Genomic DNA, 72,089 nt, shown 5'->3' with positions numbered 1-72,089 from the left:
TAATAAAGGAAAGCATCCCGTATGCCTTATTAACCACTTTGTCCATCTGTCCTGCTACCTTCAGGGATCTGTGGACATGCACTCAAAGGTCCCTTTGTTCCTCTGCACCTCTCAGTATCTTCCCATTTATTGCGTATTCCCTTGCCTACTTTGCCTTCTCCAAATGCATTACCTCACACTTCTCTGGATTGAATTCCATTTGTCACTTTTCTGCCCACCTGACCAGTCCATTGATATCTTCCTGCAGTCTACAGCTTTCCTCCTCACTATCAAGCACGCGGGCAATTTTTGTTATCATCTGCAAACTTCTTAATCATGCCCCTTACTTTTAGGTCTAAATCATTAACATATACCACAAAAAGCAAGGGACTAGTACTGAACCCTGTGGAACCCCACTGGAAACAGCCTTCCATTCACAAAAACACCCGTCGACCATTACCCTTTGCTTCCTGTCACTGAGACAATTTTGGATCCAACTTGCCACTTTCCCTTGGATCCCATGGGCTTTGACTTTTCTGACCAGTCTGCCATGTGGGACCTTGTCAAAAGCCTTGCTAAAATCCATGTAGACTACATCAAACACGCTACCCTCATTGACCCTCCTTGTTACCTCCTCAAAAAATTCAATCAAGTTAGCCAGACATGACCTTCCCTTAACAAATCCATGCTGACTGACCTACTAGGGGCAGGCGGAAAGTTATCCAGAGACCAACAGGTCAGGATTGGATTGTGGTGATGTGAAGATGAATTAATATCAATGCATTTGCTTGATTGGCATTTGGGAATCAGGGAGGTGTCAAACAGACTTCAAAAAGTTAAATGCATTAGAGCCCATTATAGGATATATTGTGTGTGATATAAAGAAGGGAAGGGGTAGATGGATGAATGGCTTTTTCTTCTACCATGCTTCCTTATTCACTTGCAACAGCAAGACATGGGGGTATATTGTCCTCCGTGAAAGTTTAAAGAAAAGTTGATATACTCAACTGTAAGGGCAGAACTTGGTTGGCTATTAGGTGGCTCTTCTTTTCCAGGTTGAACAGGTTGCCGGCTCGTATGATAAGCGTTCACATGCTAGCATCACTCACTGTAATTTCCAAACTTATAAGTACAATGGCATAGTGGTTATGTTACTGGTACTAGTAATCCAGAAAAATGAGTTTAAATCAGCTGGGGAATTTAAATTCAGTTAATTAAATAAAATGTGGAATAAAAAGCTAGTATCAGTAATGGTGACCACGAAACTCCTGGATTGTTGTAAAAACCCATCTGGTTCAACTCCTTTAGGGAAAGAAACCTGCTGTCCTTACCCGGTCTGGCCTATGTATGACTCCAGATCCACAGCAATGTGGTTGATTCTTAATTGCCCTCTGAAATGGCCTAGCAAGCCACTCAGTTGTACAAGAAGGTGACTCACCACTACCTTCTCAAGGGCAATTAGGGACGGGCAATAAATGTTGGCCTTGCCAGCCACACCCACATCCCATAAGAAATTTTTTTTAAAATACACTATAACAAGGACTGGACTGAGTAAAACGAAACCATCACAATAATGTCAGCTCAGCTCAGTTGGTAGCACTCTTATCTCAAAGTCATAAGTCCAACTCCAGGATTTAAGCACGTAATCTAGGGTGACCCTCCAATGTACTACTGAGGAAGTGCTGCATTGTTGGACTGAGCCCTTGTGTAGATATATATAAAATATTTCCATGGCATTATTTGATAAAATAACAGTGCCCAGGCCAACATTTATCTTTCAACCATGACCACCAAAATCAGATTACCTGGTTATTTATCTTATTTGCTCTTTGTGGATCTTGGCAGTGTGCAGATTAGTTGCCACATCTGCCTACATAACAACAGTGACTACATTTCAAAAACAAATTAATTGGCTGTGAATGACTTTAGGACATCTTAAGGACATGAGAGCTGGAATTCAAATGCTATTCTTGTTTCCTTTACAATACTACTAAATTATCACAGTACAACCACAACATGGAACAATATATGATACATGTAACATAGATTCACCCAAGTAAATCTTAGTTACAATCACAGCAAAGTAAAGTCTGCATTGGCCCAAAGAAAATGCAATTATAACAGGAAAGACTAAGTATAGTACAAAATATCATGAGCTAGACCAGGTAAAACTAAATTATCACAATAAAGAAATGTAAAATAGAGCAGAGGTAAGGAGGAAAGTGGATTGACCATCAGGTAGCTGGAATGGATGGCTCATGTGCGATTTTATCCCACTTTTGTCTTCCACTAGAGAATCTGGCAGAGGCAACCAAAGACGGGATTGGGCCATTTCAAAGAGGTGGCAGTGGCCCAGAACCAATGCCAGAAAAAGTTCAATGACCTGCCCAGGGCAGGCAAGGTAACACACAGCCACTCTCCTTTTTTCTTCCTTGGGCACCAACAGACTCTTCACCCTCTAAAATTAACGGCTGTGCAAATAACACTTCACACTGCATTCTTGTTCACGGGGTCCCTAACTCAGGATCAAACAACCATTACTGGCATGTAGAATTAAAAATTTCTTCCTCCAACAATTTTCTCACATCAGCTGTGGCACGCTCCCTTTACCAAATTCTCTCAATCATGTTGTGGGAGTAGCTTGTGCATAATGCCTGTGCGAGACAAGGCACTGGAGGGACTATCCTTGACACCAAGAAGTTTACTGCCTGAGGGTGTGGGAGAAGGGGGACAGGCCTGGAAAGGATGGCCAGGTTAATGGCACAGTGCTGGTATCATGGTAATGGGTGTACACCTACACAATGGTTTAGGAATCCCTGTGAAGTAGTACCAAGCCACAGCTTTCCAGACCCTTCCATGTTTCATTTAGCACAACAGCAACAACAACAAAAACTTGCATTCATATAGCGCCTTTAAGGTAGTGAAACATCCCAAGATGCTTCTCAGGAGCGTTATCAAATAAAATTTGACACTGGGCCACACAAGAAGATATTAGGAGAGGTGACTAAAAGCTTGGTCAAAGAGGAAGGTGTTAAGGAGCTTCTTAAAGGGGGAGTAAGAGGTAGAGAGGCGGAGAGGTTTAGGGAAGGAATTCCACAGCTTAGGGCCTAGGCAGCTGAAGGCACGGCCGCCAATGGTGGAGCGAAGAGAAGCGGGAATGCGCAAGAGGCATTGGAGGAGGATGGTGTAGTCAACAGTGTCAAAGGCTGCCAACAGGTAGAGAAGGATGAGGAGGGATAGTTTATCATGGTCACAGTCACAAAGGATATCATTTGTAACCTTGATATTGGTTGTTTCAGTAATAATTAAAACAATGAAGAGCAGGAAAAATGGGCACAGATTTGGGAGTCGACAATACGTTCAAGGACTTTGGAGGGGAAAGGGAGGTTGGAGATGGGGCAGTAGATTGCAAGGACAGAGGGGTCAAGAGTGAGTTTTTTGAGGAGGGGGTGATGACGGAAGATTTGAAGGGGAGGATGACAATACCTGAGGTGAGGGAACCGTTAACAATATCAGCTAACATGGAGGGCAGGAAGGGAAGTTGGGTGGTCAGCACAAGGGTTTACGTTCACCTGTTCTTAGTTCAGGTTCTCCTTTCCCGTAAAACCATCACAGCAATGGGGATTGGGGGAAGGGGAGTGAGGATAAAGCAGCAGAGGAAGATGATGATGGTGGGGAGCAGGAACAGGAGCAGCAGGAGAACAGAAAAATTGTCCTCATAGATAGTGATTATGACAATAATGATGATGAGGAGGATGATGTTGAGGGAGAGGATGTGGAGGTCAAACCCACCCATGAGTCTCAAGACCTAGATCCTGCCCCATTTTCCTCTCTGACAACCTCCTTGATCTCACTCTTTGCATCCCTTGCTTTTTCACTTCTATGCACAAGCTCAGATACTTTCGCCCGAGGGAAATTAAAGAGTCTTTGTAAGGATGTGGGACCAGGTGATTCATGCACCATGAGGGAGCTGGAGGAGTGGGTGAGGATGTGTGACCTTCCCAACTGAGGAGAAGGCTACCCATGGCTTTGGAGTCATTAGATGCAGGTCTTGTGGGTACCCGCCTGAAAAGAGGGATGGTTGAGGCTCTACGTGCAGGCTCTAAGGCCAGCCTCTGAGAATCATAGAATCATAGAAGTTACAACATGGAAACAGGCCCTTCGGCCCAACATGTCCATGTCGCCCAGTTTATACCACTAAGCTAGTCCCAATTGCCTGCACTTGGCCCATATCCCTCGATACCCATCTTCCCCATGTAACTGTCCAAATGCTTTTTAAAAGACAAAATTGTACCCGCCTCTACTACTGCCTCTGGCAGCTCGTTCCAGACACTCACCACCCTTTGAGTGAAAAAATTGCCCCTCTGGATCCTTTTGTATCTCTCCCCTCTCACCTTAAATCTGTGCCCCCTCGTTATAGACTCCCCTACCTTTGGGAAAAGATTTTGACTATCGACCTTATCTATGCCCCTCATTATTTTATAGACTTCTATAAGATCACCCCTTAACCTCCTACTCTCCAGGGACGGCTGTGACTCTGGAGTACACAGCCAACATTTGTGTCAATACCAGGGAAGCTTTTGCTCTGTTGCTGGCTTCAGTGGAGCATGTGTCAGCTTCACTGAATTCTGCAGCAGACCCCAGCCTCAGAAGTGGCCCTCCTCCTCCACAGAAGCATGGACTGCAGCTCTGGTGGCTGTAAGGACGGAGTAGACCTTACCCTGTGAACCAAGGCCCAGACAATGGCAGCTTGGATGTATGCTGCTTTCTCTTGGGGCTTTGAGGATCTGATTAGACCGTTAGACCAGTCAGCCCACTGAAAAAGATTGAAGGGCCCAGTGGAATAGAAGCAGTTGGAGCACATCGAATTTACACCACAGAAACAGGTCATTTGGCCCAACTGGTCTATGCCAGTGTTTATGGTCCACACGAGCCTCCTCCCACCCTACTTCATCCAGCCTTATCAGCATATCCTTCTATTCCTTTCTCCCTCATGTACTTATCCACGGAGTGCAGCGGAGAACCGAGTGAGGCAGCTGAGAGTTTGGTGAGTGTGGGAGTTCGGTGAAGGGGGGAAGGAGATGCTGCTTTGCCTTGCTTTTCCTAACTTTTTCCGCAGAGCGGCGGCAGACCTGTGCAGCAGAAGACTGAGAGTGGGGAATAAAAGCAGCAGCAGACTTGCAACAAGAGAAAACTACTGTGCGACGTTGCAGGTTTTTAAAAAATTCGTTCACAGGATGTGGGCATCGACGGCGAGGCCAGAATTTATTGCCCATCCCTAATTGCCCTCGAGAAGGTGGTGGTGAGCCGCCTTCTTGAACCGCTGCAGTCCGTGTGGTGAAGGTTCTCCCACAGTGCTGTTAGGAAGGGAGTTCCAGGATTTTGACCCAGCGACAATGAAGGAACGGCGATATATTTCCAAGTCGGGATGGTGTGTGACTTGGAGGGGAACGTGCAGGTGGTGTTGTTCCCATGTGCCTGCTGCTCTTGTCCTTCTAGATGGTAGAGGTCGCGGGTTTGGGAGGTGCTGTCGAAGAAGCCTTGGCGAGTTGCTGCAGTGCATCCTGTGGATGGTACACACTGCAGCCACAGTGCGCCGGTGGTGAAGGGAGTGAATGTTTAGGGTGGTGGATGGGGTGCCAATCAAGCGGGCTGCTTTATCTTGGATGGTGTCGAGCTTCTTGAGTGTTGTTGGAGCTGCACTCATCCAAGCAAGTGGAGAGTATTCCATCACACTCCTGACTTGTGCCTCGTAGATGGTGGAAAGGCTTTGGGGAGTCAGGAGGTGAGTCACTCGCTGCAGAATACACAGCCTCTGACCTGCTTTCGTAGCCACATTATTTATATGGCTGGTCCAGTTAAGTTTCTGGTCAATGGTGACCCCCAGGATGTTGATCGTGGGGGATTCGGCGATGGTAATGCCGTTGAATGTCAAGGGGAGGCGCAGCTAGTTCTGGAGCACAAGTCTTCAGCCGGGATGTTGTCGGGGCCCATAGCCTTTGCTGTATCCAGTGCACTCAGCCGTTTCTTGATATCACGTGGAGTGAATCGAATTGGCCGAAGACTGGCTTCTGTGATGGTGGGGATATCGGGAGGAGGCCGAGATGGATCATCCACTCGGCACTTCTGGCTGAAGATGGTTGCAAACGCTTCAGCCTTGTCTTTTGCACTCACGTGCTGGACTCCGCCGTCATTGAGGATGGGGATGTTTGCAGAGCCTCCTCCTCCCGTTAGTTCTTTAATTGTCCACCACCATTCACGACTGGATGTGGCAGGACTGCAGAGCTTTGATCTGATCCGTTGGTTGTGCAATCGCTTAGCTCTGTCTATAGCATGTTGCTTCCGCTGTTTGGCATGCATGTAGTCCTGAGTTGTAGCTTCACCAGGTTGGCACCTCATTTTTAGGTATGCCTGGTGCTGCTCCTGGCATGCTCTTCTACACTTCTTGTAGAACCAGGGTTGATCCCCTGGCTTGTTGGTAGCGGTAGAGTGAGGTAATATGCAGGGCCATGAGGTTACAGATTGTGCTGGAATACAATTCTGCTGCTGCTGATGGCCCACAGCACCTCATGGATGCCCAGTTTTGAGCTGCTAGATCTGTTCTGAATCCATCCCATTTAGCACGGTGGTAGTGCCACACAACACGTTGGATTGTGTCTTCAGTGCGAAGACGGGACTTCATCTCCACGAGGACTATGCGGTGGTCACTCCTACCAATACTGTCATGGACAGATACATTTGCGACAGGTAGATTGGTGAGGACGAGGTCAAGTAAGTTTTTCTCCTCGTGTTGGTTCGCTCACCACCTGCCGCAGGCCCAGTCTGGCAGCTATGTCCTTCAGGACTCGGCCAGCTCGGTCAATAGTGGTGCTACCGAGCCACTCTCGGTGATAGACATTGAAGTCCCCCACCCAGAGTACATTTTGTGCCCTTGCTACCCTGAGTGCTTCCTCCAAGTGGTGCTCAACATGGAGGAGGACAGATTCATCAGCTGAGGGAGGGCGGTAGGTGGTAATCAGCAGGAGGTTTCTTTGCCCATGTTTGGGCTGATGGCATGAGATTTCATGGGGTCCAGAGTCAATGTTGAGGACTCCCACAGCCACTCCCTCCTGACTGTATATCACTGTACCGCCACCTCTGGTCGGTCTGTCCTGCCGGTGGGACAGGACATACCGAGGGATGGTGATGGAAGAGACTGGGACGTTGGCTGAAAGGTATGATTCTGTGAGTATGGCTATGTCAGGCTGTTGCTTGACTGGTCTGTGGGACAGCTCTCCCAATTTTGGCACAAGTCCCCAGATGTTCGTCAGGAGGACCTTGCAGGGTCGACTGGGCTTGGTTTGCCGCTGTCGTGTCCGGTGCCTAGTGGTCCGATGCCGGGTGGTCCGTCCGGTTTTATTCTTATTCTGATTTTTCGTAGCGAGATTTTACAACTGAGTGGCTTGCTAGGCCAATTCAGAGGGCAATTAAGAATCAACCACATTGCTGTGGGTCTGGAGTCACATATCGGCCAGACCGGGTAAGGACGGCAGGTTTCCTTCCCTAAAGGACATTAGTGAACCAGATGGGTTTTTACGACAATCCGGTAGTTTCATGGCCATCATTACTGATACTAGTATTTTAATTCCAGATTTTATTTAATTAATTGAATTTAAATTCACCAGCTGCCGTGGCGGGATTGGAACTCATAACTCTGGATTTTAGTCCAGGCCTCTGGATTACTAATCCAGTAACATAACCACTATGGTACCATACCCGTGAGGCAGGTGAAGTAGGAAATTCCGAGAGGTGAGCACAGTACAAAAGGCGAGACCGAGAGCGGGAGGAGCGTCTGAGAGGTGAACGCAGGGTAAATCTAAGGCAATTCATGGCAGCAGAGCTCGCACCCTTGATATGCTCCTCCTGCACTATGTGGGAAGTCATGGACACTACCAGTGTCCCTGGTGACCATGTGTACAGGAAGCGTGTCCAGCTGCAGCTACTGGCTAACCGCATTTCGGAGCTGGAGCTGCGGGTAGATTCACTGTGGAGCATCCGCGATGCTGAGATTATCATGGATAGCATGTTCAGTGAGGTGGTCACACCGCAGGTAAAGATTACGCAGGCAGAAAGGAAATGGGCGACCGCCAGGCAGAGTAAAAGGACTCGGCAGGTAGAGCAGGAGTCCCCAGGGGCCATCTCCCTCTGAAACAGATATTCCACTTTGGATACTGTTGGGGGAGCAGCAAGAGCCAAGTTCCTGGCACCACGGGTGGCTCTGCTGCATGAGGGGAGGAAGAAGAGTGGCAGGGCTATAGTGATAAGGGATTCAATTGTAAGGGGAACAGATAGGCGTTTCTGCGGCCGCAAACGTGACTCCAGGATGGTATATTGCCTCCCTGGTGCTCGGGTCAGGGATGTCACGGAGCGGCTGCAGGGCATTCTGGAGGGGGAGGGTGAACAGCCAGTAGTCGTGGTCCATATCGGTACCAACGACATAGGTAAAAAAGGGATGAGGTCCTGCAAGGTGAATTCAAGGAGTTAGGAGAAAAATTAAAAAGCAGGACCTCAAAGGTCGTGATCTCAGGATTACTACCAGTGCCACGTGCTAGTGAGTATAGCAACAGGAGAATAGACCAGATGAATGCGTGTCTGCAGGGATGGTGTAGGAGGGAGGGATTTAGATTCCTGGGACATTGGGACCGGTTCTGGGGAAGGTGGGACCTGTACAAGTGGGACGGGTTACACCCGAGCAGGACCGGGATGATATGTCCTCGCGGGTTTGTTTGCTAGTGCTGTTGGGGAAGGTTTAAACTAGAGTGGCAGGGGGATGGGAACCTGAGCGTGGAGTCAGAAGGGAGTAAAGTTGAGAGCAGCAAGAGAGGGGAAGACCCAGGGGAAATTTTCAATACAAATAGTGCAAACAGTTGTTCAAGAACAAGTGAAAGGGAAAAGCGTGGAGCAGCAGAAAGAAAGTGTACTTTAGGCACTACAGATAAAGTGAAAACTAGAAGGTGTAAGGTGATTAACCCAGCATCAAAGCTGAAGGTCAGGCTAGGGTGTGTGGCCCAACTAAGAGTTCTATATACAAATGCACCAAGTATAAGGAATAAATTAAATGAACTACAGGTTCAAATTCAAATTGGAGGGTATGACATGATAGTTATTACTGAGACATGGCTGCAGGATGGTCAGGATTGGGAACTAAATATACCGGGTTATAAGGTCTACAGGAGAGACAGGGAAAATGGAAGAGGGGGAGAAGCAGCCTTAATGATTAGAGATTAAATCACTTCAATGATAAAGGAGGATATAACGAGAGGTAAGCAGCCAACAGAGACTTTATGGGTTGAATTGAGAAATAGGAAAGGATCTAAGACTATAGTGGGAGTTGTGTATAGGACACCTGGCAGCTGCTCTGAAGTGCAATGTTGTATAAATGCAGAGATTAGACAAGCGTGTAAGAAAGGCATAGCGGTCTTAATGGGGGACTTTAACCTTCACCGAGATTGGGAAAAGCAGACTAGCAAATGTCAGAAAGGTGGTGAATTTCTTGAGTGTGTCCGAGATAGTTTTCTACAGCAGTATGTCCTGGAGGCAACAAGGAGGCAAGCCATACTAGATTTAGTAATAAGTAATGAACCAGATTTTGTTAACAGCTTAACTGTGCGTGAACATCTATCCAATAGCGATCATAACATGATCGAGTTCAATGTAGTGTTTGAAAGGGAAAAAAGTGAATCAGCTGCTAAGATTCTAGACTTGGGTAAGGCCGACTTCAATGGGATAATGATGTGGAGATGCCGGTGATGGACTGGGGTGGACAAATGTAAGGAATCTTACAACACCAGGTTATAGTCCAACAGTTTTATTTGAAAATCACAAGCTTTCGGAGGCCTTCTCTTTCGTCAGGTGAGTGTGGGATTCCATGAAGGTTACCACATATATAGTCAGAGAACAATGCCTGGTGATTACAGATAATCTTTCCAACTGCCTGTTGTCAAGGCAATCAGACAGAGACACATTACATACAGGACTACTGAATATACAAACGGTCCGAACCCAAAGATAGAGAGAGAGACAGAGAGAGAGAGAAACATCCGAAAGGAAGAGAAAGAGAGAGAATGACCCGTTGTATTAAAAACAGATAACTCTTTTTTCGCTGGTGGGGTTACGTGTAGTGTGACATGAACCCAAGATCCCGGTTGAGGCCGTCCTCATGGGTGCGGAACTTGGCTATCAATTTCTGCTCGACGATTTTGCGTTGTCGTGTATCTCGAAGGCCGCCTTGGAGAACGCTTACCCGAAGATCGGTGGCTGAATGTCCTTGACTGCTGAAGTGTTCCCTGTCTGGCGATTGTGCGGCGGTGTCCGTTCATCCGTTGTCGCAGTGTCTGCATGGTCTCGCCAATGTATCATGCTCCGGGGCATCCTTTCCTGCAACGTATGAGGTAGACAACGTTGGCCGAGTCACAGGAGTATGAACCATCTACCTGGTGGGTGGTGTCCTCTCGTGTGATGGTGGTATCTGTATCGATGATCTGGCATGTCTTGCAGAGGTTGCCGTGGCAGGGTTGTGTGGTGTCGTGGATGCTGTTCTCCTGAAAGCTGGGTAATTTGCTGCGAACGATGGTCTGTTTGAGGTTAGGTGGCTGTTTGAAGGCGAGTAGTGGAGGTGTGGGGATGGCCTTAGCGAGGTGTTCGTCATCATCGATGACATGTTGAAGGCTGCGGAGAACATGGCGTAGTTTCTCCGCTCCGGGGAAGTACTGGACGACGAAGGGTACTCTGTTGGTTGCGTCCCGTGTTTGTCTTCTGAGGAGGTCTATGCGATTTTTCGCTGTGGCCCATCGGAACTGTCGATCGACGAGTCGAGCGTCATATCCCGTTCTTCCGAGGGCGTCTTTCAGCGTGTGTAGGTGTTCATCGCGTTCCTCTTGGTCTGAGCAGACCCTGTGTATTCGCAGGGCCTGTCCGTAGGGGATGGCCTCTTTGACGTGGTTAGGGTGGAAGCTGGAAAAGTGGAGCATCGTGAGGTTGTCCGTGGGCTTGCGGTAGAGTGAGGTGCTGAGGTGCCCGTCTTTGATGGAGACTCGTGTGTCCAAGAAAGAAACCGATTCTGAGGAGTAGTCCATGGTGAGTTTGATGGTGGGATGGAACTTGTTGATGTTATCGTGTAGTCTCTTCAGTGATTCTTCATCGTGGGTCCATAGGAAGAAAATGTCGTTGATGTACCTGGTGTATAGCGTTGGTTGGAGGTCCTGTGCAGTGAAGAAGTCGTGCTCGAACTTGTGCATGAAAATGTTGGCGTATTGGGGTGCGAATTTGGTCCCCATGGCTGTTCCGTGTGTTTGGGTAAAGAACTGGTTATCGAAGGTGAAGACATTGTGATCCAGGATGAAGCGGATGAGTTGTAGGATGGCGTCTGGAGATTGGCTGTTGGTGTTGAGTATTGATGCTGTTGCAGCGATGCCGTCATCGTGGGGGATACTGGTGTAGAGTGCCGAGACGTCCATCGTGGTGAGAAGTGTTCCTGGTGCAACTGGTCCGTGGGTGCTGAGCTTTTGTAGGAAGTTTGTAGTGTCGCGACAGAAGCTGGGGGTTCCCTGTACGATGGGACACAGACTGTCCACAGTAAACTGGGCAAATCTGTTAATGGGTAAAATGACTGATGATCAGTGGGAAATGTTTAAAGAAACATTTAATGTGATACAGAATTGGTTGATACCCCTGAGGGGCAAGAACTCGACTTGCCAAAAAACCAGCCATGGACAACTAAAGAGGTAAGGGACAGTGTAGGACATAAGGAAAGGGCATACAAAAAGGCAAAAAATGGCACAGATCCTGGCGAATGGGAAAGATACAAAGGGTCACAAAACAGATAATAAGAGCTACAAAAAGAGAGTATGAAAAGAAACTTGCAAGGGATATCAAAACCAATACAAAGAACTTTTATAGTTATATTAGGAAAAAGAGAGTGCTCAGGAGCAGTGTTGGCCCCTTAAAAACTGAAAGTAGGGATATTATCATTGACAATGGGGAAATGGCGGACATGTTGAACAATTACTTTGCTTCAGTGTTTAGAATAGAAAAAGAGGATTGCATGCCGGAAATCCCAAGAAAACTGATACTGAATCGGGGACAGGGACTCAATAAAATTAACATAAGTAAAGCAACAGTAATGAAGAAAATAATAGCACTAAAGAGTGACAAATCCCCAGGTCCAGATGGTTTCCACCCCAGGGTTTTAAAGGGAGTAGGTGAGCACATTGCAGATGCCCTAACTATAATCTTTCAAAGTTCTCTAGATTCAGGAACTGTCCCTCTGGATTGGAAAATTGCACATGTTACTCCGCTTTTTAAGAAAGGAGAGAGAGGGAAACCGGGGAATTATAGACCAGTTAGCCTAACATCTGTTGTGGGGAAAATGCTGGAGTCTATAATTAAAGATAGGGTGACTGAACACCTCGAGAATATTCAGTTAATCAGAGAGAGCCAGCATGGATTTGTGAATGGTAGGTCGTGCCTGACAAACCTGATTGAATTTTTTGAAGAGGTGACTAAAGTAGTGGACAGGGGAATGTCAATGGATGTTATTTATATGGACTTCCAGAAGGCATTTGATAAGGTCCCACATAAGAGACTGTTAGCTAAGATAGACGCCCATTGAATGGAGGGAAAAGAACGGACTTGGTTAGGAAATTGGCTGAGCGAGAGGCGACAGAGAGTAGGGATAATGGGTAAGTACTCACATTGGCAGGATGTGACTAGTGGAGTCCCGTAGGGATCTGTCTTGTGGCCTCAATTATTCACAATATTTATTAACGACTTAGATGAAGGCATAGAAAGTCTCATATCTAAGTTTGCTGATGACACAAAGATTGGTGGCATTGTAAGCAGTGTAGATGAAAACATAAAATTACGAAGCAATATTGATAGATTAGGTGAATGGGCAAAACTGTGGCAAATCGAATTCAATGTCGACAAATGTGAGGTCATCCACTTTGGATCAAAAAAGGATAGAACAGGGTACTTTCTAAATGGTAAAAAGTTAAAAACAGTGGATGTCCAAAGGGACTTAGGGGTTCACGTACATAGATCATTGAAGTGTCGTGAACAGGTGCAGAAAATAATCAATAAGGTTAATGGAATGCTGGCCTTTATATCTAGAGGACTGGAGTGCAAGGGGGCAGAAGTTATACTGCAACTATTGGGGTTGTATTCTCTGGAGTTTAGAAGGTTAAGGGGTGATCTGATCGAAGTTTATAAGATATTAAGGGGAACAGATAGGGTGGATAGAGAGAAACTATTTCCGCTGGTTGGGGATTCTAGGAGTAGGGGGCACAGTCTAAAAATTGGAGCCAGACCTTTCAGGAGTGAGATTAGAAAACATTCCTACACACAAAGGGTGGTAGAAGTTTGGAGCTCTCTTCCGCAAACGGCAATTGATACTAGCTCAATTGTTAAATTTAAATCTGAGATAGATAGCTTTTTGGCAACCAAAGGTATTAAGGGATATGGGCCAAAGGCAGGTATATGGAGCTAGATCACAGATCAGCCATGATCTTATCAAATGGCGGAGCAGGTACGTGGGGCTGATTGGCCTACTCCTGTTCCTATGTTCCCCTTAAATGCATCTATGCTATTCGTCTCAACTACTCCATGTGGTAGAAGGTTCCACATTCTTACCACTCTTTGGGAAAAGAAGTTTCTCATGAATTCCCTATTGGATTTATTAGTGACTATCTTATATTTATGACCTCTTGTTTTGGTCTCCCCCACAAGTGGAAACATATTCTCTATGTCTACCCTATCAAACCCTTTCATAATTTTAAAGAGTTCTATCAGGTCACCTCTCGGTCTTCTCTTTTCTAGAGAAAAAAGCCCCTTCTATTCAGTCTTTCCTGATAGGTAACTGAGGTAATATCTCAGTTCTGGTATCATCCTTGTAAATCATTTTTGCACATTCTCCAGTGACAAAAGACATCACTGAGGCTCAGAGCAGCAGCACATATTAGGAATCCGGCATTTTTGTGAAGAACACCATGCCAGGCTGTCCAGAATCAAGTCCCAAAGCAGTGGCTTCCTCCCAAGAGCAAACTGCTATAAGAGGAGGGTCACCTCAGTCCCATGACCCTATTGTAGCACAGTAGAACCAAATACCTCCCATTATACTGGCCCTCAGATTGTACCTAGGAGAAACACTAGAATAGGAGAAAGGCATGTTTAAAGATCTAGGAGAAGCATTGTTTAAGGAAAGAATAGTTTCACTTTTGCTCATTTTAGAGTTTGTTGTATTAAAAGAGATTGTGCACTTGTTCTGTGCTCAGATACTCATGGAGGTTATTGTATACAGGAAAGGGTGTATTTATTTTGTGTTGACTTATTCAACCAGGTGATAATTATTTGCATAGTTACCTGGGGCCAAATAGGTCTGATGTATTGTGATGTTCTAGGGTGAGTACTGGATTGAAGGAATTGTACTTTGCTTGAAGGTGGGGAAGAAGGAGTTATGGCAGCGGTGACAAAGGTAGATTGTGTAAAATAGATGAGATGAGAGAAGACCTCAGTGACCAGCTGTGCTCTGATGCCCCTAGCAGCAGTCACTGAGAAGTTGAGGAGGTTAAAAAAAAGGGATGAGGACCTGCAAGGTGAATTTAAGGAGTTAGGAGATAAATTAAAAAGCAGGACCTCAAAGGTCGTGATCTCAGGATTACTACCAGTGCCACGTGCTAGTGAGTATAGGAACAGGAGACTAGACCAGATGAATGCGTGGCTGCAGGCATGGTGTAGGAGGGAAGGATTTAGATTCCTGGAACATTGGGACCGGTTCTGGGGAAGGTGGGGCCTGTACAAGCGGGACGGGTTACACCCGAGCAGGACCGGGACCGATGTCCTCGCGGGGGTGTTTGCTAGTGCTGTTGGGGAAGGTTTAAATAGAATGGTGGGGGGATGGGAACCTGAGCAGGGAGACAGAGGAGGGGGAAACAAGGATAGAAACAAAAGACAGAAAGGGAAGAAGCAATAGTGGAAGGCAGAGAAAACAAGGGCGAGAAACAAATATGGCCATAGTGCAAAATAAAACTAAGATGACTAGCAATCTTAAAAAGACAAGTCTAAAGGCATTGTGTCTTAATGCGCGGAGCATTCGCAATAAGGTAGATGAATTAACAGCGCAGATTGATATTGACGGTTATGATATAGTTGCGATTGCGGAGATATGGCTGCAGGGTGACCAAGAATGGGAACTGAACATCCAGGGGTATTCAATATTTAGGAAGGACAGGCAAAAAGGGAAAGGAGGTGGGATAGTGTTGTTAGTAAAGGAGGAAATCAATGCAATAGTGAGGAAGGATATTGGCTCGGAAAATGATGATGTGGAATCTTATGGGTGGAGCTAAGAAACACCAAGGGGCAGAAAACATTGGTGGGGGTTGTCCACAGGCCCCCAAACCGAAGTGGAGATGTAGGGGAGGGCATTAAACAGGAATTTAGAGATGCAAGAAGGGTACAACTATAATCATGTGTGACTTTAATATACATATAGATTGGTCAAACCAAATTAGCAATAATACTGTGAGGGAGGAATTCCTGGAGTGTGTACGTGATGGTTTTCTAGACCAATACGTTGAGGAACCAACTAGAGAACAGGCGATCCTAGACTGGGTATTGTGCAATGAGAAAGGATTAATTAACAATCTTGTTGTGCGGGGTCCCTTAGGGAAGAGCGACCATAACATGACAGAATTCCTCATTAAGATTGAGAGTGAAGTAGTTGAATCCGAAACTAGGGTCCTGAATCTAAATAAAGGAAATTACAAAAGTATGAGCTGCGAGTTGGCTGTGATAGATTGGGGAACTTTACTAAAAGGGATGACGGTGGATAGGCAATGGCTAATATTTAAAGAACGTGTGCAGGAATTACAACAATTATTCATTCCTGTCTGGCGCAAAAATAAAACAGGAAAGGTAGCTCAACTGTAGCTTTCAAAAGAAATTAGGGATAGTATTAGATCCAAAGAGGAGACATATAAAATTGCCAGAAAAAGCAGCAAGCCTGAGGATTGGGAGCAGTTTAGAATTCAGCAAAGGATTGATTAAGAGGGGAAAAATAGAGTATGAGAGTATGAGAGTAAACTAGCAGGGAACATAAAAACTAACTGTAAAAGCTTCTATAAATATGTCAAGAGAAAAAGATTAGTGAAGACAAATGTAGGTCCCTTACAGTCAGAAATGGGGGAAATTATAATGGGGAACAAAGAAATGGCAGAACAATTAAACACATACTTTGGTTCTGTCTTCATAAAGGAGGACACAAATAACCTCCTGGAAATGTTAGAGAACCAAGGGTCTAGTGAGAGGGAGGAACTGAAGGAAACCAGTATTAGTAAAAAAATAGTGCTTGGGAAATTAATGGGGCTAAAGGCTGACAAATCCTCAGGGCCTGATAGTCTACATCCCAGAGTACTAAAGGAAGTGGCCCTGGAAATAGTGGATGCATTAGTGATCATCATCCAAAATTCTACAGACTCTGGAACAGTTCCTACAGATTGGAGGGTGGCAAATGTAACCCCGCTATTTAAAAAAGGAGGGAGAGAAAAAACAGGGAATTACAGACCAGTTAGCCTAACATCAGTAGTGGGGAAAATGCTAGAGTCTATTATAAAAGATGTGATAACAGAACACTTGGAAGGCATTAACGGGATTGGACAAAGTCAGCATGGGTTTATGAAAGGGAAATCATGCTTAACAAATCTACTGGAGTTTTTTGAGGATGTAACTAGTAGAATAGATAGGGGAGAACCAATGGATGTGGTATACTTGGATTTTCAGAAGGCTTTTGATAAGGTCCCACACAAGAGGTTAGTGTGCAAAATTAAAGCACATGGGATTGGGGGGAATATACTGGCATGGATTGAGAATTGGTTGACAGACAGGAAACAGAGAGTAGGAATAAACGGGTCTTTTTCCAGGTGGCAGGCAGTGACTAGTGGGGTACCGCAGGGATCAGTGCTTGGGCCCCAGCTATTCACAATATATATCAATGATTTGGATGAGGGAACTAAATGTAACATTTCCAAGTTTGCAGACGACACAAAGCTGGGGTGGAATGTGAGCTGTGAGGAGGATGCAAAGAGGCTTCAATGTGATTTAGACAAGTTGGGTGAGTGGGCAAGAATATGGCAGATGCAGTATAACATGGATAAATGTGAGGTTATCCACTTTGGTTGTAAAAACACAAAGGCAGATTATTATCTGAATGGTGATAGATTGGGAAAAGGGGAGGTGCAATGAGACCTGGTTGACCTTGTACGCCGGTCGCTGAAAGCGAGCATTCAGGTGCCGCAAGCAGTTAGGAAGGCGAATGGTATGTTGGCCTTCATTGCAAGAGGATTTGAGTACAGGAGCAGGGATGTCTTACTGCAGTTATACAGGGCCTTGGTGAGACCACATCTGGAGTATTGTGTGCAGTTTTGGTCTCCTTATCTGAAGAAGGATGTCCTTGCCACGGAGGGAGTGCAACGAAGGTTTACCAGACTGATTCCTGGGATGGCAGGACTAACGTATGAGGAGAGATTGGGTCGACTAGGCCTACATTCACTAGAGTTTAGAAGAATGAGAGGTGATCTCATCGAAACATATAAAATTCTAACAGGACTAGACAGACTAGATGCAGCGAGGATGTTCCGGATGGCTGGGGAGTCCAGAACCAGGGGTCACAGTCTCAGCATACGGGGTATACCATTTAGAACCAAGATGAGGAGAAATTTCTTCACTCAGAGGGTGGTGAACCTGTGGAATTCTCTACCACAGAAGGCAGTGGAGGCCAAATCATTAGATGTATTCAAGAAGGAGATAGATATATTTCTTAATGCTAAAGGGATCAAGGGATATGGGGAAAAAGCGGGAACAGGGTGCTGAGTTAGACGATCAGCCATGATCATTTTGAATGGCAGTGCAGGCCCGAAGGGCCAAATAGCCTACTCTTGCTCCTATTTTCTATGTTTCTATGTTTAAGCCCTTTGAGTGATGGTCATCCTAGCACTCTGATCCATGTAGTTCTGCCTCCAAATCAGCTAGGGCAATTTCCTTAGGAATGTCTAAGTCCAGGCCTTATTGTATGGCAAAGTTGCGCAGGCTGCAATTATGTGGAGCATATGACTGGAGCATACATCAGAGCTCTTCCTGATCCGTTAAGGCAAAGAAAGCGTTCTGTTAAGATCCTGATGGATCCCTCAATGACCACTCTGGTAGAAATATGTACCTTGTTCTTGCGCTCCCCTGCTACTATTGGGGCAACTCTTAATGGGAGCTGAGAGTTATACCTTGTCATCCACAAGCCATCCATTCACATGATTTTCTTCCTTGAAGAGCTCAAGAAGTGTGGAGACATCGTGACAACTTCCAGCAAATCTTATGTTGACATCTTTTGTGTGTTGTCACACGGGAAGTTAACAGGATTGACTGTAGGAGCTCACGGAGCAATGTGGCTGTCATCTATTGCACCCTAGACCTTGGAAAAGTCAGTAACCTCATAATAGTTGGAGACCTGATCACATCGCTGTCTTGCTGTGATGCCGAACTGGATGAATTCCCCAGCTCTCTGGAAAAATATGTCTGTTACTTGATGAATACATGCCTGGATAGCACGCTGAGTGATATTACACAGATTCTCCATTGCTGCTTGAAATGGCTTGGTTGTGCATGATTGTGACCTTCACAGCCATAGACAGCTCTGTGGGCAGATGAGCACGACTGCAGATTTTCATGCATTAGGCAGCACAGTTCCTGATTGCCTCTTTGGTGAAGCTAACTCCTCCAATACACTGCTCCTCACTAAGGTCTGTGAACCAGTGTTGCCTGCATATTCTTTGGGGATGGGGGGTAATATCTTGATGGGTGCACCCTCCTCAATTACTACCTCACTGTCTTTTCCTCCATCCTCTGCTGCTCCTCCTCGTCCTCCATGATAATGGCAAAGGGAAGAATGCCCAATGGGAGTCACATTCCTGCTCGAGAAGCTCTCACTGTGGAGGAGGGGAAAAATATCCAATGGTCTCGCAGTCCCACAAGCAATCAGAAGCAAGTCCAAGGTTGCCACATGCTCCATTGATGCCTGGAATGAAGAAAAAGTTTCTCTGATCTTCCCACAATGAAGACTTCAAAGTCACAAATATCAATAGAGACTGATGACAGGGTCTCAATGGAGTTGTGATTTTACTTGAACATTCTTCTTTTCAGGTAAGAGGCAAGTACCCATAAGATCTGTGTCCCAGACGCGGAACCCATGAGTAGCATTTCTCCTCGGCCTCTGCTGGAAAGATGGCACAACCCACCCACTCCCCAGGTCCCCCCCTCCACCCCCAGCCTGCTGCTCCCCCGTAGTTTGCTGCTGGATTCTCCAGCCAGACTGGCTTTTTAAAAGCTGCGCTCTAATTTCCCGGCACAGTGTTCCTCTTTTCACACAGGATTTACACGACAGGTCTGCCAGTGGATATTTAAATGAGCTGACCCCACAAGTTATGGCAGGATCAGTGCTGCAGAGCATTGGTGGGAACAAGTCACAATTCTGGGGCACAAAACTGGCATCATTGGTCCTGTGGAATTTTGAGGTCTTTGTATTTCAGTGCTTACAGAAGATGTTTACCAGCCAAATATTTACATATCACTGCAAGCTATGTTTTCACTTACGTAGTTGTGGATTAGTAAAACCAGCAGGAGAATATAATCAATGCAATCAATTTGGTGTAAAATTTCAGTGGTAGTGTTGACTCTACAGAGGTGCTTTTATGACAAACATTGAATTGCACATATGGCAGCTGATGTGTCCAAATATTTGCAAGAAAATAATGACCATAATCAAAGATAATCATTGACAAATGACTTTTAAAGAGCAGCATTGACCAAATGCTTAATTATACTGTTAGTTGAGTTATAAACAAGGATTGCATGCACACGTTAAAAATAAATGACTTGCATCAAATTCTAACACGCAATATATGTATAGCTGATAACATTACCATAACTTATAGAATTTAATCAACAAAATGGTTTATGATTTTATCACATTGTCTTTACGCTGTCTTATTATCACAATTGTAATGCAATTAAAATCTACAGGAGACACCCATCTGCTTGCATATTAAGAACTCGGCAGCAGATCATGTGTTTGAATATTGTTTCAATGCAACAAATGATGAAATCGTAGATACTAATCATTGTGAATATATTTGTGTATCTGTACTCCCTTTGCCTACAAAACAAGTGATTATATTTCAAAAATATTGGCTGTGAAGCACTTTGAGACATCCTGAGTTTGTGAAAGACACGATATAAATGTAAGTCTTCTTTCTTTATTTCTACTGTGTTAAAATATTACAATATTGCAACAGTTGTTACAGTCCTTACTATCAATCATGAAAGACAAATTACATTGTACACAAGTTGCAGCATGCTATTGGCTGTCTGCAACACCATTAATTACAGAAAAACAAAATGGAAACAGTAATGAGACATTTAGAAGAAATCATTAAATGTCTCCAGATTATACAGGTTGCACACAAATGAGTTTGTTCCCGGGCATAACACACCTCAGGATTGAGATAGAATCATAGAAAGGTTACAGTGCAGAAGGAGGCCATCCGGCCCATCGAGTCCGTGCCGGCTCTATGCAAGAGCAATCCACGATTGAATCTGCCTCCACCACCCACCCTGGCAGTGCATTCCAGATCCTAACCACTCGCTGCGTAAAAGTTTTTCCTCATGTCACCTTTGGTTCTTTTGCCAATCACCTTAAATCTATGTCCTCTGGTTCTTAACCCTTCCGTCAGTGGAACAGTTTCTCTCTATCTACTCTGCCTAGACCATTCATGATTTTGAATACCCCTATCAAATCTCCTCTCAACCTTCTTTGTTCCAAGGAGAACAAACCCAGCTTCTCCAGTCTATTCACATAATTAAAGTCCCTCATTCCTGGAATCATTTCAGTAAATCTCTTCTGCACTCTCTCTAAGGCCTCACACCTTTCCTAAAGTGCAGTGCCCAGAACTGGACACAATACTCCAGTTGTGGCCGAACCAGTGTTTTATAAAGGTTCATCATGACTTCCTTGCTTTTGTACTCTATGCCTCTATTTATAAAGCCCAGGATCCCATATGCTTCTTAACCGCTTTCTCAATCTTCCCTGCCACATTCAACAATTTGTGCACATATACCACCAGATCTCTGTTCTTGTACCCCTTTTAGAATTGTGCTGTTTAGTTTATTTTGTCTCTCCTCATTCTTCCTACCGTAATGTATCACTTCGCATTTTTCTGTGATAAATTTCATCTGCCACATGTCCGTCCATTGCACCAGCCTGTCTATATCCTCTTGAAGTCTATCACTATCCTCCTCACTGTTTACTACACTTCTAAGTTTTGTGTCATCTGCAAATTTTGAAATTGTGCCCTGTATACCCAAGTCATTAATATATAACAAGAAAAGCAGTGGTCCTAGTACCAATGCCTGGGGAACACCACTGTACACCTCCCTCCAGTCCGAAAAACAACCGTTCACCATTACTCTCTGTTTCCCATTACCTAGCCAGTTCTGTATCCATGCTGCCATTGCCCCTTTTATTCCATAGGCTGCAATTTTGATGATCAGCCTATTATACGGCACTTTATCAAATGCCTTTCGAAAGTCCATATACACCACATCAAATGCAATGCCCTCATCTACCCTCTCTTTTACCTCATCAAGAAGCTCTAAGTTAGTTAAACACGATTTGCCTTTAACAAATCCGTGGTGGCTTTCCCTAATCAATCCACACTTGTCCAAGTGACTGCTAATTCTGTCATGGACTACCGTTTCTAAAAGTTTCCTCACCACTGAGGTTAAATTGACTGGCCTGTAGTTGCTGGGTTCATCCTTACAACCTCTTTTGAAAAAGGGTGTAACATTTGCAATTCTCCAGTCCTCTGGCACCACCCCCGTATCTCAGGATGTTTGGAAGATTATGGCTGGTACCTCCACAATTTCCACCCTTACTTCCCTCAGCAACCTAGGATGCATCCCATCTGGACCAGGTAACTTATCTACTTTAAGTACAGCTAGCCTTTCTAGTACCTCCTTTTTATCAATTTTTAGCCCATCCAGTATCTCAACTATAACTTCCTTTACTGAGACTCTGGCTGCATCTTCTTCCTTGGTAAAGACAGATGCAATTTACTCATTTTGTACCTCGGCCATCCCCTCTGCCTCCATGAGTAGATCTCCTTTTTGGTCAATAATCGGTCCCACCCCTCCTCTTACTATTTACATGCCTATAGAAGACTTTTGGATTCCCTTTTATGTTGGCCGCCAGTCTATTCTCATACTCTCTCTTTGTCCCTCTTATTTCCTTTTTCACTTCCCCTCTGAACTTTCTATATTCAGCCTGGTTCTCGCTTGTGTTATCAACCTGACACCTGTCATACACCCCTTTTTTCTGCTTCATCTTACTCTCTCTCTCTTTTATCATCCTGGGAGTTCTGGCTTTAGTTGTCATACCTTTCTCCCTTGTGGGAATGTACCTAGAATGTACCCAATCTATCTCCTCCTTAAAGGCTGCCCATTGTTTGATTACAGTTTTGCCTGCCAATCTTTGATTCCAATTTATCCAGGCCAGATCTGTTCTCATCCCACTGAAATTGGCCCTCCTCCAATTGAGTATTTTTACTTTAGAGTGGTCCATGTCCTTTTCCATAGCTATTCCAAACACTATGATACTATGATCGCTGTTCCCTAAATGTTCCCCCACTGACATTTGCTCCACTTGGCCTGTCTCATTCCCCAGAACCAAATATCAAACCAGCAATGCCTCCTTCCTCGTTGGGTTGGAAACGTTTTGGTCAAGAAAGTTCTCCTAAACACACTTCAAAAATTCCTCCCCCTCTTTGCCCCTTATATTACTATCCCAGTCTCTATTAGGATAATTGTAAACAATTTTACAACACCAAGTTATAGTCCAGCAATTTTATTTTAAATTCACAAGCTTTCGGAGATTTTCTCCTTCCTCAGGCAAATGTTTGCCTGAGGAAGGAGAAAATCTCCGAAAGCTTGTGAATTTAAAATAAAATTGCTGGACTATAACTTGGTGTTGTAAAATTGTTTACAATTGTCAACCCCAGTCCATCACCGGCATCTCCACATCATGACTATTAGGATAGTTGAAGTCCCCGATTATCACTACTCTATGGCTTTTGCACCTCACTGTAATTTCCCTACAAATTTGCTCCTCTATATCCTTTTCACTAATTGGCGGCCTATAGAATACACCCAGTAGTGTAATGGCACCTCTATTGTTTAACTCTAACCAAATAGATTCTGTCCTTGACCCCTCTAGGACATCCTCTCTCTCCTGCATTGGAATATTCTCATTAATCAATACTGCCACCTCCCTCCCTCCTTTCTTTCCTTCTCTATCTTTCCTGTACACCTTGTATCCCGGAATATTTATTGTCCAATCCTGCCCTTTTTTGAGCCAGGTCTCCGTTATCGCCACAACATCATATTCTCATGTGGCTATTTGCGCCTGCAGCTCACCAACCTTAGGAACATAGGAACAGGAGTAGGCCATTCAGTCCCTCGTGCCTGCTCCGCCATTTGATAAGATCATGGCTGATCTGTGATCTAACTCCATATCCCTTAATACCTTTGGTTGCCAAAAAGCTATCTATCTCAGATTTAAATTTAGCAATTGAGCTAGTATCAATTGCCATTTGCGGAAGAGAGTTCCAAACTTCTACCACCCTTTGTGTGTAAAAATGTTTTCTAATCTCACTCCTGAAAGGTCTGGCTCTAATTTTTAGACTGTGCCCCCTACTCCTAGAATCCCCAACCAGCAGAAATAGTTTCTCTCTATCCACCCTATCTGTTCCCCTTAATATCTTATAAATTTCGATCAGATCACCCCTAAACCGTCGAAACTCTAGAGAATACAACCCCAATTTGTGTAATCTCTCCTCGTAACTTAACCCTCGAAGTCCGGGTATCATTCTAGTAAACCTACGCTGCACTCCCTCCAAGGCCAATATGTCCTTCCGAAGGTGCGGTGCTCAGAACTGCTCACAGTACTCCAGATGCGGTCTAATCAGGGTTTTGTATAACTGCAGCATAACTTCTGCCCCCTTGTACTCCAGTCCTCTAGATATAAAGGCCAGCATTCCATTAGCCTTCTTGATTATTTTCTGCACCTGTTCATGACACTTCAATGATCTATGTACCTGAACCCCTAAGTACCTTTGGACATCCAATGTTTTTAACTTTTTACTATTTAGAAAGTACCCTGTTCTATCCTTTTTTGATCCAAAGTGGATGACCTCACATTTGTCTACATTGAATTCCATTTGTCACAGTTTTGCCCATTCACCTAATCTATCAATATCGCTTTGTAATTTTATGTTTTCATCTCCACTGCTTACAATGCCACCAATCTTTGTGTCATCGGCAAATTTAGATATGAGACTTTCTATGCCTTCATCTAAGTCGTTAATAAATACTGTGAATAATTGAGGCCCCAAGACAGATCCCTGCGGGATTCCACTAGTTACATCCTGCCAATGTGAGTATTTACCCATTATCCCTACTCTCTGTCGCCTTTCGCTCAGCCAACTTCCTTACCAAGTCCGTACTTTTCCCTCGATTCCATGGGCTTCTAACTTAGCTAACAGTCTCTTATGTGGGACCTTATCAAATGCCTTCTGGAAGTCCATATAAATAACATCCATTGACATTCCCCTGTCCACTACTTTAGTCACCTCTTCAAAAAATTCAATCAGGTTTGTCAGACACGACCTACCTTTCACAAATCCATGCTGGCTCTCTCTGATTAACTGAACATTCTCGAGGTGTTCAGTCACCCTATCCTTAATTATAGACACCAGCATTTTCCTCACAACAGATGTTAGGCTAACTGGTCTATAATTCTCTGGTTTCCCTCTCTCTCCTTTCTTAAAAAGCAGAGTAACATGTGCAATTTTCCAATCCAGAGGGACAGTTCCTGAATCTAGAGAACTTTGAAAGATTATAGTTAGGGCATTTGCAATGTGCTCACCTACTTCCTTTAAAACCCTGGGATGGAAACCATCTGGTTCTGGGGATTTGTCACTCTTTAGTGCTATTATTTTCTTCATTACTGTTGTTTTACTTATGTTAATTTTATTGAGCACCTGTCCCCGATTCAATATTAGTTTTCTTGGGATTTCCGGCATGCTATCCTCTTTTTCTGTTGTAAATACTGACGCAAAGTAATTGTTCAACATATCCGCCATTTCCCTATTGTCAATGATAATATCCCTACTTTCAGTTTTTAACGACCAACACTGCTCCTGACCACCCTCTTTTTCCTAATATAACTATAAAAGTTGTTCGTATTGGTTTTGATATCCCTTGCAAGTTTCTTTTCATACTCTCTTTTTGTAGCTCTCACTATCTGTTTTGTGACCCTTTGTTGATCTTTGTATCTTTCCCATTCGCCAGGATCTGTGCCATTTTTTTGTCTTTTTGTATGCCCTTTCCTTATGTCTTATACTGTCCCTTACCTCTTTAGTTGTCCATGGCTGTTTTTTTTTGGCAAGTAGAGTTCTTGGCCCTCATGGGTATAAACCGATTCTGTATCACATTAAATGTTTCTTTAAACATTTCCCACTGATCATCAGTCGTTTTACCCATTAACAGATTTGCCCAGTTTACTGTGGACAGTCTCTGTCTCATCTCATTGAAGTCGGCCTTACTGAAGTCTAGAATCTTAGCAGCTGATTCACTTTTTTCCCTTTCAAACACTACATTGAACTCAATCATGTTATGATCGCTATTGGATAGATGTTCACGCACAATTAAGCTGTTAACTAAATCTGGTTCATTACCCATTACTAAATCTAGTATGGCTTGCCCCCTTGTGGCCTCCAGGACATACTGCTGCAGAAAACTATCCCGGACACACTCAAGAAATTCACTACCTTTCTGACATTTGCTAGTCTGCTTTTCCCAATCTATGTGAAGGTTAAAGTCCCCCATTAAGACCACTATGCCTTTCTTACACGCTTGTCTAATCTCTGCATTTATACAATTTAGCACTTCAGAGCAGCTGCCAGGGGTCCTATACACATCTCCCACAATAGTCTTAGATCCTTTCCTATTTCTCAATTCAACCCATAAGGTCTCTGTTGGCTGCTTACCTCTCGTTATATCCTCCTTTATCATTGAAGTGATTTCATCTCTAATCATTAAGGATACTCCTCCCCCTCTTCCATTTTCCCTATCTCTCCTGTAGACCTTATAACCCGGTATATTTAGTTCCCAATCCTGACCATCCTGCAGCCATGTCTCAGTAATAGCTATCATGTCATACCCTCCAATTTAAATTTGAATTTAAACCTTGTTTACCACGCTTTGTGTGTTTACACACATGCACTGTAAACCAATTCTAGACTTTCTTGTACTCTCTCTTAGTCTGATCCCACCTAATACTGTATTATTTCTCATTCTAGTGCTATCTTTCTCTCCCAATCCTTTGTGCACCTTTATTCTTCTTTCCAATGCTACATCCTGGTGCCCATCCCCCTGCCAAATTAGTTTAACCCTCCTCCCATAGCACTAGTGAACTTCCCCGCGAGGACATTAGTCCCATTGGCTCTGTTGAGGTGCAACCCGTCTGGCCTGTACAGGTCCCACCTTCCCCAGAACTGGTCCCAATGCCCCAGGAATCTAAAGCCCTCCCTCCTGCACACGCATTCATCTGCTTTATTGTCCTATTTCTATACATGCTAGCACGTGGCACCGGAAGTAATCCGGAGATTACTACCTTTGAGGATCTGCTTGTTAAACTCTTTCCTAACTCCTTAACATCTGCCTGCAGGACCTCATCCCTCTTTCTACCTATGTCGTTGGTACCAATATGGACCACGACCTCTGGCTGTTCACCCTCCCCCTCCAGAATGTTCTGCAACTGCTCAGTGACATCCTTGACTCTGGCACCAGGGAGGCAACATACCATCTTGGACTCACATCTGCGGCCGCAGAAACGCCTGTCTGTTCCCCTAACTATTGAATCCCCTATCACTATTGTTCTCCTGACCTTTCTCCTCTCCTGTACAGCTGAGCCAGCCATGGTGCTGTGGACTTGGCTCTGGCTGCACTCCTCAGGGGAACCCTCTCCCTCATCAGTATTCAGAACTGAGATTTAGATGCCCTCAGGGAACTCTTGCACTACCTGCCTTGTCTTCCTTGTTTGTCTGGCGGACACCCAGTCCCTCTCTGCTTGCACTCTCAAGTTGTGGGGTGATCACCTCCAGAAACATGCTATCCACTTAAGGTCTCAGCCTCTGAAATCCGGAGCTCAAGCTCCGCCAGCTGATGACACTTATTGCACCTGTGGTTGTCCAAGACATGGGAAGCCTCCTGGAGTTCTCACATGGCACAAGGTGTGCATTCAACGGGATTGAGGTGCCCTGCCATGCCTCTATTTATTAGATTACTAACTAAACTTAACAGAAATAAAGTAGTTAAAAAAAAACCACTCACCAGCTACTCACCAATCAGCTACACACCAATCAGCTCCATCCCTTGTGCTGACGTCACTTGATGTTTTTTCCTCGCTCCCTGGGCCTCCTTTTTTACCTGCTCCGATGCTCCGCCCCTGGTCTCTCGCAGGTCTGCTCTTGCTCTATTGTCCGGGCTCCCGAAATAACAATATTTCACTCTCAGGGTTTATTGTGTCAATTTGACTCTGTTACTTTGGCTGTTTGTCTCAGCACTCTTGCTTCTGAACCAGAAGGTTGTGGATTTAAATACCACTACAGATTTAAGCACATAAATCAGGCTGACACTTCAGTGTATTACTTAGGCAGTGCCTCATTGCTGGAGGAGTTGTTAAACTGAGGCCCCCTTCTATCTTCACATGTGGATTTAAAAGATCCCATGGCATTACTTGAAGAAGAGCATGAAGTTCTTCTGGTGTCATGGTCAATATTCTTCCCTCAGCCAACATTATTAAAACAGATTATCTGATCGTTCATTCACTTGCTGTTTGTGGGACCTTGCTTTGCGCAGATTGGCTGCCACATTTACCTACATAACTGTGACTGTCCAAAAGTAATCCATTGGTTGGAAAGTGCTTTGAGACATCTTGAGGATGTATAAGATGCTATATAACTTAAAGTTCTTTCTTGAAGGAACCAGATGTTGCAAAGGAACTCTTAAGAAAGGAAATATGATTTGGGGGGTGGGGGTGGGGCGTGACTTTGACCATAAGCTAATCTTAGATTTTAACGTACCAATTAAGCTCAGACTTGGAACTCACCAGCCAGCCAGACCACTGACACCACCAGCCAGGATCTGGAGCACATCAGCCAGCCATTCAAACCCTCGAACTGGATCTGCCAGCCAAACCCCAGACCCTGAACACTTATCCAGAACCAACCAACAATTTCTACTGCCACCCAGGCTTGGACCTGACCACCAACCAGGCTCCAATCCCAGCTGAAAATCAGGTCTCAGATACTGACTGTCTGCCCACCAGGCTCTGGAACAATACTATCAGCTGGGCTCTGGACCCTAACTACCAGCCAACCATCCAGAAACCCACGCCGCAGTCGGCAGCCTGCCAGGAACTATAGGATCCAAATTCCCTTCAACCATCAACTACCCAAGACCAGGTCTTTTTCAACCTACCAGGGTTTGGATTTTGAAGTGCTACATCACAGACTCATATAATCATGTATGCACTATTCCACAATTTGTATATGCTGCCCAAATCCGTTTCATTGTGACCACCTGCACGCGCGTTTAGGTTGCTGCTCTGGATGCGAGCTCCTCATCCTCTCTGTAAACCATCTGTGATCCCCCTATGCCCCCTTCTCCTACTCGTCCTCTGCTCTTCTGCTGCTCCTGTCATCTGGTTCATCTCTTCTATGGTATCACTTCCTGTGCTCTTGACCACACAACGTCCTCTCCTTGGTCCAATGCTTCAGGATATCAACAATTCCCTTTCCTTGGGCTCTAATCTCCTGCCCCTCAAAACTGCCATTATCACTCCTGCTCACAAAACCTAACCTTGATCCCCCCATTCTCTCTAACATTATCCCACCTCTAATCTCTTTTTCCTGCCTAGAGTTCTCGAACATGTCATCATCATCCAGTTGCACTCTCACCTCTCCCGTCATTCGCTGTTGAAATCCTTTCAGTTTGGTTTCTGGTCTTCACAGAGCACCAAGACCACCTTGGTCAAAGTCACCAGTTACATTGTTTGTGAACATGAACCCAGTGTGCTATCCCTTCTTATTCTCATGAACATCTCTGTGGTGTTCAACAGAGTTGACTAGTTCATCTTCCTCAACTGCCTCTTCTCTATGGTGCATCCCATGGATTAAACATGGATGGACATTGTGTCCATTCCTATCTGACCTGATGCAGCCAGCACACCTCTTGTGATGGCTTCTCCTTTCACCCCAGCACAATCAACTCAGGAGTATCCCAAATGTATCACCTTCAGCCCTCTCTTATTCCTCATCTACATGCTGTCCCTCAGTGACATTATCCGTCGACATGAAGTCAGTTTATATATCATAGTAGGTACCGCATAGGAGGAGGCCGACTCTTTGAAAGAGCTATCCATTTAGTCCCATTCCCCTGCTCTTTCCCCGTAGCCCTGTAAATTGTTTCCCTTCGAGTATTTATCCAATTCCCTTTTGAAAGTTATTATTGAATCTGTTTCCACCCCCCTTTCAGGGAGTGCATTCCAGATCATTACAACTAGCTGCATAAAAAAATGTTTCCTTATGTTACCTCTGGCTCTTTTGCCGATCACCTTAAATCTGTATCCTCTGGTTACTGAACCTACTGCCTCTGGAAACAGTTTTTCCTTATTTACTCTATCAAAACCGTTCATGATCTTGAACACCCCCCTTAACTTTTCTGTTCCAAGGAGAACAACCCCAGCTTCTCCAGTCTCTCCATATAACTGAAGTCCCTCACCATTCTAGTAAATCTCTTCTAGTCTTACATAGAATGTACAGGCCATCTGGCCCAACAGGTCCATCCTGTTGTTTATGCTCCACAGGAGTCTCCTCCCTCCCTATCAGCATATCCTTCTATTCCTTTCGCCCTCGTGTGTTTATCTAGCTTCCCCTTAAATGCATCTAGTCGCCTCAACTGCTCCTTGTGGTAGCGAGTTCCACATTCTCACCACACTCTGGGTAAAGAAGTTTCTCCTGAATTCCCTAATGGATTTATTAGTGACTATCTTTTAATTAATGGACCATAGTTCTGGTCTCCCCCGCAAGTGGAAACATCTTCTCTGCGTTTACCCCATCAAACCCTGTCATAATCTTAAAGACCTCTATCGGGCCACCCCTCAGTCTTCTCTTTTCTAAAGAAAAGAGCCCCAGCCTGGTCAATCTTTCTGATAGGTATAACCTCTCACTTCTGGTATCATCCGGGTAAATCTTTTTTGCACCTTCTCCGGTGCCTCTATATCCTTTTTATAATATGGAGACCAGAACTGTTCACTGTACTCCAACTGTGGTCTAACCAGGGTTCGATACACATTTAACATAACTTCTCTGCTTTTCAATTCTATCCCTCTAGAAATGAACCCCAGTGCTGTTTACTTTTTTTAAGACCTTATTAACCTGCGTCGCTACTTTTAGTGATTTGTGTATCTGTGCCCCCAGATCCCTCTGATCCTCTACCCCATTTAGAATTTTATTATCCAGGCAATATGTGGCCTCCTTATTCTTCCTACCAAAATACACCACCTCATACTTATCAATATTGAAATTGATTTGCTAATTACATGCCCATTCTGCAAGTTTATTAAATGCCTTCTTGCATTTTAACGCATTCTTCCTTTATATTAACTACACCCGCCAATTTGGTGTTGTCTGCAAATTTTGAAATTGTACGTACAATTCCCGAGTCCAAATTGTTGACCGAAATTGGGGACACCACTTCCCACCTTTTGCCAGTCTGAGTAGCTACCCTTAACCCCTGCTCTCTGTTTTGTAGCCAGCTTTTTAAAAATTCGTTCATGGGATGTGGGTGTTGCTGGCGAGGCCGGCATTTATTGCCCATCCCTAATTGCCCTCGAGAAAGTGGTGGTGAGCCACCTTCTTGAACTGCTGCACTGCGTATGGTGAAGGTTCTCCCACAGTGCTGTTAGGAAGAGAGTTCCAGGATTTTGACCCAGCGACGATGAAGGAACGGCGATATATTTCCAAGTTGGGATGGTGTGTGACTTGGAGGGGAACGTGCAGGTGGTGTTGTTCCCATGTGCCTGCTGCTCTTGTCTTTCTAGGTGGTAGAGGTCGCGGGTTTGGGAGGTGCTGTCGAAGAAGCCTTGGCGAGTTGCTGCAGTGCATCCTGTGGATGGTACACACTGCAGCCGCTGTGCGCCGGTGGTGAAGGGAGTGAATGTTTAGGGTGGTGGATGGGGTGCGAATCAAGTGGGCTGCTTTATCTTGGATGGTGTCGAGCTTCTTGAGTGTTGTTGGAGCTGCACTCATCCAAGCAAGTGGAGAGTATTCCATCACACTCCTGACTTGTGCCTTGTCGATGGTGGAAAGGCTTTGGGGAGTCAGGAGGTGAGTCACTCGCCGCAGAATACCCAGTCTCTGACCTGCTCTCGTAGCCACAGTATTTATATGGATGGTAATGCCATTGAATGTCAAGGGGAGGTGGTTAGACTCTCTCTTGTTGGAGATGGTCATTGCCTGGCACTTATCTGGCGCAAATGTTACTTGCCACTTTTGAGCCCAAGCCTGGATGTTGTCCAGGTCTTGCTGCATGCAGGCTCGGACTGCTTCATTATTTGAGGGGTTGCGAATGGAACTGAACACTGTGCAATCATCAGCGAACATCCCCATTTCTGACCTTATGATGGAGGGAAGGTCATTGATGAAGCAGCTGAAGATGGTTGGGCCTAGGACACTGCCCTGAGGAACACCTGCAGCAATGTCCTAGGGCTGAGATGATTGGCCTTCAGCAACCACTACCATCTTCCTTTGTGCTGGGTATGACTCCAGCCACCGGAGAGTTTTCCCCCTGATTCCCATTGACTTCAATTTTACTAGGGCTCCTTGGTGCCACACTCGGTCAAATGCTGCCTTGATGTCAAGGGCAGTCACTCTCACCTCACCACTGGAATTCAGCTCTTTTGTCCATGTTTGGACCACGGCTGTAATGAGGCCTGGAGCCGAGTGGTCCTGGCGGAACCCAAACTGAGCATCGGTGAGCAGGTTATTGGTGAGTAAGTGCCGCTTGATAGCAGTGTCGACGACACCTTCCATCACTTTGCTGATGATTGAGAGTAGACTGATGGGGCGGTAATTGGCCGGATTGGATTTGTCCTGCTTTTTGTGGACAGGACATACCTGGGCAGTTTTCCACATTGTCGGGTAGATGCCAGTGTTGTAGCTGTACTGGAACAGCTTGGCTAGAGGCGCAGCTCGTTCTGGAGCACAAGTCTTGAGCACTACAGCTGGGATGTTGTCGGGGCCCATAGCCTTTGCTGTATCCAGTGCACTCAGCCGTTTCTTGATATCACGTGGAGTGAATCGAATTGTCTGCAGACTGGCTTCTGTGATGGTGGGGATATCAGGAGGAGGCCGAGATGGATCATCCACTCGGCACTTCTGGCTGAAGATGGTTGCAAACGCTTCAGACTTGTCTTTTGCACTCACGTGCTGGACTCCCCCATCATTGAGGATGGGGATGTTTGCAGAGCCTCCTCCTCCCGTTAGTTGTTTAATTGTCCACCACCATTCACGACTGGATGTGGCAGGACTGCAGAGGTTTGATCTGATCCGTTGGTTGTGCAATCGCTTAGCTCTGTCTATAGCATGTTGCTTCCGCTGTTTAGCATGCATGTAGTCCTGAGTTGTAGCTTCACCAGGTTGGCACCTCATTTTTAGGTACGCCTGGTGCTGCTCCTGGCATGCTCTTCTACACTCCTCATTGAACCAGGGTTGATCCCCTGGCTTGTTGGTAATGGTAGAGTGAGGAATATGCCAGGCCATGAGGTTACAGATTGTGCTGGAATACAATTCTGCTGCTGCTGATGGCCCACAGTGCCTCATGGATGCCCAGTTTTGAGCTGCTAGATCTGTTCTGAATCTATCCCATTTAGCACGGTGGTAGTGCCACACGACACATTGGATGGTGTCCTCAGTGCGAAGACGGGACTTCATCTCCACGAGGACTGTGCGGTGGTCACTCCTACTAATACTGTCATTGACAGATGCATTTGCGACAGGTAGATTGGTGAGGACGAGGTCAAATAAGTTTTTCCCTCGTGTTGGTTCGCTCACCACCTGCCGCAGGCCCAGTCTGGCAGCTATGTCCTTCAGGACTTGGCCAGCTTGGTCAGTCGTGGTGCTACCGAGCCACTCTCGGTGATAGACATTGAAGTCCCCAACCCAGAGTACATTTTGTGCTCTTGCTACCCTCAGTGCTGCCTCCAAGTGGTGCTCAACATGGAGGAGGACAGATTAATCAGCTGAGGGAGGGCGGTAGGTGGTAATCAGCAGGAGGTTTCCTTGCCCATGTTTGATCTGATGCCATGAGATTTCATGGGGTCCAGAGTCAATGTTGAGGACTCCCAGGGCCACTCCCTCCTGACTGTATATCACTGTACCGCCACCTCTGGTTGGTCTGTCCTGCCGATGGGACAGGACATACCCAGGGATGGTGATGGAAGAGTCTGGGACGTTGGCTGAAAGGTATGATTCTGTGAGTATGGCTATGTCAGGCTGTTGCTTGACTAGTCTGTGGGACAGCTCTCCCAATTTCGGCACAAGTCCCAGATGTTAGTGAGGAGGACTTTGCAGGGTCGACTGGGCTTGGTTTTCCGTTGTCGTGTCCGACTTGCTGGGCCATTTCAGAGGGCAATTAAGAATCAACCACATTGCTGTGGGTCTGGAGTCACATGTAGGCCAGACTGGGTAGGGACGGCAGGCTTCCTTCCTTCCTTGCCTGTCCCAACTACACATGCTCTGACCTTTGTCATGACTCCACAATGCAGTACCTTATCGAATTTTTTATCAATTATCTCATCCCTTTCTGTCTTAAATGTCTTTATATATTTTTTGACCCCTTCTTCTAATATCACGCCCAACTTGTTAGTCTCCCTGGTAAATACTGAGGCAAAGTAATTATTTAATATTTCTTCCATTTCACCTGTCATCATCTGTGAGTTTATCGTGTGTATCCCTTAGTGGCCCTATCCCTATCCTGATTTTTCTTTTGTTATTTATGTGTCTGTAGAATACTTTACTATTTCTTTTTATATTCCTTGATAATTTAATTTCGTATTTTCTCCTTGCCTTCCTAATTGATTTCTTAAAACTTCTTTCTTAACCTTTCCGTATTCCCTTTTGTCATCTTCTCCTTTGTTGTCTATGTCCTTAGTGTCTGCCTTTTTCTTTAGTTTCAAATTTGCCCTTATTTCTTTATTCATCCATGGTGTATCATTACTGGCTAGTTTGTTCTTGCTTTTTGTGGGATATGTTTCTGCTGGACTCTATTGAACACCGTTTTAAATGTTTCCCACTGCTGTTCTATTTTTTTGTTCATCAGTAAATTTTTACAGTTTATTTTCCCTAGTTCCATTCACATCCCCCGAAAATCAGCTTTTTTTCCCCAATTTATTACTTTGGTCTTTTTCTTACTTATGTCCTTCTCAATCTTTATCTTAGACTTTAATATGTTGTGATCACTATTGTCTAGATTTTCCCCCAATGCTTACTTCTCTTATCTGTTCTGGTTCATTTCCCATTACTAGATCCAGCACTGCTCCCTCTCTTGTTGGGCTTATTACATACTGGGAAAGAAAGTAGTCCTGTTCACATTGTAAAAACTCCATTCCCTGTACCCTTTTACCTACCTCTTCTTGCCAGTTTATTTGGGGATAGTTAAAATCTCCCAAGGTTATTATTCCATGTCCTTTACTCATTTCACATATTTGCTTACATATTTCTTCCTCCACCTTTTTTTTTTATTCGTTCACGGGATGTGGGCGTCGCTGGCAAGGTCGGCATTTATTGCCCATCCCTAATTGCCCTCGAGAAGGTGGTGGTGAGCCGCCTTCTTGAACCGCTGCAGTCCGTGTGGTGACGGTTCTCCCACAGTGCTGTTAGGAAGGGAGTTCCAGGATTTTGACCCAGCGACAATGAAGGAACGGCGATATATTTCCAAGTCGGGATGGTGTGTGACTTGGAGGGGAACATGCATGTGGTGTTGTTCCCATGCGCCTGCTGCCCTTGTCCTTCTAGGTGGTAGAGGTCGCGGGTTTGGGAGGTGCTGTCGAAGAAGCCTTGGCGAGTTGCTGCAGTGCATCCTGTGGATGGTGCACACTGCAGCCACAGTGCGCCGGTGGTGAAGGGAGTGAATGTTTAGGGTGGTGGATGGGGTGCCAATCAAGCGGGCTGCTTTATCTTGGATGGTGTCGAGCTTCTTGAGTGTTGTTGGAGCTGCACTCATCCAGGCAAGTGGAGAGTATTCCATCACACTCCTGACTTGTGCCTTGTAGATGGTGGAAAGGCTTTGGGGAGTCAGGAGGTGAGTCACTCGCCACAGAATACCCAGCCTCTGACCTGCTCTCGTAGCCACAGTATTTATATGGCTGGTCCAGTTAAGTTTCTGGTCAATGGTGACCCCCAGGATGTTGATGGTGGGGGATTCGGCGATGGTAATGCCGTTGAATGTCAAGGGGAGGTGGTTAGACTCTCTCTTGTTGGAGATGGTCATTGCCTGGCATTTATCTGGCGCGAATGTTACTTGCCACTTATGAGCCCAAGCCTGGATGTTGTCCAGGTCTTGCTGCATGCAGGCTCGGACTGCTTCATTATCTGAGGGGTGGTCTGTAGTATACCCCTATTAATGTGATCAATCCCTTTTTATCTTTTATTTCAATCCATATGGAATATGTTTCTATCCTTCTGTTAGTTATGTCCCTTTTTTCTACTGCCATTGTTATCCCTAATTAGTACAGCACTTCCAACCCCCCTTCTTCCTTCCCTATCCTTTCTGATTATGTTATAGCCTGCAATATTTGGTTGCCAGTCCTGTTCTTTATGTAGCCATGTTTCAGCTATTCCTGCTACATCTGGTTCCCCCAATGGATTTATTGCCTCTAGTTCCCGTTTTATTTTGGAAGCAGTGTCCATTGCTGTACAAACAGTTTAATTTATCTTTAATAGTTGTTCCTTTAATTGTTCTGCAACCTCTCTATTGCCTTGACATCCTTCCTAAACTGTGGTACCCAGAATTGAACACAATATTCCAGCTGAGGCCTAACCAGTATATTATAAAGTTTTAGCATAACTTTCTTGCTGTTTACTCTACACCTCTATTAATAAAGCCCAGGATCCCATATACTTTTTTAACAGACTTTTCAACTTGTCCTACCACCTTCAAAGATTTGTGTACGTACAACCCCAGGTCTCTCTGTTCCTGCACCCCCCTTTAAAATTGTACCATTTAGTTTATATTGGCTCTCCTCATTCTTCCTACCAAAATGTATCACTTCACATTTCTCTGCGTTAAATTTCATCTGCCATGTGTCTGCCCATTTCACCAGTCTGTCTATGTCCTCCTGAAGTCTGTTACTATCTTCCACATTGTTAACTACATTTCCAAGTTTTGTGTCATCTGCAAACTTTGAAATTATACCCTCTATATCCAAGTCCATGTCATTAATATATATCAAAAAGCGCAGTGGTCCTAATACTGACCCCGGGGGACACCACGATATGCTTCCCTCCAGTCTGAAAAACAACCATTCACGACTGCTCTCTGCTTTCTGTCCTTTAGCCAATTTTGTATCCATGATGCCACTTATCACTTTAATTGCATGGTCTTTAATTTTGCTAACAAGTCTATTTTGTGGTACTTTATCAAATGCCTTTTGAAAGTCCATATTCACAACATCAACCGCATTACCCTCATCAACCCTCTCCATTACTTCAAAGAACTCAATCAAGTTAGTCAAACACAATTTTCCTTTAACAAATCCATGCTGACTTTCATTTGTTAGCTCAAACTTTTCGAAGTGCCATTTAATTTTGACCCGGATTATTGTCTCTAGAAGTTTCTCGACTACCAATGTCGGCTGACTGGCCTGTAACTGCTGGTAGCAGATAACACTACCCTTCTGTCACTAACCTCAACTCTACCACTGGACTGTGCTGCTAGATTGCTTGTCTGACATCAAATGCATTAAGTTCAAAATCCCCATTTTCATTTTGAGACTAGAGAAGCTGGGATTGTTCTCCTTAGAGCAAAGAAGTTTAAGGGGAAATTTAATAGAGGTGTTAAAAATGATGAGGGATTTTGAAAGGGTAGATAGGGAGAAACTGTTTCCACTGGTAGGAGGGTCAGTAACCAGAGGACACAGATTTAAGATAATTGGCAAAAAAGCCAGGGGGAGATGACAATTTTTTTTTACTCAGTGAGTTGTTATGATCTGGAATGCACTGCCTGAAAGGGTGGTGGAAGCAGATTCAATAGTAATTTTCAAAAGGTAATGGCATATATACTTAAAAAGGAAAAACATTGCAGGTCTATGGGGAAAGGGCAGGGGAGTGGGTCTAATTGGTAGCTCTTTCAAAGAGCTGGCGCAGTACGATGGGCCAAATGGCCTCCTTCTGTGCTGTATGATTCTATGATTTTACAAACCCCTCCAGGCCTCACCCCATCCCATCTCTTCAAGTCCTAAGTGCCAGGCCCCACCTTCCACTCTTCTAAATATAGCCCCCTTTGCATCTCTGCTCCATTTCTCTATCTTCCAGTGGCAGAACCTTCAGCTGTCTGTAACATTCTTCCTAAACCCCTCCAAGTTGCTATATCTTTCCCCATCTTCAAAAGCCTCCTCAAAATTCACCTCTTTAACCATACTTTGTCATCTCAACTAATTCGTTTCCTATTACTGCTGTGCATCAATTCTTGCCTCTATGAAGCACCTCGGAACTTCTTATTAGATTAAAGAGACTTTATAAATGCGAGTTGCTGGTGGATTTTGAGCTCAGCAAGGAAAGGTTGCTAATGCTGTCGAATCCTTTTTGTCCTTAAGTCGTTCAATTGGATTTGAACTTAATTTACTCTAATATTGTTACAGCAGTGTGCATCTTTCTCATTTCACCTTTAATTTGGGTTCCAATAATGGCTGCTGATCAAAAGATGTGGGTAATACTGGCAAGACTGCATTTATCGTCCACCCCAGTAGCATTAGGAAGGTGGTAGTCGGCCTTCTGTAGTGTTTTTACAATTGAATAGTTTTCTATGCACTTTAATTAGCATTAAAAATTGACCTCAGCGTGGGGCTGGAGTCACGTATACCAGACCAGGTATGGGTGGGAGGTTCATGATCATTTGTTTCTGGTGTCAGATCTTAAACTGTTAGATTTATTGAATTCAATTTCACAACTTACCCTGTTGGGATCTACTACTAGTCGAGTACCATAACCACGACACTATTGGACCCAATTTAAGAGAACATTCACAGACCAAAAGGGATATTTCTGATCTGAATGTGGGACTAGCATTCAATATCTTAGTTGCATGTATATTTATATCGCAGTATGTAAACAATTAAACAAAAAAAACATAAGAAATAGGAGCAGGAGTAGGCTATACGGACCCTCGAGCCTGCTCCACCATTCAATAAGATCATGGCTGATCTTCGACCTCAACTCCACTTTCCCGCATGATCCCCACATCCGTTGATTCCCTTAGAGTCAAAAAATCTATCGATCTCAGTCTTGAATGTACTCAACGATTCAGCATCCACAGCCCTCTGGGGTAGAGAATTCCAAAGATTCACAACCCTCTGAATGAAGAAATTTCTCCTCATCTCAGTCTTAAATGGTTGACCCCTTATCCTGCGACCATAGCCCTAGTTCTAGACTCTCCAGCCAGGGGAAACAACCTCTCAGCATCTACCCTGTCAAGCCCTCTCAGAATCTTATATGTTTCAATGAGATCACTTCTCATTTTTCTGAACTCCAGACAGCATAGGCTCATTCTACTCAACCTCTCTTCATAGGACAACCCTCTCATCCCAGGAATCAATCTAGTGAACCTTTATTGCACTGCCTCTAAGGCAAGTATATCCTTTCTTAGGTAAGGAGACCAAAACTGTACACAGTACTCCAGGTGAGGTCTCACCAAAGCCCTGTACAGTTGGAGCGAGACCACCTTACTCTCCTACTCCAACCCCCTTGCAATAAAGGCCAACATACCATTTGTCTTCCTAATTGCTTGCTGTACCTGCATGTTAACTTTAATTATAATATGTGAATGCACTATGATCAGGAAACCATTTACAAGGAATCCCGAGTCTCTTTGGGACATTTGAATTATCCTTTGATTTGATCGAAGAAAGGTATTGATGGAGGTTTCCCAGAACGATTGGTTCGGACACCTGTTAAAACCAGGACACTGAAAAGTACCGTGATTCTTTTGACTTCTGGTGATAGATCAGAAGGAAGGTTCACTTTTAACGCCCTGCTTGAAGAAGATGATGCCATGATATTGAAAGTGAGAGAAACAAACCGATTGAACTAGTTATGTTCATACTTGAATACACTTCTGAATACATTAACTCATTACAGATTTTTTTCTCACTTTATGTATGCTTAGATTGTGCTGTTAGTAGTTTGCTGAATGTTTTGAGCTTCCTATCTTTAATTGTAAAAAATTACATTAGTTACCATAGTCTAAGTTTAATGTTTGTCATTCCAAAGTGAGTATAACAGTGTAACATTGGACTATGTATATTCCAATAAGCAGATTACTGCTGGTAAGCATAATTGCTAACCCTCAGGTTATGCAACTCTGCAAGGGTATATTAAAAAGTACCTTTCTGAATTATAGAGAACAAGATCCACGAATGGGAACTGTTTAGAGAAAATGATTCTATAAAAAAGTGTTACGATAACACCTATCTTATATCTAATTTTGTTTCTGTAAATATACACACTAATTTTGAGATGAGTGGTATGCTTGAAATATGCCTTTACCTACAGATGAAAGATAAGGACTAATAGTCCCTACAGCGTGTTCCAGCTGTTAAGGCATTTACTACATATTCAGGACTTGTTCAATATAAACTTCATTATCTATAAACTTAGTTAATTTTTAATGGCTTGTGAGAACTTAAATCCAGGTCTCATGTATAAAAGCAAACACTGAACACTATAATTTATTTGCTGTTTAAACTTCTCCCAGTGAGACTCTTAGTAAGTTTGGAGAAATTTACTGTAAATTTAAAAAACTTAATTTACAAGATTAATTTATATGCTTTATCCTCTTGCAGGTTTTCAATCATGAATTTCCACAAACAGCTATTGGCTTTCACAGTTATTCTGCTGTCTGCCCAAAGCTTTACTATGGCAGCTGAAAGTATACTGAGCTACAAAAGCATCGCATTGAAAGTAGCTAATGTTAAGATGGTACCTCAAGAAAGAATGAAAGACATCATAAACGTGAGAGATCTATTTCTCAAAAAAGGTAAGCTATTTTAATAGCATTTTCCTCAAAGCTTTAGTGTGAATATAATTGAGCTATTCCTCCTGATTTTATATAGTCTGACAAAAATTTGTGCTCAATAAGGAGCAGCATTACACTTTTGTCTCTCAGTGTTGCCGTCAAGTATTCCTACGTCTGGTATGGTGCAGCCGGCTATGGAGTAGAGCTCTCGATGTTCTGTCTTAATTAGAATATCAGAAGAGCACTCCCTACCGCATGACTTGAACACTCCTTATGGTCTTCTTAAAAATAAATTTGCTAATATAGTGCTTTTTTGTTAACTGTCACCAATTATCTTTCCAAATACACTTTTATTTTTTAAAGATAATTTGTGACAATTAACAAAACTAATGATATTTGTGTTGCATCATGAAAAACAACTATTGTACATGTGGTAATGACACAGCTGCATTTTGTTTTGTTTTCAAGGAGATATCACAATTGAGATCAAATAGTGGTTTTGTTTTACTTTTTGTTTTAAAGTGTCATTATGTGATCCAAACACCAATGTGGCTCCAATTTAACATGAGAATAAGACTAAACTTTTTCATTTTAACTACTTACCTAATGTATGGTACGAACAGAATAGATGAAGAGCTGTAATGAGGATGCAATCACAACCCACTGGTGGCACTGACCAATCACTCAATAAGGACTTGGTCAGTAAGTTGGTGAGCACCGGGACATAAATCACATCACCAGGCATTATGCAAACTGTGTATTTTTAGTTTGTTCTAGCCCATGGAATCAGTTTGAAATGACTTTTCCTTCTTTAAAAAATTTCCAAAATGGAAATATAAAAGAGTTTTGTAAATTGCCCATGTTATCATATAGGATTCAAGGTTATGAAATTCAGAAATTCATTAAGGATTTCTTGTGAGATTCGATATATAGGCTAGAAAGACCAATGATTTACTCCTGCGTGAACTTGTCACTCTTAACTAATACAGAACAAATGAATAAAACATTGCTTCCACTGCAGACAGAGGTATAAAATTACAACATACAAAAGGTAGACTTTTCCAGTCCTCGACTGTTGCAAGTGCCAATTAGAAAATTATGGGCATGGTGTGTACAATTTTCTGATATACACTCATGGTGGACGAAGTACTGCGCCAATGTTACATTGAATTACATGGAATCTACAGCACAGAAACAGGCCATTCGACCCAACTGGTCTATGCCGGCGTTTATGCTCCACACGAGTCTCTTCCCTCCCTACTTCATCTACCCCCATTAGCGTACCGTTCTATTCCGTGTGCTTATCTACCTTCCCCTTAAATGCATCTATGCTATTTGACTCAACTACTCTGTGTGGAGCATTCCACATTCTTACCACTCTTTGGGTAAAGAAGTTTCTCCTGCATTCCCTATTGGATTTATTAGTGACTATCTTATCTTGATGACCTCTAGTTTTGGACTCTCCAAGTGGAAACATTTTCTCAAGGTCTACCCTATCAAACCCTTTCATTATCTTAAAGACCTCTATCAGGTCACCTCTCAGCCTTCCCTTTTCTAGAGAAAAGAGCTCCAGCCCATTTAGTCTTTCCTCTTGGTTCTGGTATAATCCTTGTGAATCTTTTTTGCACCTTCTCCAATGCCTCTATATCCTTTCTACAATATGGAGACCAGAACTGTGCACAGTATTCCAAGTATAGTCTAACCAAAGTCCCATACAAGCTGAACACAACTTCTCTGCTTGTCAATTCTATCCCTCTAGAAATGAACTCCAGTGCTTGGTTTGTCTTTTTTATGGCCTTGTTAACCTGCATGCTATTTTTAGTGATTTGTGTATCTGTACCCCCAGATCCCTTTGCTCCTCTACCCCATTTAGACTTTTATTATCCAAGCAATATGTGGCCTCCTTATTCTTCCTACCAAAATACACCACCTCACACTTATCTATATTGAAATTAATTCTCCAATTACATGCCCATTCTGCAAGTTTATTAAATGCCTTCTTGCATTTTAACACATTTTTCTTTTGTATTAACTACACCCGCCAATTTGGTGTCGTTCACAAATTTTGAAATTGTACTTCCAATTCCCGAGTCTAAATCGTTGATGTAAATTGGGAACACCACTTCCCACCTTTTGCCAGTCTGAGTAGCTACCCTTAACCCCCGCTGTCTGTTTTGTAGCCAGCTTGTTATCCATTCTGCTGCCTGTCCCAACTACACATGCTCTGACCTTAGTCATGACTCCACAATGCAGTACCTTATCGAAGGCCTTTTGAAAATCCAAATATATTACATCTACTGCATTTCCCTTGTCTACTCTTTCTGCTACTTCTTCAATTCAGTAAGGTTGGTCAAGCATGACTTTCCATTCTGAAATCCGTGCTGACTATTCAATTATATTTTCATTTGCTAGATGCTTTTCTATTACATTTTTGAGTAAAGATTCCATTATCTTTCCTACCACCGACGTTAAGCTAACTGGTCTATAGTTCCCTGGACTTGTTCTATCTCCCTTTTTAAATATAGGAATAACATTAGCTGTCTGCCAGTCATCTGGCACTATTCCCTTTTCTAATGAATTTTTAAAGATATGTAATAGTGCCTCTGCTATCTCTTCCCTAACTTTTAACATGCACGGATGCAATCCATCCACAAAGGGTTTTATCCTCTCTAAGTTTGATTGGTTTTTCAATTATCTCCCCCCTGTCTATCTTAAATGTCTTTATACCTTTTTTGATCATCTCTTCTAATGTCATACCCACCTTGTTAGTCTCCCTGGGAAATACTGAGGCAAAGTAACTATTCAATATTTCTGTCATTACCTGTGCATCCCTTAGTGGCCCTATTCCTATCCTGATTTTTCTTTTGTTTTTTATGTGTCTGTAGAATATTTTACTATTTCTTTTTATATTCCTTGATCATTTAATTGCGTAGTTCCTCTTTGCTTTGCCAATTGTTTCTTTAGCATCCTTCCGAACCTCTTCGCATTCCCTCATGTCATCCTCTCCTTTATGTGTATGTACTTAGCATGTGCCTTTTTGATTTAGTTTCAATTTTACACTTATATCTTCGTCCATGGTGTTTCATTATTGGCTAGTTTGTTCTTTTATAAAGAGGAATATGTTTCGCCTGAACTTTATTGATCACCATTTTAAATATTTCCCTCTGCTGTTCTATCTCTTTGTCTGTCAAAATTTTTTTCTACTTTACCTTCGCTATTTCCATTCTCATCCTCTCAAAATTAACTTTTTTCCAACCTATTACTTTGGTCTTTGTCTTACTTATGTCTTTCTCAATCATTATTTTAAACCTTATTATGATACGATCACTATTGTCTCGATGTTCCCCTATGCGTACTTCTCTTATCTGCTCCGTTTCATTTCCCATTAGATCCAACAGTGATTCCTTTCTTGTTGGGCTTCTCACATACTGGTTAAGAAGAGAGTCATGTACACAATGTAAAAACTCCATTCCCCTTTCCCTACCTCTTCTTGCCAGTTTATTTGGGGTTAGTTAAAATCTCCTATGATTATTATTCGATGTTTTTTACTCATTTCATAGATTTGTCTATATATTTCATCCTCTACTTTCCTTCCACTATTAGGTGGTCTGTAGAATATGTCTATTAATGTGATCGATCCCTTCTTATCCTTTGTCTCAAGCCATATGGACTCTGTTTCTACATTAATGTTACTTATGTCCCTTTTTCCTATTGCCATTATGTTGTCCCTAATTAGTACAACTACGCCACCCCACCACCCCCAGCCTATCCTTTCTTTATACATTATATCCTGCAATACTTAACTTAATCCTGAAATATTTAACTTAATCCTGTTCTTTATGTAGCAATGTTTCAGTTATTCCTACCACATCTGGCTCCTCGCTATGAATTATTGCCTCCAGTTCCCTCGTTTTGTTTCGGATGCTGTGCACATTGCTGTACAGGCAATTTAATTTGTTTTTAATAATTGTTCCCCTCAATTTATTTAACTGTAATTTATTCTCACGTTCTATATCTGTATTTGTTCTAGAAACATAGAAAATAGAAATTAGGAGCAGGAGTAGGCCATTCGGCCCTTCGAGCCTGTTCTGCCATTCAATATGATCATGGCTGATCCTCCATCTCAATATCATATTCCCGCTCTCTCCCAATACCCCTTGATGCTTTTTGTGTCTAGAAATCTATCTAGCTCCTTCTTAAATAAATTCAGTGACTTGGCCTCCACAGCCTTCTGTAGCAGAGAATTCCACAGGTTCACCACCGTCTGAGTGAAGAAATTTCTCCTCATCTCAGTCCTAAATGTCCTACCCCGTATCTTGAGACTGTGACCCCTCGTTCTGGACCCCCCCAACTAGGGGAAACATCCTCCCTGCATCCACTCTGTCTAGCCCTGTCAGAAAGTTATATGTTTCAACTAGATCCCCTCTTATTCTTCTAAACTCAAGTGAATATAGGCCGAGTCGACCCAATCTCTCTTCATATAACAATCCTGACCCAGGAATCAGTCTGGTGAATCTTCGTTGCACTTCCTCTATGGCAAGTATATCCTTTCTTAGGTAAGGAGACCAAAACTGCACACAATACTCCAGGTGTGGTCTCACCAAGGCCCTGTATAACTGCAGTAAGACATCCTTGCTCCTTTACTCAAATCCAAACTTGCAGCGGTTCAAGAAAGCGGCTTACCACGACCTTCTCAAGGGCAATTAGGGGTGGGCAATAAATACCAGCCTCGCCAGCGACGCCCACATCCCATGAACGAATAAAAAAAACTCTTCTTGCAATGAAGGCCAACATACCATTTGCTTTCTTAACTGCTTGCTGCACCTGCATATTTGCTTTCAATGATTGGTGTACAAGGACACCCAGGTCCCTTTGTACATCAACATTACCTAATCTATCACCATTTAAACAATACTCTGTCTTTCTGTTTTTCCTTCCGAAGTGGATAACTTCACATTTATCCACATTACACTGCATCTGCCATGTATTTGCCCATTCACTCAACTTTTTTTTTATTCGTTCATGGGATGTGGGCGTCGCTGGCGAGGCCAGCATTTATTGCCCATCCTTAATTGCCCTTGAGAAGGTGGTGGTAAGCCGCTGCCTTGAACTGCTGCAGTCCGTGTGGTGAAGGTTCTCCCACAGTGCTGTTTGGAGGGGAGTTCCAGGATTTTGATCCAGCGACGATGAAGGAACGGCGATATATTTCCAGGTCGGGATGGTGTGTGACTTGGAGGGGAACGTGCAGGTGGTGTTGTTCCCATGTACCTGCGGCCCTTGTTCTTCTAGGTGGTAAAGGTCACGGGTTTGGGAGGTGCTGTCGAAGAAGCCTTGGCGAGTTGCTGCAGTGCATCCTGTGGATAGTACACACTGCAGCCACAGTGCGCCGGTGGTGAAGGGAGTGAATGTTTAGGGTGGTGGATGGGGTGCCAATCAAGTGGGCTGCTTTGTCCTGGATGGTGTCGAGCTTCTTGAGTGTTGTTGGAGCGGCACTCATCCAGGCAAGTGGAGAGTATTCCATCACACTCCTGACTTGTGCCTTGTAGATGGTGGAAAGGCTTTGGGGAATCAAGAGGTGAGTCACTCGCCATAGAATACCCAGCCTCTGACCTGCTCTTGTAGCCGCAGTATTTATGTGGCTGGTCCAGTTTAGTTTCTGGTCAATGATGACCCCCAGGATGTTGATGGTGGGGATTCGGCGATGGTAATGCCGTTGAATGTCAAGGGGAGATGGTTAGACTCTCTCTTGTTGGAGATGGTCATTGCCTGGCATTTGTCTGGCGCAAATGTTACTTGCCACTTATCAACCCAAGCCTGGATGTTGTCCAGATCTTGCTGCATGCGGGCACGGACTGTTTCATTGTCTATGGGGTAGCGAATGGAACTGAACACTGTGCAATCAGCGAACATCCCCTTTTCTGACCTTATGCTGGAGGGAAGGTCATTGATGAAGCAGCTGAAGATGGTTGGACCTAGGACACTGACCTGAGGAACTCCTGCAGCAATGTCCTGGCCTCAAACAACCACTACCATCTGCCTTTGTGCTAGGTATGACTCCAGCCACTGGAGAGTTTTCTCCCTGATTCCCATTGACTTCAATTTTACTAGGGCTCCTTGGTGCCTCACTCGGTCAAATGCTGCCTTGATATCAAGGGCAGTCGCTCTCACCCCACCTCTGGAATTCAGCTCTTTTGTCCATGTTTGGACCACGGCTGTAATGAGGTCTGGAGCCGAGTAGTCCTGGCGGAACCCAAACTGAGCATCGGTGAGGAGGTTATTGGTGAGTAAGTGCTGCTTGATAGCACTGTCGACGACACCTTCCATCACTCTGCTGATGATTGAAAGTAGACTGATGGGGCGGTAATTGTCCGGATTGGATTTGTCCTGCTTTTTATGGACAGGACATACCTGGGCAATTTGCCACATTGTCGAGTGGATGCCAGTGTTGTAGCTGTACTGGAACAGTTTGGCTAGAGGCGCGGCTAGCTCTGGAGCACAAGGCTTCAGCACGACAGCCGGGATGTTGTCGGGGCCCATAGCCTTTGCTGTATCCAGTGCATTCAGCCATTTCTTGATATCATGTGGAATGAATTGAATTGGCTGGAGACTGGCGTCTGTACTGGTGGGAATATCGGGAGGAGGTCGAGATGGATCATCCACTCAGCACTTCTGGCTGAAGATGGTTGCAAACATTTGAGCCTTGTCTTTTGCACTCACGTGCTGGACCCCGCCATCATTGAGGATGGGGATGTTTACAGAGCCTCCTTCTCCCGTTAGTTGTTTAATTGTCCACCACCATTCACGACTGGATGTGGCAGGACTGCAGAGCTTTGATCTGATCCGTTGGTTGTGCAATCGCTTAGCTCTGTCTATAGCATGTTGCTTCCGCTGTGTAGCATGCATGTAGTCCTGAGTTGTAGCTTCACCAGGTTGGCACCTCATTTTTAGGTGCGCCTGGTGCTGCTCCTGGCATGCTCTGCTACACTCCTCATTGAACCAGGGTTGATCCCCTGGCTTGTTGTGATGGTAGAGTGAGGAATGTGCCGGGTCATGAGGTTACAGATTTTGCTGGAATACAATTCTGCTGCTGCTGATGGCCCACAGTGCCTCATGGATGCCCAGTTTTGAGCTGCTAGATCTGTTCTGAATCCATCCCATTTAGCACGGTGATAATGCTCCACAACACGTTAGATGGTGTCCTCAGTGCGAAGACGGGACTGCATCTCCACGAGGACTGTGTGGTGGTCACTCCTACCAATACTGTCATGGACAGATGCATCTGCGACAGGTAGATTGGTGAGGATGAAGTAAAGTAGGTTTTTTCCCTCACGTTGGTTCGCTCACCACCTGCCGCAGGCCCAGTCTGGCAGCTGTGTCCTTCAGGTCTCTGCCAGCTTGGTCAGTAGTGGTGCTACCGAGCCACTTTTGGTGATGGACATTGAAGTCCCCCACCCAGAGTACATTCTGTGCCCTTGCTGCACTCAGTGCTTCCTCCAAGTGATGCTCAACATGGAGGAGGACTGATTCATCAGCTGAGGGAGGGCGGTAGGTGGTAATCAGCAGGAGGTTTCCTTGCCCATGTTTGACCTGATGCCATGAGATTTCATGGGGTCCAGAGTCAATGTTGAGGACTCCCAGGGCCACTCCCTCCTGACTGTATATCACTGTACCGCCACCTCTGGTGGGTCTGTCCTGCCGATGGGACAGGACATACCCAGGGATGGTGATGGAAGAGTCTGGGACGTTGGCTGAAAGGTATGATTCTGTGAGTATGGCTATGTCAGGCTGTTGCTTGACTAGTCTGTCGGACAGCTCTCCCAATTTCGGCACAAGTCCCCAGATGTTAGTAAGGAGGAGTTTGCAGGGTCGACTGGGCTTGGTTTGCCTTTGTCGTGTCCGGTGCCTGGTGGTTCGACGCGGGGTGGTCCGTCCGGTTTTATTCCACATCGCCTTGAAGCCTCTTTACATCCTCCTCACAACTCACGATCTCACCTAGTTTTGTGTCGCAGCAAACTTGGAAATATTACATTTGGTTCCCTCATCCAAATCATTGATATATATTGCGAATAGCTGCGCCCAGCACTGATCCCTGTGGTACCCCACTAGTCACCACCTGCCACCCCGAAAAAGACCCATTTATTCTTACTCTCTGTTAACCAATTCTCAATCCATGCCAGTATATTACCCCCAATCCCATGTGCTTTATTTTTGCACACTAACCTCTTATGTGGGACTTTACCAAAGGCCTTCTGAAAATCCAAATGAACCACATCCACTGGTTTTCCCTTATCTATTCTACCAGTTACATCCTCAAAAAACTCCAGTAGGTTTGTCAAATATGATTTCCATTTCATAAATCCATGGTGACTTTGTCTAATCCCATTGATATTTTCTAAATGTCCTGTTATCACATCCTTTATCATAGACTCTAGCATTTTCCCTACTACTGATGTTAGGCTAACCGGTCTGTAGTTCCCTGTTTTCTCTCTCCCTCCTTTTTTAAATAGTGGGGTTACATATGCCACCCTCCAATCTGCAGGAACTGTTCCATAATCTATAGAATTTTGGAAGATGACAACTAATGCATCCACTATTTCCATGGCTACCTTTTTTAGTACTCTGGGATGCAGATTATCAGGTCCTGGGGATTTATCGACTTTCAGTCCCATTAATTTCTCCAGCACTATTATTTTTTTACTAATACTAATTTCCTTTAATTCCTCCTTCTCACTAGTCCCTTGGTTCCCTAGCATTTCTGGGACGTTATTTGTGTCCTCTTCCGTGAAGACAGAACCAAAGTATTTGTTTAATTGCTCTGCCATTTCCTTGTTCCCCATTATAAATTCTCCCATTTCTGACTAAGGGAACTACATTTGTCTTCACTAATCTTTTTCTTTTTACATACTTGTAGAAGCTTTTACAGTCCACTTTTATGTTCCTTGCAAGTTTTTACATACTTTATTTTTCCCCTATTAATCAATCTCTTGATCCTTTTCTTTCTGAATTCTAAACTGCTTCCAATCCTCAGGCTTGCTACTTTTTCTGGCAACTTTATATGATTCCTTTTTGGATCTAATACTATCCTTAATTTCTTTTGTTAGCCATGGTTGGGCCACTTTTCCTTTTGTGTTTTTGCACCAGAAAGGATTGTATAATTGTTGCAATTCATGCATTCATTCCTTAAATGTTAGTCATTGCCTATCCACCATCATGCCTTTTAATGAAGTGTCCCAATCTATCTTGGCCAACTCACTCTTCATACCTTCGTAGTTTCCTTTGTTTAGATTTAGGACCCTAGTTTCGGATTGGACTACTACACGTTCCACCTTAATGAAGAATTCAATCATGTTATGGTCGCTCTTCCCTAAAAGGATCCCGCACAACAAGATTATTAATTAGCCCCTTCTCACTGCACAATACCCAATCTAGGATAGCCTGTTCCCTGGTTGGCTCCTCAACGTACTGGTCTAAAAAACCAGTACGTTGAGGAGTACGTAAACCAGTATGTTCTCTGACCATTTTTGTTACCCTTGTTCCTTACCTTGGTCTGACCTTTACTCTCATCTGCTTTTTTTTATCTTCAGACTTGTTATTTTCACCAGGTCCCCTCCCCCCTGTCTTACTAGTTTCAAGTCCTATCGACAGCCCTATTAGACTTGGAAAATTTTACCATACATGTAGTGACATCTGTGTTGTTACAAGTGTACGTTTCGGTCTCACATTAAAAGAAAAGCATTAAAAAGAAAAAGAATGCCAGGCCCCCATTTCCTGCCAGTTTCTTGGTGTAGAAGCTGAACGATAACAAGCATCTGGCAACCTACAAAGACACTTCCCCAGTAGTTAGCCACTAATTGAACTGAGAATGTGCCTTGGACTGTAACGCCTTTCACATCCTCAGGGTGGTCCAAAGCGTTTCACAATGAATTACAGTTGAAGTGTAGTCACCTTGTTTTGTAGAAAAATGCAACTGCTAATTTGTGCACAGCAAGGCCTCACAAACAGCTAATCAAATAAATGACAAGTGCTGTTGGTTGAGTGATAACAGTGGGAATAGCATCAAGGGATTTTTTTATCTGCACTTTTAACCAAGGCCCATCTTCCTGTTCACATTTTATCCAAAAGACAGCACCTCTAACAATGCAGCACTCTGATCGGTCAACCTAGATTATGGATTGGAGCTTGGACCCACGCCTTCTAACTCAGACAGGAGTGATACCAACTGAGCCATACTGACCATCTCTAGTTGACCTCAGGTTGTACCTATGTACAACAATTAGACCTTGAAGCCTCAAAGGGACATGGCACTTTACACGGAGTTCTACTTTGGTAGCAGAATAATCACTGTGTAATATAAATGGTATAATGGTCCTGTCCTTATGAAACTAATATATTCTCCAATTTATCCTAAGCAACCCCAAGGGGTACGGTAGCATAGTGGTTATGTTACTGGACTAGTAATCCAGAGACCTGGACTAAAATCCAGAGTAATGAGTTCAAATCCCGCCACGGCAGCTGGTGAATTTAAATTCAATTAATTAATTAAAATTCAATTAATTAAATAAAATTCTGGAATTAAAATACTAGTATCAGTAATGATGGCCATGAAACGACCGGATTGTCGTAAAAACCCATCTAGTTCACTAATGTCCTTCAGGGAAGGAAACCTACCATCCTTACACGGACTGGCCTACATGTGACTCCAGACCCACAGCAATGTGGTTGATTCTTAATTGCCCTCTGAAATGGCCCAGCAAGCCACGCAGTTGTACAATCTCGCTACGAAAAGTCATAATAAGAATAAATCCGGACGGACCACCTGGCATCGGACACGACAACGGCAAAACACCAAGCCCAGTCGACCCTGCAAGGTCTGTGGGAGAGCTGTCCCACAGACTAGTCAAGCAACAGCCTGACATAGCCATACTTACAGAATCATACCTTTCAGCCAATGTCCCAGACTCTTCCATCACCATCCCTGGGTATGTCCTGTCCCACCAGCAGGACAGACCCACCAGAGGTGGTGGTACAGTGATATACAGTCAGGAGGGAGTAGCCCTGGGAGTCCTCAAGATTGACTCTGGACCCCATGAAATCTCATGGCATCAGGCCAAACATGGGTAAGGAAACCTCCTGCTGATTACCACCTACTGTCCTCCCTCAGCTGATGAATCAGTCCTCCTCCATGTTGAGCACCACTTGGAGGAAGCACTGAGGGTAGCAAGGGCACAAAATGTACTCTGGGTGGGGGACTTCAATGTCCATCACCGAGAGTGGCTCGGTAGCACCACTATTGACCGAGCTGGCTGAGTCCTGAAGGACATAGCTGCCAGACTGGGCCTGCGGCAGGTGGTGAGCGAACCAACACGAGGGAAAAACTTACTTGACCTCGTCCTCACCAATCTACCTGTCGCAAATGCATCTGTCCATGAAAGTATTGGTAGGAGTGACCACCGCACAGTCCTCGTGGAGATGAAGTCCCGTCTCTCGCACTGAGGACACCATCCAACGTGTTGTGTGGCACTACCACCGTGCTAAATGGGATAGATTCAGAACAGATCTAGCAGCTCAAAACTGGGCATCCATGAGGCACTGTGGGCCATCAGCAGCCACAACCAACGGATCAGATCAAAGCTCTGCAGTCCTGCCACCTCCAGTCGTGAATGGTGGTGGACAATTAAACAACTAACGGGAGGAGGAGGCTCTGCAAACATCCCCATCCTCAATGATGGCGGAGTCCAGCACATGAGTGCAAAAGACAACGCTGAAGCGTTTGCAACCATCTTCAGCCAGAAGTGCCGAGTGGATGATCCATCTCGGCCTCCTCCCGATATCCCCACCATCACAGAAGCCAGTCTTCGGCCAATTCGATTCACTCCACGTGATATCAAGAAACGGCTGAGTGCACTGGATACAGCAAAGGCTATGGGCCCCGACAACATCCCGGCTGAAGACTTGTGCTCCAGAACTAGCTGCGCCTCTAGCCAAGCTGTTCCAGTACAGCTACAACACTGGCATCTACCTGACAATGTGGAAAATTGCCCAGGTATGTCCTGTCCACAAAAAGCAGGACAAATCCAATCCGGCCAATTACCGCCCCATCAGTCTACTCTCAATCATCAGCAAAGTGATGGAAGGTGTCATCGACAGTGCTAACAAGCGGCACTTACTCACCAATAACCTGCTCACCGATGCTCAGTTTGGGTTCCGCCAGGACCACTCGGCTCCAGACCTCATTACAGCCTTGGTCCAAACATGGACAAAAGAGCTGAATTCCAGAGGTGAGGTGAGAGTGACTGCTTTTGACATCAAGGCAGCATTTGACCGAGTGTGGCACCAAGGAGCCCTAGTAAAATTGAAGTCAATGGAAATCAGGGGGAAAGCTCTCCAGTGGCTGGAGTCATACCTAGCACAAAGGAAGATGGTAGTGGTTGTTGGAGGCCAATCATCTCAGCCCCAGGACATTGCTGCAGGAGTTCCTCAGGGCAGTGTCCTAGGCCCAACCATCTTCAGCTGCTTCATCAATGACCTTCCCTCCAGCATAAGGTCAGAAATAGGGATGTTCGCTGATGACTGCACAGTGTTCAGTTCCATTCGCAACCCCTCAAATAATGAAGCAGTCCGAGCCCGCATGCAGCAAGACCTGGACAACATCCAGGCTTGGGCTCATAAGTGGCAAGTAACATTCGCGCCAGATAAGTGCCAGGCAATGACCATCTCCAACAAGAGAGAGTCTAACCACCTCCCCCTGACATTCAACGGCATTACCATCACCGAATCCCCCACCATCAACATCCTGGGGGTCACCATTGACCAGAAACTTAACTGGACCAGCCATATAAATACTGTGGCTACAAGAGCAGGTCAGAGGCTGGGTATTCTGCGGCGAGTGACTCACCTCCTGACTCCCCAAAGCCTTTCCACCATCTACAAGGCACAAGTCAGGAGTGTGATGGAATACTCTCCACTTGCTTGGATGAGTGCAGCTCCAACAACACTAAAGAAGCTCGACACCATCCAAGATAAAGCAGCCCGCTTGATTGGCACCCCATCCACCACCCTAAACATTCACTCCCTTCACCACCGGCGCACAGTGGCTGCAGTGTGTACCATCCACAGGATGCACTGCAGCAACTCGCCAAGGTTTCTTCGACAGCACCTCCCAAACCCGCGACCTCTACCACCAAGAAGGACAAGAGCAGCAGGCACATGGGAACAACACCACCTGCACATTCCCCCCCAAGTCACACACCATCCCGACTTGGAAATATATCGCCGTTCCTTCATTGTCGCTGGGTCAAAATCCTGGAACTCCCTTCCTAACAGCACTGTGGGAGAACCGTCACCACACGGACTGCAGCGGTTCAAGAAGGCAGCTCACCACCACCTTCTCGAGGGCAATTAGGGATGGGCAATAAATGCTGGCCTTGCCAGCGACGCCCACATCCCGTGAACGAATAAAAAAAAAATGTGCTAGTAATTATTAAATAAAATGAAAAGCAAACAATTCTTCCAAATTAACCCAAAGTATAATGGAAAATATAAGAGTTCCACAAATACATTAAATAAATAACATGAGCTAAATAACATGCTTAATAGAAATAGATTTTTTTTAAAATTACATAATTTTACCTTGGGTTGCATCATTTATTCATAACTCAGTGCCAACTTCTTAAACTGTTATTGAATATATTTAAGACACAAGGTAAATCATGCTTAGCTAGTCGTGCAAAAATGTACAGCAAAAATAAATTAAATGCTTGTTGTTACAGCGAAATACGGGAGAGACTGCGAAGAACTCGCTCAACAAGGTTTCACCGAATCTGGCCTCTATGTGATCCAGCCAGATGCGGTTTCAAAAGCACCCATACTTGTGGTCCACTGTAACATGAGCTACGACTGCGGTGCATGGACCACACTGCAACGCAACACCAGGCAGAGCGAAATGACATGGAACGAGACATGGACCACCTACAAGTTTGGGTTTGGCAACGTTCTGGGTGACCATTATTTTGGCAACGAATACATGCATTTCATAACTACCCAGAAGTGGTATAAAGCAAGAATAATCGTAGATGAGGAGGTAGGGACTCGGGTTATTCAGAAATATGCAGAGTACGATATCTTCCGGATAGGTAATGAGAATACAAACTATAGGCTGCATCTTGGTCAGTACAAGGGCAGTGCTGGCAATGCCATGTCAATTATTCCTAACATGGTTGATAATTTGTCATTTAGTTCAAGAGATAGGGACACTGATGCTGATCAAGCTCATAACTGTGCACAGAAGTATGGTGGTGGGTGGTGGTTTAATTCTTGCTCTGATCCAAACCCTTATGCTATGTTGACCCAAAAAGAGAACATTCACTGGGAACCTTTTTGCAAGAACTGCAGACATGTTGCTCTCTTGGTCAAACCTGTCCATATGTTTTGCCGCCCTGAAGAAAGGAATCTGAAGATGAGATACTAGTCTTACTTCAAAATGCAAATGCTGTTTTGTGAAACCAGTTACTGGTACAGTAACCCTGCTTCTCAATGCAAGGGTTTTTGATATAGTCTAGAAATAAAATTCATTAAAGCACCCATGTGTTTTTTGGTTTCTGAAGCAAATTTTTCGCTAAGATAAAATGTCTGCAGCCTGCTCTATATAAATACATCCCAGTGGGGCCAATTTTAATTTTCAGCATTGGCAGAAAACTGACGGTAGCGGTTCGACCGCCTTGATTTTCAGTCCCATTGGTGTCAATGGAAAGGAAGAATCGGGCGTGGTGTCCATTGGCCGGCCAATCCGTCACCGCCTGTTCTCCGCCCCCACCCCCGCCGAAAGTTAAAATTGCCCCTTAAAAAGTATCATGCATTCCCACATGGAACAAAGAAAACTCGTAGTAATGCAGTCATGCTGCAGCTACTGCTGTCAGACCAGTATCTTCATGTGGGGTAGGCAGACTCGAATTATATCACTGACTGCACATTGCACCATCATAGTTCAAAGGAGCTGTGGGCACATCAACTTTGGTATATACACACAAAGTGGTTGAGAGAACGGATGGGAGCACCCACTTTGTCCTAACATTAAAACCATTGAAAATTAAATTTACAAAATGCCCAGAGGCTTCGCATCGGGTTGGAGTTATACCACATCTGGTGCAAATTTGCAATGGCCTCCTGGAAGGGGGTCTCAGAATTCTTTGCTTTACTACACTGGGCTGTTGGAGCGGGACTTTATTTCCAATTGTTGATGTACAACCGATCTGCTTTGCATCAGCACGAAGGAGTATAACAACAGCCTTAAAGTGTGACACTTTTATGCCGAAGTCAGACTCTCTTATTCAGACTCAGCAACAGAATCTACTAGGCGAATAAAATTGGTATGTTCTGTTTATACTGCTAAGCAGCTCCCGTTTCTCAATCAGTTTTCATGCCAACACAAACATTTGCTAAAAGAAAATGTTTGAAATGCTAGAACAGATAGCAGACAGTATGAGGGATGCAGCAACTACAGGAGGGGACGGGGAGGATGAGCTTGGAACGAGAGAAATTAGTTATCCATCCATGAGCAAATATGTAATTCAGCATCAGCCCGAGATCTTAATTTGAAGTTAGCAGATGTTAGTGCTGATTTTAGACACATCATTCCAGCAATTTAGAATCTGAAATCAAATTAGGGACAGAATTTGTACATTTATATCTACATAGGTGGGACAAAATTAGGATTATTTGCTTAGAATGTGATATTAGCAAATTTTCAGACCATAGAATCGTAGAAAGTTATGGCATAGAAGGAGGCCATTTGCCCATTGTGTCCATGCTGGCCAAAAAAGAGCTATCCAGCTTAATCCCACTTTCCAGCATTTGGTCCATAGCCCTGTAGGTCACGGCACTTCAAGTGCACGTTCAAGTACTTTTCAAACGAGTTGAGGGTTTCTGCCTCTACAACCTTTCAGGCAGTGAGTTCCAGACCCCCACCACCCCCTGGGTGAAAAAATTTCTCTTCTGTTCCCCTCTAATCCTTCTACTAATTACTTTCAATCTGTACCCCCTTTTCACTGGCCGATCTGCTAAGGGATATAGTTCCTCTCTATCGACTCTATCTAGTCCAATCATAATTTTATATACCTCAATTAAATCTCCCCTCAGCCTCCTTTGTTCAAAGGAAAACAACCCCAGCCTGTCCAATCTTTCCTTATAGCTAAAGTTCTACAGCCCTGGCAACATCCTCGTAAACCTCCTCTGTACCCTCTCTAGTGTAATCACATCTTTCCTGTAATCTAGTGACCAGAACTTAGACAGTACTCAAGCTGTGCCCTAACCAATGTTTTATACAGTTCGAGCATAACCTCCCTGCTCTTATATTCTATGCCTTGGCTAATAAAGGAAAGTATCCCGTATGCCTTTTTAACCACCTTATCTACCTGTCCTGCTACCTTTAGGGATCTGTGGAGATGCACTCCAAGGTCCCTTTGTTCATCTGCACCTCTCAGTGCCCTCCCATTTATTGTGTATTCCCTTGCCTTGTTTGCCCTCCCCAAATGCATTACCTCACACTTCTCTGGATTGAATTCCATTTGCCACTTTTCTACCCACCTGAGCAGTCCATTGATATCTTCTTGCAGTGGCTTTCCTCCTCGCTATCAACTGTAAGGCCAATTTTTGTATCATCTGCAAACTTCTAGATCAAGCCCCCCACATTTAAGTCCAAATCATTAATATATATCACAAAAAGCAAGGGGCCTAGTACGGAGCCTTGCAGAACTCCACTGGAAACAGCCTTCCAGTCGCAAAAACACCCATCGACCATTGCCCTTTGCTTCCTACCACTGAGCCAGTTTTTTATCCAACTAGTCATTTTCCCTTGGATTGCATGGGCTTTTACTTTTTTGACCAGCCTGCCATCTGGCACCTTGTCGAAAGCCTTGCTAAAATCCACGTACGCTACATCAAACGTGTTACCCTCATCGACCCTCCTTGTTACCTGCTCAAAAAAGATCAATCAAGTTAGTCAGATACAACCTTCCCTTAACAAATCCATGCTGACTGTCCTTGATTAACCCGTGCTTTTCTAAATGACAATTTATGCTGTCCCTCAGAATTGATTCCAATAATTTTCCCACCAAGGTTAGACTGATTGGCCTATAATTACTTGGTCTATCGCTTTCGCCCTTTTTAATCAACAGTACAATGTTAGCAGTCCTCCAGTCCTCCGGCAGCACACCTGTAGCCAGGGAGGATTGGAAAATGATGGTCAGAACCTCGGCTATTTCCTCCCTTTGCTTCCCTTAACAGCCTGGGATACATTTCATCTAAGCCTGGTGATTTATTGACTTTCAAAGATGCTAAACCCTTTAATACGTCCTCTCTCACTATGTTTGTCCCATCCAATATTTCACACTCCTTCTCCTTAACTACAATGTCTGCACCGCCCCCCTCTTTTGTGAAGACAAATGCAAAGCATTCATTAAGAACCACACCCACACATAGAAACCAAAAAGGTAACCTAACAGGCCCTACTCTTTCCTTAGTTATTCTCTTGCCTCTTTATGTATTTATAAAACATCTTTGGGTTTTCCTTAATTTTACTTGCCAATATTTTTTCATGCCCTCTCTTTGCTTTCCTAATTTCCTTTTTAATTTCACCCCTGCACTTTCTATAGTCTTCTTGGCTTTCTGTAGTCTTGAGCTCTCGGTATGTAACGTAAGGTTCCTATTTTGATGTATCATACCCTATCCAGGAGGTTCTTAATTTGGCAGCCCCACCCTTTTTCTTTGTGGGGTCATGTTTGTTCGCAATCTCTCCCTTGAATGCCTCCCACTGCTCAGACACTAATTTACCTTGAAGTAAATGTTTCCAGTCCACTTTTGCTAAAGCACTTCTCAGCTCAGTAAAATTGGCCATTCCCCAATTGAGAACTTTTACTCCTGTTTTATCTTTGTGCTTTTCCATAACTATGCTAAATTTAACTGAATTATGATCACTACCACCAAAATGCTCTCCCACTGATACTCCTTCCACCTGCCCATCTTCATTTCCTAAAACTAAGTCCCGAACTGCACCCCCTCTTGTTGGGCTTGTTACCTACTGGCTAAAAAGGTTCTACTGAATGCAATTTAAGAATTCTGCACCCTCTATTCCTTTTAAACTGCTTGTATCTCAGTTAATATTAGGATAGTTGAAATCCCTGACTATTACTGCCCTATTGTTTTTGCACTTCTCAGAAATTTGTCTACACATTTGCTTGTCTATCTCCCTCTGTTTGGGGGTCTATAGTACAAAAGTGCGACTGCCCCCTTTTTGTTCTCCAGTTCAACCCATATGGCCTCATTTGATGATCCTTCTAACATATCATCCCTCCTCACAGCCATAATTGTTTCTTTAACCAATGTTACCACCCCCCTCCCTCATCTGAAAACCCTGTAACCAGGAATGTTGAGCTGCCATTCCTGCCCCTCTTTAGGCCATGTTTCAGTAATAGCTAAGATATCAAACATCCACATGTCCACCTGTGTCCTTAGCTCATCTGCCTTATTCATTCTACTCCTTGAATTGAAGTATATACCATTAAGCACTACCAAACCCTTTTGTTTCCTCTGCCTTCTAAACTCGCTTACTAATTTTTTCTCTTCCATTTTCAGCTGTTTCTCTCCTTTCTGAATCTATGCTCAGGTTCCCACCCCCCTACCAAGCTAGTTTAAACCCTCCCCAATAGCACCTGCAAACCTCCCCAAGAGGATATTGGTCCCGGCCCTATTGAGGTGCAACCTGTCCAGCTTGTACAGGTCCTACCTCCCCCAGAACTGGTCCCAGTGCTTCGGGAATCTATAGCCCTCCCCCTTGCACCATCTCTCCAGTCACGCATTCATTTGTTCCAACCTTCTATTTCTATTCTCAGTAGTGCGTGGCACAGGGAGCAATCTGGAGATTACTACCTTTGAGGTCCTGCTCATTAATTTCTTTCCTTGCTCCTTAAATTCTGCCTGCAGGACTATCATCCCCCTTTCTACCTATGTCGTTGGTACCAATATGGACCACGACCCCTGGCTGTTCACCCTCCCTCTTCAGAACGTTCTGCAGCCGATCAGTGAAATCATTGACCCTGGCACCAGGGAGGCAACATACCATCCTGGAATCATGTCTGCAGCCGCTGAGATATAATCTTTTCTGCGTCAATTCATACACAGAAATTATTAAACTAAGATGTCAAAATATACAGGTTAGAGTGTGATTATAGTCCATAAATAAAAACTGCTCAGTGCAGGTTCCACTTATATGAAACTAATAATCTAATAATTCTGAAGTAATTTGATGGGCACCTGCAGTAGCTCATACTTCCATTAATATGATACACATTTACTCCACCGTATCAAATACTGAAGATCTGCATTGAAGCCAGCTGGAACTCATTGAATCTTCTACTAAACATGCAAGATTGGCAACTATGGTTTTACAGTATAAACTCATACTTAGAGATTTAAAAACAGAAAACACATTTAAAGGTGAAAGCAATGCTAAACTCACTCCTGCTTTTATATCAAATTTATTTAGAATTGCCACAGAAAGTCCCAGCTCTTCAGCTACATTTTCACTGGGTACCCCTGTCCTTATTTTTTTGTTCCTTTCAAATCTCCACCTCTTTTCTCGTTTGATGCTGTTCTTCCCATTTCTCTCTCTCATTAAAATTCTTTGCTGAACTTTCTCCTCTATACACAACTAGTGAATCACTTGGAGAAGGAAAATCAGGCTGGTTCTACAACAGGTGGGAGATTCACTCTGCCATATTACTGCCCAGATGGTGAAAATTAAGATCTATCCATGGTCTCTCTCTTACCTGTCTTTGTAGTCTTTGTTTCTGTTTCTTTCTCTGGCTCTCCCTTTCTGCTTCTGTTTCTTGCTCACCTCTTTTGCTTCTCTCTCCCCCTTTCTTTTTGTTTCTCAGCCTTCTTTGCTTCTCTCTCTCTCTCTATCCTTTTTTTCTATCTTTTTGGGTGGAAGTGGAGTGGTGTGATGGGGGAGAAAACACCAACTGCTGCAGGTTGCAATTTCCGGCGGAAGTTGTGGGAAAAATGGGGCCTACAGCCCTCAGTGGCGCACTTTCCCTAGCACTCCCTCCAAACACACCTCCTTTGTCTTTGCTGAGATAATTAAAAGCTTTCCATTTGCTTCAAAATTCAACTTATTGTTTGAAAAATGAACTCAAATTAGGATGAGGAAAGGCACACTGCCACTTTCAGCTTACTACTTCATGGAACACAAAAAGCTACGACAGGCATTGTATAACCTATGTACAAATTTTAATGTGTATGTTAGCAATGGCTTAGTGATAGCACTCTTGTCTCCAAGTCAGGAGGTTGTGAGTTCAAGGCCCACTAGAGACTTGAGCCCAAATACAGGCTGACACATCAATACAGTACTGAGGGAGTGCTGCACTGTTCAAGGTGCTGTCTTTCAGATAAGACTTTAAACTGAGACCCTGCCTGCCCTTTCAGGTAGCCTTAAAAGGATCCTGTGGCACTATTCGAAGATGAGCAGCACCATTCGAAGATGAACAAGGGAGTTCTCCCCGGTGTCCTGTGGCACTATTCGACCATGGCTGCAGGGATGGTGTAGGAGGGAGGGATTTAGATTCCTGGGACATTGGGACCGGTTCTGGGGAAGGTGGGACCTGTACAAACGTAACGGGTTACACCTGAGCAGGACCGGAACCAATGTCCTCGCGGGGGTGTTTGCTAGTGCTGTTGGGGAAGGTTTAAACTAGAGTGGCAGGGGGATGGGAACCTGAGCGGGGAGTCAGAAGGGAATAAAGTTGAGAGCAGCAAGAGAGGGGAAGACCCAGGGAAAATCTACAATACAAATAGTACAAACAGTTGTTCAAGAACAAGTGAAAGGGAAAAGCGCAGAGCAGCGGAAAGAAAGTGTACTCTAGGCACGACAGATAAAATAAAAACGAAAAGGCGTAAGGCGATTAACCCAGCATCAAAGCTGTGGCAGGGGGTTGAGAACCTGAGCAGGGAGACAGAGGAAAGCGTGTCAGGAAGGGACAGAAGGTATGGAGTAAAAGGTAAAGTGTTAAAAAAGGAAAAAGCAGGAGCTAAGTGTCACAAAACATATTTGAAAGTTCTTTATCTGAATGCACGTAGCATTCGTAACAAAATGGACGAGTTAACGGCACAAATAACTACGTATGGGTATGATCTTGTGGCCATTAGAGAAACATGGCTGCAGGGTGACAACGACTGGGAATTAAATATGCCAGGGTATTTAACAATCAGGAAGGACAGGCAGGAAGGAAGGGGAGGTGGGGTGGTTATGTTAATAAAGGAAGAAATCACTGCAATACAGAGAAATGATATTGGGACAAAGGATCAGGATAATGAAACAGTTTGGGTAGAGATAAGAAATAATAAGAGGAAAAAAACTAGTGGGCGCAGTATATAGGCCTCCTAATAGTTGCAACTCTGCTGAAAGAAGTATTAATCAGGAAAAAGTCGGGGCATGTAATAAGGGAACAGCTATAATTATGGGGGATTTTAACTATCATATTAACTGGACAAATCAAATTGGGCAGGGCAGCCTTGAGGAAGAGTTTATTGAGTGTATTAGGGATGGATTTCTTGAGCAGTATGTAACTGATCCTACAAGGGGGCAAGCAACCTTGGACCTGGTCCTTTGTAATGAGCCAGGATTAATTAATAATGTCCTAGTTAAGGGTCCCCTGGGAATGAGTGACCATAACATGGTTACATTCCATATCCAATTAGAGGGAGAGAAGGTTGGTTCTCAAACAAGCGTACTGAGCTTGAATAAAGGAGACTATAATGGTATGAGAGTGGAATTGATTAAAGTGGACTGGGAAAATAGATTAAAGGGTAAGACGGTACATGAGCAGTGGCGTTCATTGAAGGAGTTATTTTACAACTTTCACTGAGGAAAAAAGGGTGTAAAAGAAATGACAACCATCCGTGGCTAAGTAAAGAAATTAAGGATAGTATCAGACTAAAAACAAGGACATATAAGGTAGCCAAACTTAGTGGGAGGATAGAAGATTGGGAAGTCTTCAAAAGACAGCAAAAAGTAACTAACAGATTGATTAAGAAAGGGAAGATAGATTATTAAAATAAATTAGCAAAAAATATAAAAACAGATAGCAAGAGTTTCTATAGTTATATAAAAAGAAAAAGGGTGGCTAAGGCAAACGTAGGTCCCTTAGAGGATGAGACCGGGAAATTAATGGTGGGAAACATGGAGATGGCAAAAATGCTGAACAAATATTTTGTTTCAGTCTTTACAGTAGAGGACACTAAGAATATCCCAACACTGGACAAACAGGGGGCTCTAGGGGGGGGAGGAGCTAAATACGATTAAAATCACTAAGGAATTGGTACTCAGTAAATTAATGAGACTCAAGGCGGATAAATCCCCTGGACCTGATGGCTTACATCCTAGGGTCTTGAGGGAAGTGGCAGTAGGGCTTGTGGATGCTTTGGTAATAATTTTCCAAAATTCTCTGGACTCAGCAAAGGTCCCGGCAGATTGGAAAACTGCTAATGTAACACCCTTATTTAAAAAGGGTAGTAGGCAGAAGGCTGGAAGTTATAGACCAGTTAGCCTAACATCTGTGGTGGGTAAAATTTTGGAGTCTATTATTAAGGAGACAGTAATGGAACATTTGGATAAACATAATTTAATAGGACAAAGTCAGCATGGCTTTATGAAGGGGAAGTCATGTCTGACAAATTTGCTCGAGTTCGAGTTCTTTGAGGACATAACGTACAGGGTGGATAAAGGGGAACCAGTGGACGTAGTGTATTGAGATTTCCAGAAGGCAGTCGACAAGGTGCCACGTAAAAGATTATTGCTCAAGATAAAGAATCACTGGATTGGGGGTAATATTCTGGCATGGGTGGAGGATTGGTTATCTAACAGGAAGCAGAGAGTTGGGATAAATGGTTCATTCTCGGACTGGCAACCAGTAGCCAGTGATGTTCCGCAGGGGTCGGTGCTGGGTCCCCAACTCTTTACAATCTATATTAACGATTTGGAGGAGGTGACAGAGTGTAACATATCAAAGTTTGCAGATGATACAAAGATGGGAGGGAAAGTAGACAGTGAGGAGGACATAAAAAACCTACAGGGGGATATAGACAGGCTGGGTGAGTGGGCGGAGATTTGGCAGATGAAATACAATATTGGAAAATGTGAGGTTATGCACTTTGGCAGGAAAAATCAGAGAGCAAGTTATTATCTTAATGGCGAGAAACTGGAAAGTACTGCAGTACAAAGGGACCTGGGGGTCCTAGTGCAAGAAAATCAAAAAGTTAGTATGCAGGTGCAGCAGGTGATCAAGAAGGCCAACGGAATGTTGGCTTTTATTGCCAGGAGAATAGAATATAAAAATAGGGAGGTATTGCTGCAGTTATATAAGGTATTGGTGAGACTGCACCTGGAATACTGCATACAGTTTCCGTGTCCATACTTAAGAAGACATACTTGCTCTTGAGGCAGTACAAAGAAGGTTCACTCGGTTAATCCCGGGGATGAGGGGGTGGACATATGAGGAGAGGTTGAGTAGATTGGGACTCTACTCATTGGATTTCAGAAGAATGAGAGTCGATCTTATTGAAACATATAAGATTGTGAAGGGGCTTAATCGGGTGGATGCGGTAAGGGTGTTCCCAAGGATGGGTGAAACTAGAACTAGGGGGCATAATCTTAGAATAAGGGGCTGCTCTTTCAAAACTGAGATGAGGAGAAACGTCTTCACTCAGAGGGTGGTAGGTCTGTGGAATTTGCTGTCCCAGGAAGCTGTGGAAGCTACATCATTAAATAAATTTAAAACAGAAATGGACAGTTTCCTTGAAGTAAAGGGAATTAGGGGTTACGGGGAGCGGGCAGGAAATTGGACATGAATTTAGATTTGAGGTTCGGATCAGATCAGCCATGATCTTATTGAATGGCGGAGCAGGCTCAAGGGGCCGATTGGCCTACTCCTGCTCCTATTTCTTATTTTTTTTTTATTCGTTCATGGGATGTGGGCATCGCTGGCGAGGCCAGCATTTATTACCCATCCCTAATTGCCCTCGAGAAGGTGGTGGTGTATCTTTTGTCCTGGCCAATATTTATCCCTCAACCAACATCATTGAAAAATTATGTGGTCATTATCACATTGCTGTTTGTGAGACCTTGCTGTGCACAAATTCGCTGCAGCGTTTCTTACATTAAAACAGTGACTTCATTTCAAAAATACTTCATTGGCTGTAAAGCATTTTGGGATGTCCTGAGGTCATGAAAGGCGCAATATAAATATTCCGTCTGGCTCCACAGCACTACTGCAGCTGCTGGTCCATGCTCGTATCCCTCACGTTCTCCTCCTTCCCCCCCCCCCCCTCCAGGAGGTCTTCTATCACGTTGCAACCGGTTCAAATTCAGCCGTTCAGAGGAAACTGGCGAGCTGCCTCAGGAGGACCAATAGGTGTACGGAGCTTGCAGTAATTATTCAGATGAGGCCGGAGGCCCAATTTCAAACGATCCTTGGGCTTCCAGATTCTGGCAGGCACTGCGAGCCCACAGTCCATTTTGAGCCCCACTCTCTCTCTCTCATCAATGGCATGTTCGGGTGCTTCAGTGCCCTAACCATACACACAGTATACACTGAACCTAGCACACAATGACGAAGAAGTGTATTAATGGGTTTTAGCCAAGAATTAACATCACTGCTCTTTCTTGATATTTTTATTTTATTTTAATCAATTATTTTGAACTCAAGTTTAAACATTTTCCTGTGCCATTATTTTTCACTCAAGTGGCTGGGGCAAGAAAACTGGCGGAAATCCAGGAAATCTGTGAACGCCATCGACTTGAGCAGGGCCCGAAGCTGAGATAATCAATTTTGTATGTTTTTGGCGAGGGTGCTGGCAGAGCGTACGCAAAACTCCCAGGAAATTATGGCGCGTCATGAATAATGGCTTTAACTCACTTACACCATAATTTCCTGGGACTTTTATGGTGTAAAACGAACCAAACACTGTAGATGTGCCAATTCAATGGTGCATATCTTTAGGAAATTATGGGCCAGCACCACTTGGTGGCAGAAAAAAAAAAATCAATATTGTAGTTAAGGCAAAAGATCAGTTTAGGTAGACCAGTAATAAAAGATCTGTCACAGTGCCTTTATCCTTCGAAATTCATCTTTATAAGCTCTTCAGGGAAATTAAGTGAAAGGATGGCTTGTGGGTGAGGAGGTGTATCCTCAGATGACCCCGAATTGCCTGAACAGCAGCAGAGGAACACGACGAGACAAATGCCTCTATAGTCATTGAGAGGGCCATTGAGGTCTTAAAGAGGTACTTTCACGGTCATGACAGGTTGGGAGGGGCTCTACACTATGCTCCAGCTCCTGTGCCCCGCGCAACTTCGCCATCCAAAAAGGCCTGGACTTCAGACATTCCTAGAGAGGTGGCCGGAGTTGCATGGGAGGCAGTGTACATGGATTAGGGTACCTGGATTACCACTGCTCAGAGGACGACTCTGGCTGCTGCATCAGAGCACAGCTGATCACTGAAGTCTTCTCTTCTATTTCCGCCTAGCTTTGTCACCAGTGTCTCAACTTCCAGAGGCCTGCACTAATAATCCAGAGAACGGAAGTTCAACTCCCACCATGGCAGTTTGAGAATTTGAATTATTAAAAAAACTGAAAATAAAAGGCTGGTATCAGCAAAAGTGACTATGAAGCAATCAGATTTTCGTAAAAGCCCATCTGGTTTAGGGAAGGAAATCTGCCGTCCTTACCCCGGTCTGGCCTAAACGTGACTCCAGTCCCACACCAACGTGGTTGACTCTTAACGGCCCTCTGAAGTGGCCTAGCAAGCCACTCAGTTGTCAGGGCAACTAGGGATGGGCAATAAATGCCAGTCTTGCCAGCGATGCCCACACCCTGAGAATGAATGAAGATTGCGACCTCTTCTTCTGCTCCTGCTTGCAATGCCCTTGTCCCTTCCACAGCTGTCTAACAGACGCTCCAATGGAAGACCTTCTTGAAAAGTGAAACAAAAATGACATGAGCCACCCAGTGCAGCGAGCTGGCAGCGAACTCAGTGATCCATACACTTTCCCACTCACCTGCTGCTCCCCAGCAATCTTCAGCCTGACTTTAAAGGCTGGACTCTGATTTCCAAACACCCTCAAGCACATTACTCCTGTTTTACACAAGATTTGCACTAGAGATCCTACAATGGCTAAGCAAATGAACCGACTCACAAAATTCTGGCGGCTTCAGTTCGGTAGAGCATTAGCAGGTGCAAATCTGGCACAGCTCACCATATGGAATTTCAGAGCCAACATTCTTAGCTTAGTGCACTGTCTAAGAGATGGAACTATCCACAAGTAAAGATGGTCCATCTTCCAGTTTGTAGTGCTTTACATATTTGTTTGTGTATGAATACTCAATGGCAGTGTTCCTTTTCAAAAAAGTCTGCTAGTATAATTTAAGCTCTACATCTTTTAAATGCAACTAATCAATTTGGTAGCCGTGATTTTCTACATGATGAGTTTGGTGGCTGAATGCACTGCCCTTTCAACTGAGACATGGGATCAAATGCAGCCCAAAGTGCTGGAAGAAGCATTTTCTTACATGCTGACTGTAGGGGTCTTGTATAAAATAAGATAGGGCAGTTAATCAGTATTAATTTAAGCAAATAAAGAGCGCAACAAGAGAATAAAAGCTAGCTGTCACATAGAGCCCAAGGGAATCGTCCCCATACTCTAACAACCGTTTTTTTAAAACATAGATTGTTCAGGCAGGATCCGGCTATCGCATCACCATGATTTTATCTGTGACATGTAGCACCTTTAATAAAGAAGGAAACGTGCATATGCCTGCGGAACTTTCACCAATTAGCACAATGAGAACTAGTAGTGGGAACATGGTTCACACCCTGCAGAACAATCAAGTTAGATGCAATTTCTGCACATTAGCAGACAGCAGAGGTTTTTACAGCATGTTGTCACCAGTATAAATCATGCAGAAGTACGTTCGGGCCACCTAACACACAGGTGACACACTGACCCCTAATTTAAGGTGAACACTTATTATTTTCAACCAGTTACTTTTCTAAAGTCTCAAAATTTGGGGCAACCAACCTAACAACCAATTTCTTTTCTCTTCCTGCATTTACATCTCTAATCCACTTGCACCGTTTGATTTCATAAACCTGTTAAATTTCAAGTATCATGGAAAACTGTGAAAGTTAATACTTTACAATGTTCCCGTCCTCATTAATTTCCCACATCCATGCCTCTTTGATAGTGACAACAGGGGGAGTGCAGCCCACATACATCATGCCTCTCTGTGCTCTAGTTACTTCACCAAGGTGAGCAGAGATCCTGCTTGGTTAGTTTTGCCCACTGGTAACCAGACTGTGGAAATTCACCTGTCAGGGTAGGGTCCAGTGTGACTATCAATTAAGGCTGGTATTCAAACTCAGCTCTTCTAGTTATATTTATTTTTACTCACATTTAATCCAGCAGTTTGCAATTTCCACCGCATTGTCTCCATTACCTGCAACAAAAACTTACCTTATATAAGAAAACACTAACAAAAAAAAACTGTTTGATATATTAAGTTTACACCTTCCAACAGACCATGCGAAATTCTCACACTCATGGACTTAGTTACTTGGAAATAATCAAAGATTAAAAAGAAACTCTGACATTTATTCCAAATCACCAAAGGTAACTGAACAAAAAACTTCAGGATACCAGTCTGGCAATTTCTTGCTATCCGTATACTTTGTATCTGAATTTCATGAAATCAAATAGGTGATTAAGTAGTTCTTTTCTATTAATGTGAATTCAGCTCTACACGACTCAAGGGAAAGGTCAGATTTTAGAAACACAACTGGTTGAAAGTAGCAAGTTAAAAACACAGAGTTTGACATCACTATTAATTACTGTACTGATGCAATTCATTGTAAAGTGCTGGGACAGAGTTTTGTGACCACAAATTGAGTTTTGTGTTGCTGGGAGAGATGCTTTCTCCATTGGAAAGCTAGGAAAAGAGAAAATGAAAGAGGCTCAGAGAATAAGAGAATGATACAACACAGAAGGAGGCCATTCGGCCCATCGTGCCTGTGCTGTCTTTGAAAGAGCTATCCAATTAATCCCATTCCCTTGCTCTTTCCCCATAGCCCTGTAAATGTTTTCCCTTCAAGTAATTATCAAATTCCCTTTTGAAAGTTACTATCTGGTTCAATCACCCTTTCAGGCAGTGCATTCCAGATCACAACAACTTGCTGCGTAAATTCTTTTCCCCTCATGTCACTTAAGGTAATTGGCAAAAAGAACCTGAAAAGAGAAACAGAAAAAAGGGACGAGGGCGAAGTAAAATTGAAGTGAATTCACTGACACATGGTACTGTGCAAATATACACTATCAAATGCATTTTACATCCAGCAGTCTTTTAGGGTGCTTTCGATTATCTCTTTTCTGGAGGTGTAGGGAGCATGTTTTAGTCTGAACCAGTGCTTTGGGAACAGGTTTCCATTTGTTGCATACATTTCCACTCCCTTTTTGCCCATCAGGGAACGAAAAGTTCTATTCCGTGCAAGAACTTTATCATAAAACTCAATGCCTCCCTTGGCATAATCCTTTGATATTTTAGCTGTGCGGCGGTCTGATTTGTAGTCAAGCCAGTGACTAACTGCATCAGAAACAAGAAAGTAACCCACAAGTCCTATTGCTGCTACGGCCAGGTTGCAAAGGCCACGTAATAACACAGGGCCAGAGTAAAGGCCAAGGGCTTGTTTTGATACCACCCCAGTTATATATGTGCCCGCTAAACAGGCTGATGCTACCAGTGAATGAATGATGGGGCTATTACTCTGCAAATACATAACCTCTCTTGCGATGGCAAACTTCTGTGCATCAGACGAAAAGGTGAGTGCTTCTTTTAGGGCTTTTCCCGCCTCACTGTCCCACTTGACATCTCTACCATTGATCATGACAATTCGATTGGTAATCCCTTGCCCTTCATCATCTGTGCTATTGAAGTTGACGGGGATGCCAACGAAGGCACCACTGGGTAACCAGGGAACCCCTGCACTCACTGGCTGAAAGCTAAAGGCAGCAAACGCTGTATAGTTCCGTGTCGATTCCACATCGGCATCTTTGAGCACCTCTTGAAAAGTATCCTGCAATTTGTCCGAAAGTTGAGCCGGTACTCCTCTTGACCACGCTTGGTACAACTTTCCATACGTCCGCTGAGGGAAAACATGACAGAAGGCATTGGCAACAAACAGTCCTCCACAGGAAACAGCCAGCAACTTTGTTCTATGTTTGCTGGCAAATACAGCAAGTTTTCTAACAAATCGACTTGCCATCACCAATCAAAGTGTATAGGAACTTGTCTATCTGTGAAAGGAAGCATAATATTCAGACAGGGTCTATTGCATACATCAAATGCTTTAAAAAAAAACTTACGAAAAACTCAAAACCATTACACTCAAAAAAAGAAAATGAAGCCATTCCAAATGAAACACTCCCCTGATCTTTTCAAACATGTCTTTCCTGTTTGTATGGCTCTGTTACTTTTTAAAATATCTCACTTTAAGAACACTTCTGACATATTTTGAGCCAGAACATCAGTAAAATGCTAGGAGTGATCAGCTGAAGAGAGAAAAATTTTGGCAGGTCTTTATCAATTGCTTTTTCTCCTCACTTATTATTTAAACAAGATGATGCATCCATTTTACTTGTTCAATCGACGCAAAGAAAGATGAGCAATACAACTACAGTTCGACTTCCACAAACTGGCACTGATTTATCACTTTTCCAGCTGTGTGTGGGTAAACATCCTCACAAACTGTCTAGCTTCACACTTCTTGCAGTAATCCAATTCGACACAGAGTTTTGAGACTTTAAAATTTAACGTTAGTGGCACTTCAGACAACCCACAGAATTCCTTTTAAAGTTAGAAAAGAGACAGCAACCCAAAATTTTCAGCAGCAGGTGAAGGCCATTGAATAGAATTTTGTGCGTACGTTCAAAGGCACAAATATATATATACACACACACACAGCTCTGCTTTCACTGATTAAAGCTTTGCAAGGGGCTGGTATAACTTGACACTGTCTACTTGCACTGCTGCATAAATGGTGCCAAACTAGTACCAATGGTATAACTGCACCATAATGGGGCAGTTATATTACCACTTTTGCATCAACGTGACTTCTGATGCACGTTGACAGAAAACTGACAGTCTGTCAAGACGTGCTCACTAAAGCCAAGCTGTATGAAACCATCTCGATGAAATGGTCCTAAACCATTTGGGTTTCACAGTGGATGAAACTATAGTCCAGTGAGAAGTCAAGATAACAAGTTGTCACAGTTCTATGCCAACATTAAAATGTAACAGAAGACAAGGGGAAAGGAAGTGGGGTCTGCCAGCTCCATATCACGCACAGGCACTGATCAGAAACTATTAACTGTAGAATACCCAACCCTGAAGACATTGAACTCTGTAGACTGACAGCCAGAACTAGCACGGCCTTCAAGGGTACACTTGGGATGCTTTTAACTGTGCGTAGTGAACTGTGAATGAATCGTATTCAAGACGGCTGTGGGGTTGAAAAGCCAACTTACTCTGGGTCTTCGAAACCCATCCTCACTTTTCTAAAGACAGTTTTCAGGCCCCATGATGTTACAAGACTGCCTGCGATTGGAAAAAGGCGTTTGGAACCCAGAGCACTGAAGATCACGTTTACAGTGGTTAGGGATTTACAGTCGGTTTGAAACCTTCCCTCACACACTGCTGGTATGTGTTTCACTTTCCAGGTCCAAGTGTGAATCAGAGTTAGATCGCTCATCTGTGTGTTTACTTCCAAATTTGCTGCGATGCTAAAGTTGCTGTGTAAATGCACCCTTAAAATGCAACTTTTGTAAGTACAGAGCAGTTTTGATCTGTATTAACACAAAAAAAACCTTTAAAACTCAGGTCCTGATTGTACAGTCGAGCACAGTAAGGTCAAGAGATGTTGTCATCTCACACCACTTTTAAGTTATGAACATTAGGTACAGGAGTAGGCCATTCAGTCCCTCAAGCCTGCTCCCCCATTCAATTAGATCATGGCTGATCTGCACATCAATTCCATCTACCAGCCTTGACTCCGTGTCCCTTGATACCCTTACCTAACAAAAATCTATCGATCACAGTCTTCAAAGCTCCAATTGACCCAAAATCCACAGCCTTTTTGGGAAGAGAGTTCCAGATGTCTACTACCCCTTGTGTGGAAAAAAAATGCTTCCTGATTTCACTCTTGAATGGCCTAGCACTAATTTTAAGATTATGTCCCCCCTCATTCTTGGTTGAGGAAATAGTTTCTCTATACATTTTAAACACCTCAATCAGATCACTCCTCAATCTTCGATGCTCAAGGAAATACAAGGCAAGTTTATGTGACCTGTCTTCATATTTTAACCCTTCAAGCCCCAGTAACACTCTGGTGAATTTGCACTGCACCAGCTGCAGGTTAACTCCAGCCCCAGTATCAAGCTGCATTGCAAAAAAAGTTTCAGGAAGCTGGGAGGGATTCAAAGAACCTCCTGGGAAACATGCATTTTTTCAATGGAGAAGTATTGCGTT

The 72,089-nt window shown here is 43.9% G+C and overlaps 2 protein-coding genes across 2 annotated transcripts in view; one reads left to right on the top strand and one right to left on the bottom strand.

Moving 5' to 3' along the window:
* The first annotated feature begins 40,301 nt into the window (after window positions 1-40,301).
* LOC137323448 (fibrinogen-like protein 1-like protein) lies at window positions 40,302-54,931 on the top strand. Its single transcript, XM_067986922.1, has 2 exons — window positions 40,302-40,485; window positions 54,234-54,931. The coding sequence occupies exons 1-2, from the start codon at window positions 40,302-40,304 to the stop codon at window positions 54,929-54,931; spliced, it is 882 nt and encodes a 293-aa protein (XP_067843023.1).
* A 13,212-nt stretch (window positions 54,932-68,143) lies between these two features.
* The window catches only part of tmem177 (transmembrane protein 177), a 6,076-nt gene continuing 2,130 nt past the window's right edge, over window positions 68,144-72,089 (bottom strand). Inside the window, exon 2 of the mRNA XM_067987102.1 lies at window positions 68,144-69,859. Coding sequence (XP_067843203.1) covers window positions 68,893-69,828 — 936 coding nt within the window. The 5' untranslated portion in view covers window positions 69,829-69,859 and the 3' untranslated portion in view covers window positions 68,144-68,892. The remainder of the gene's footprint in view (window positions 69,860-72,089) is intronic.

The sequence above is a fragment of the Heptranchias perlo genome, chromosome 7 (assembly GCF_035084215.1).
Source record: "Heptranchias perlo isolate sHepPer1 chromosome 7, sHepPer1.hap1, whole genome shotgun sequence".
Taxonomy (NCBI): Eukaryota; Metazoa; Chordata; class Chondrichthyes; order Hexanchiformes; family Hexanchidae; genus Heptranchias; species Heptranchias perlo.
Note: the sequence above shows the minus strand (reverse complement) of the source record. Positions and strands in the feature narration are given on the sequence as shown.

Excerpts from the sequence above, each read along its gene's own strand:
- LOC137323448 (XM_067986922.1), top strand. The coding sequence starts at position 40,302 with ATGAATTTCCACAAACAGCTATTGGCTTTCACAGTTATTCTGCTGTCT. Across the intron at positions 40,486-54,233 it reads AGATCTATTTCTCAAAAAAG|CGAAATACGGGAGAGACTGC; the intron begins GTAAGCTATTTT and ends TTGTTGTTACAG.